Source organism: Eretmochelys imbricata, chromosome 15 (genome assembly GCF_965152235.1).
Source record: "Eretmochelys imbricata isolate rEreImb1 chromosome 15, rEreImb1.hap1, whole genome shotgun sequence".
In the NCBI taxonomy this organism is placed as follows: Eukaryota; Metazoa; Chordata; order Testudines; family Cheloniidae; genus Eretmochelys; species Eretmochelys imbricata.
Window position 1 is genome coordinate 15,768,357 of NC_135586.1, and position 72,089 is coordinate 15,840,445.

The 72,089-nt window shown below is 39.4% G+C and overlaps 1 protein-coding gene across 2 annotated transcripts; it reads left to right on the forward strand.

The window, feature by feature from the left end:
• The first annotated feature begins 7,345 nt into the window (after nucleotides 1-7,345).
• On the forward strand, nucleotides 7,346-57,185 carry MAPK1 (mitogen-activated protein kinase 1). Of its 2 annotated transcripts, XR_013348033.1 has the most exons (10): nucleotides 7,346-7,627; nucleotides 34,418-34,600; nucleotides 36,384-36,573; nucleotides 40,767-40,883; nucleotides 43,012-43,126; nucleotides 44,088-44,219; nucleotides 49,005-49,114; nucleotides 50,605-50,732; nucleotides 52,970-53,027; nucleotides 55,550-57,185. XR_013348033.1 is itself a non-coding variant. In XM_077834667.1 (9 exons), the coding sequence occupies exons 1-8, from the start codon at nucleotides 7,485-7,487 to the stop codon at nucleotides 50,719-50,721; spliced, it is 1,107 nt and encodes a 368-aa protein (XP_077690793.1). In that variant the 5' UTR covers nucleotides 7,346-7,484; the 3' UTR covers nucleotides 50,722-50,732; nucleotides 52,970-57,185. The 2 variants fall into 2 exon arrangements, 1 of the variants encoding a protein (XP_077690793.1); XM_077834667.1 differs by having other exon boundaries at nucleotides 52,970-57,185.
• The last annotated feature ends 14,904 nt before the right edge of the window (nucleotides 57,186-72,089 follow it).

Below are 72,089 nucleotides of genomic sequence, written 5' to 3' on the forward strand. Positions count from 1 at the left end.
TAACAATAATTAATAATACAAATCTAGAGCTTTTTCTCCTTTTTTATATGTATTGTTTGCCTAACAATGTTACAAGAGATAAACAGGGCGAGAGGCTGATTTTATACATTATATTATTTTAATGGAGGCTTTTTTCCTTTAAAATCTTGCTGCCTTCAAACATATAACTCCAGTGCAGGAAAACTACACACATACAAGATTCTTGGTTACATCAAGAGCCACTATAACATTTTACATACATATTGTTATGTTTTTTTTCTCTTTGGCCCTGTGTAATTATTTTTATCTGGCTGTTTCAATTCCTTTATCAGTTTCAGCTTGTTTACTGAATTTTCAGTCTCTAGATGAAGAAGGCTCATAAGGAGTCAGTTTGCAGAAGTTAGAAGATCTAGATAACATTAAAGACAAGCAAAACCTTCAACAATATTGAAATTACTCAGATAGTTATTGCAGCTGACTGAGACAGAGTGTGCTTTGAGGCTGGGAAATTTCCATTACTGAAGTACAGGACAATGCCTGAATGCTGTGGCTGCTACTGTCGTAAAATAAAAGCTTAATTTCATACAGATGGCAGCCAAATATCAGCATATTAATTATAAGGGTGAGACTTATGCAATAAGCTTTTAAGACTGCATTAAAATGCATCTTTTTAATATTTAAAATATAATTGTAAACCACTCACACAAAATTAGGAAATGTATCATTGACTTGCTAATGCAACCAAGCTCCCAAGCTGCAGTTTGATGGCTTATTTGTGAGCAGTGAGTCTGACAAAAATATGACTGTACAAGCTTGCTCCTAGAACAAGGAATAAAAGAATGATATACAGAATTCTATTAGGTAATTAAGACAAGGTTGCTATTGTCCACATAGTCCTATGATTGGTAAGATTTTATGTTTTCCAACTTCTGTTTGGTCATTCAGTGAAAATAAAAAGAATCCAGAGTTTAGATACATTGTATTAACGTGCAGCTATAACTAATTTAAATATTTACCAAATTAGGTCCTGTTCCTGCCTTCCTTGTACAGCCTAACTTCCATTGAAGTCAATGAGCATTTTGGGTGAGCAAGGAAGACAAAAAAAGATTTTTTTTTTAAAAAAAGGTATAATTAAATGCTGGGAAAACAGTAAATCAGATTTTTGTTTTCAGTTGGCTAGACTGAGTCAGGTTGTATATTGGTATTAACTGAATTACTGTATGAGAGGACAGGACGGCTATGGGCATTGGCTATATAGAGGAACTGAGTCTCATTTACACTAAGGCCACTTTACACTTGTCATATGGTGTAAAGTGGCCTTAGTGTCAATGAAAGTCAGGCCCAGGGGTTTTCAGCTCTAGATTACCAGTTTAAATCAAGTCTAGTTTAGTAGTCTCTAGAAGTTGTTAGCATCTGATACTCTTTAAGAGTATAAGGATAGTTCCCAGTGGACCAGTGTTCACATCTAATGTCTTTAAGATTTAGATCACATTCATCACCATGGTATCTGAGTGCCTTACAAGTTAAAAAATACCTTTTTAAAAGACTTCACATTTCTCTCCCTCCACACCCACACACAGATTTGGGGCTTTTTAAAATTACCAGGGGAAGGCTACGTTAAATATATGATATTTGCATTTCATTCTGAAGGTGTGGAGGTTCCTGATCATTCTGATCTGCTCCAGCAGAAGTATCACACTCTTAGACAAGCTCTGTCCCATTGGCGTATGTGGAACTAAAACCTCCTTCCCAGTGATGGCAGGCTTAGGAGAGATGGCTATGGTTCTGAACGGGCAGAGAGATTAAACCACCTTTCCACCTTTCCAGGCACATGAGTGGGAAGATGCATGTTGCTGCTCAAGCTGCACCTGTTCTGTGGATAAGCAAACAATTTCAAGCTCCAGGGCTCACAGGTACTTTCAATCGTACTGCACTTAACACAAAGTGAGCTGTTAAAATGGACATATCACACAGGACAAAGTTAAGGCTTTCCAGACCCAGCTTCTAGGATAAACCCATCCATGTGAGCTGCGAAATGGATATGGCGGAAAAGTTAGTCCAAACCATAGCGTGTTTAACTTCACCATTATAATTATTAACCATTTCCCAGTGTCTTTTTAAAAAAATACAGCATCTTTGTATGGCTTTACTGTTCTTGATGGTGTTTTTGCAGCATATTATTGCATCTGTTCAGGGAGGTATTTTTCCTACTTCCAGGCAGCAATGGAGATTTTGCCATAAGTAACCCCTTTAAGGCCTGAGCCCACAAAGATTTAGTCATGTTCTTAACTTAAAGCACATGAATAGGCTTCATGGGACTATCCATGTGCTTAAAGCACATATGTAAGCCTTTGCAGGGTCATGGCCTTCATAAAAGGAAAGACCCAGTATGAACTACTAGGTAATGAAAATAAATATATACATGAAATGCTAATGATCCTATTTATATATATTGGCGTAGACATGCATTTGGACACATGTCCAGGCTGAACATAGTTGCACCCTGTCGGGGGGGTGGCTGACTTTCCAACACTTATTGGTCTGCCTTATTGGCATCGTTTTTGATCTGACATATCCTAGGGAAGGGGGAAATACATTAGATATACACTAGTTTTTAATCAAATTTTGCATTAAAGCTGCTATTACTGGTTGGTTGTTAGATTTTTCCATAAGCATTTGTTTTACACTTGCTGATGACAGATTTATTTATGTATATATTCAGAACTGTAAGCATAATTTTGTTTTTTAAAGGTGTTAAGGGAACATTTTAAATCTTATTTTTATTTACTGAAACATTTATTCACATTTACAGATGTCTAAAATTTCTGAGAAAAGTAATGCCGGGTTTCTGAAGTGGAAAAAATAGTGTGAAAAACAAAGAGTTTTAGACATGAGGAAAAAATAACTCATACAAAGCAATGTTAACTGTTCCACTTAAATACACATACAATAAACCATATGGCTGAATGAGTATTAAACACTGGCTTTTCATCATTAGATTATTCCAGTCACACACAACATTTCTCACTGTACTAAACTGACTGGAGGATTGTATTGCATCTGAAACCGGGACACCTGCTGTGCATTCTGGCATGGAAGGCGATCCATGGAAGTGCTGGGGTAGCAGAGTATGTACAGTTGCAACAGGGATATTCTTTTCCTCTTGACTGCTATTCAAACAGGGAGCTGAATGTTTTGATTTAAGATGAGGAGGCCTGGCATGTTAGAATCCAAAGGTTCCACAGCAGTTGAGAGAGAGTGGCCACTGAGAATAACAGTTGGTTTGGGGGAGCTGATACGGGCTAGTTGGAATGAAAGTTGGTTTGGGGCAATTGGTGACAGGAGAAGGGTTGGACTTGGTATATGCAATGGCAAGACAATATAGGCAGTGGTGGGAGAGAGACAGAATTATCAAAGTGCAGTGGTAGAAGCAGGGAGTCCCTTGAGGTGGAGAGGAGAGAGACAGCAATAGGCAGGGCAGGAATGCCAATAGGAAGCCAGGCAAAGTGGGTCAGAAGCGCTATTTTTCAAAGACTATATAACCAGCTGAATCTCCGATAAAGATGAGACCCCAACTCGCCCATGTGCTGGCAAGCACTGGCTGAAGGGACACGGGGTGGGGAGAGGGTCTGGGCATCAATGATTTGTTTTTAGTGTTTGTACGTAAAACAGGGAAGATGTATTCCGGAACTGAAGTCAGAAGGCCCATGTCCCCTGGAGGGACTGTTAATAATAGGACACTGTGGTACACTGATGGAGTTGGGCTGGAAGCAACTCAGCCACATGGACAGAGCAGTGCACAGGGTTTAATAAAGTTCCATGTGTTCAGCTTACCCTGCATTCAGCTTCACTCTTTGCAAATGAAACACGGTGGCAGCACTGGAGCTGTGAGTTCTCTGAAGTGCCGCAGCTGGCTGCATGAGCCATGGAACTCGATCTGAAGTTCCCCGGAAACCTGGATTTTGCAGACACATGGGTACCCCAGTGGTAGAGCTGGTGGATGGACCTGGCCATGCAGGAGGCTGATGACAGCAGTAAAGTAAAACTATTATCATACCTTACTGGGGAACAATGCAGACAGATATGCACTACTCGGAAGTGTACCACTGCCTCAAGCCTCACAGCAGTCCTAGGAGTTATTGCTTCTCAAAGCAGAATGAAACTGTAACATGACACGGTCTTTTCCTAGAGACCAATCTGAAGGGGATGGGCTAGACCCCTCTGCTATTGCTTTATGCACACTGGCTACAACATACAATTTTAGGGGAGTTGACAGGCTTCCTAATTTGGGACAGAATAGTCTGCAGCATTGGGAACACAATCTGTAGGAGCGGTTGCTCCGAGAAGACGATCTCATGTTAGACAGATGCTTAGACATCTGTCACAAGACATCAGTCTCAAGAGAAAGGATGAAAGCTCTAGGAGGCACAACAGCCCCAGAAGGGCATGCAGTGAGACAGCAGCAAAGGAGAGCAGATGGCATGGGTTCCAGACCATGGTGAGATGCATTAAGTGTGGAAGACAGCATGAGCAGGCAGAGGAGAAATGTCCTGCACTAGCACAGCATTGTAAGGAATGTGGCAAGTTGAATCATTTTAGCAGTGCGTGCAAGAGCCGGGGAAAGTCTCAGAAAGATTTAGTCAGACTTGTACAAGAGGGGGATGGGACATCAGACAGCAGCGATGACATCATGATTCTCTCCTTAAGTCCGAGAGAATACTAGGTTCAGGTTGTTGGGACAGAAAAGCAACACGTGAAAATACCAACCTCCATGCATGCAACAATGTTAATAGGAAAATGCCCTGTGCAATCTCAACTGGATAGCAGGGCCTACTGTAATGTGATTCCTTGGGTTGAATTGGACTCAAAAACACCTATTACAAACAGCAGGCACAATCTAAAAATGTAGAATGAGAGCATAAAACAGCCCATAGGAAAATGTGACCTCAAAGTAACTAGCTAAAAAATAACAGATAGTACCAACTGCAGTTGGTGGTGGTGGATAGTCTTAGGGTCTAAGGTGCTTACTGTATAAGGCATAGATCTGATTAGGGTACAGTGTCAGAATTGTATAGCTGCAGTGCAGGAAGCAAAAAGCAGAGTCCCATGGATAATAGAGACAATTTTAAATGTATATGGAAATCTTTTCAAAGGCTACAGGTGCCTCAAAGGAATGCTTCTCCTGAAAGTATTCCCCCCCCCCCCCCCCGGGGAACCTGTGTGCTAACCACAAAGGACAATTACAATAGGACTACATAATCAAATATGGAAGGGGCTCAAAAATCTGCAGAGTAGGGGTATTGTAGCACCTGTAGAGGCCAGTACAGCCTGCATAAGCAGCATGGTAGTGGTAAAGAAGCCCTCAGGCAAATTATGCATCTGCATAGACCCAAAGCCACTGAACCAGGCATTGAAAAGAAACCACTATCCACTGCCCACAATTGATGACATCTTGCCAGAACTTTTCAGTCTGTGATGTGAGAAATGGGTTTTGCATAAAGAGTCCAGCATGCTAACATCCTTTGTAACACCATTTGGTCACTACAGATGGCTGAGTGTGCTGATGGGGATAAGCCCAGTACAAGAGGTGTTCAAGAGAAGATTCACCCAAGTGAAGATGTGACAGAAAACTACAAGCTTTTCTACAGCAATGCAGGGACAAGAACAAAGAACTAAACCAAGAAAAAATGTACCTCAAATAACGTGAGGTGACATTAATTGGAACTCAGCTCACAGCAGAAGGACTGAGAGCAGATCCCAATAAGATTAAGGCAGCAAGAGACATGCTAGCTCTAGTGCTTAGAGCGCTTCTTAAGAATGATAAATGTTCTGTCCACACCTGGCTTCAGAGCAGACCCCATAAGTCAGCTCACAAGGCAGGATGTTGGGTGGGACTGGACGGTTCCTCAAGAGCAAGCATTTGATACACTGAGACACATGAAGCACTTCCAGCCAGGAGAGACACTGATGCTCCAGTGTGATGCATCAGAGAGAGGATTGGGTGTAGCTCTTTTTCAGAAGCAACCACTTCCTTATGCCAGCAGAGTGCTGTCAGAAACTGAATAGAGGTATGCCCAAATAGAAAAAGAGCAGCTGGCTGTGGTATTTGGAGTGGAGCAATTCCATCAGCACTCCTATGGTCATCCACTAATCGTGCACTCAGACCACAAACCCCTAGATACAATCATGACAAAGCCCTTCCTAGTGCTCCAAAGAGATGGCAGCGCATGCTGATGTGCCTCCAACACTACCAGGCAGAGATCGGACATTGTCCGGGAATGACGACTGGTGTTAGTTGACACCATGAGCAGGGCATATAGAGCCAGCATCGGGGGCTGGCGGAAGGGGATCAGGACACTGAATCCATGAACGTGCTGCACTATCTCTCTGTTTCAACAGCGAAGCTGATGGGATCAAAGAGGCTCAAGAAAAGGACACCTGACTATAAGCAGTCAAGAGAACAATACTAGCAGGGTGGCCAGAAGACAAAAGCCACGTATCACTAGGTGCAGAACCATATTTTCAAATTAAAGATGAGCTGATTATGCAGGTTGGAATCGTATTTCGAAGACAGAGAGCTGTTGTTCCCACCTCCTTCCGTAAGGACGTCACGTAAAGACACATGCTTCACACCTGGGCCCTGCCAGCTATCTCAGATAGGCTCAAGAGTCTTTACCGGCCAAGAACTGATACACACCTCTGCTCCTTGACAGAAGGGTGGGACATCTAGCGGTCAGGCGATAACCACCCGCCCAAGGAAATTCGGTTACTGCAAGAGCTCCCCACCCAACTAGGGGACACGGGTGGAGCAGACTTATCCACCTTCAGGGAAAAGCAGTAGGCGAGTACAGGGAATTACTATTCACATTGTGGGGCGGTCAATGCCCTAACCCTGCCTGATACAAGAAGCATGTCAGGGATTGGCCAACTGAAGGCCCCCTGTGTGAGAGGCACAGGCACCATCCCGGCCACTGTACTCACTGACAGCGGACAACAATTTGCCTCAGAAGAATTCAAGGCCCCAGTGTGCGGGGTCGCCCCGCTCTGGAGACGCAGCCCAGGGGCACTGACAAGGCGCGCGGCAGGTGGCGCCCCAGAGCAGCGCAGGCACCGGCCCATTGGCAGGCTGGCTTCCGTCACCGGACGCCGAATGGCGCTCTGCAGCAGCGCTTTCCCAGCTCAGCAGGCACGCCGGCCACGTGACCTACCCGGCCCCGCCCCCTCGGTGGCGCTGCGGCTCTGAAGTTACCGCAGTCCCCTTAGCCCCGCCCCTCCTGTCCTTCTCGCGCCTGGTTTCCTCGCTCCTCCTCCTGCTGTGTGCGCGAGTCCTCCGTCCCCTCCTCCTCCCGTCTGTGCGCGCGCGCCCCCCTCAGCCTCTGTCTCCTCACAGCAGCGGCGAGCGGGCCTGGGAGCGGGCGGCAACGGGTCCCTCTTGAGCGCAGCGGCCGCGCGGGCACCGGAGGCGACCACATCCCCCTTCCATAGCGGTTCCCGGCACGCAGAACATGGCGGCGGTACCGGGGGCCGGGGCTGCGGCCGGCTCGGCCAACGCCGGGGGTCCGGAGATGGTGCGGGGCCAGGTGTTCGATGTGGGGCCCCGCTACGTCAACCTCTCCTACATCGGGGAGGGGGCCTATGGCATGGTCTGGTGAGTACCGGCCGGGGAGCCGAGCCGAGCCGAGCCGGGGCAGCGCCCTGCCCCGCCCGCCCGCCCGCCGAGCCTGGCCCGCAGCCTCTCCCGGGGGCTAGGGAACAGCCCGCGGCCCCAGCCTCCTGGCCCTCCCGCAGGGGGCCGGGGCTTAAGCATCTCTGCATCCTGCTCCTCTTCCCTGCCTGCTGCTGCCTCGTACCCCCCGCTTGCTTCCCTTGCCCTCTTCTCTGACTCCTAGCCCCACTCGCTGCCCCTTCCTTCTCCAGTCCTGCTTCAAGGCTTAATTTTTTTTTTCCGTTTACTGTCTCTTAAGTTGGTTTAACTCTCTCCCCCCACCCCTTTCTTGGTGATGTGTTTTTAAAATGGAAAAGGTAACCAAAATCATGACTATGACTGATTATAAGCACTAGGGCTCACCTTGTATGCCCCAAGACCACACTGGGTAAACAAAAAATGAGACTCTGTGTGTAGGAATTATTACCCCCAAGTCTCTCTTCTTTGGTTGTGATTTGCCACACCTCCCCTCCAGTAATGGCAAGTCACTTTGTCTAGCCTAGTAAACCTCATAGATTGGTGACATTTTTCTTCGTTATAGTTGAAACTGTTTTGTATCAGAGACTTCCAGTGAAACACATTAAAACACAAACATGTATGCAAAGTGAATGTGTGCACTCAACTATTTGATATGGTCTGTCTTAAAGGGGCTATAAGAATGATGTGAAATGCACAGATGTATTTGAGCAAGTTAAGGTGTTTATCTTCTAGTAGTGTACTGAGTTTGGGTTGAGCTGATGCATGTATGTGGGTGGTAGGATGGTCTAGTGGCTAGGATACAAGAGTATCTCTGCCTTGCTCTGTGACCTTGCTTAAATCGTTTATCCCATTTGTGTCTGTCTTTCCATCTGTAAAGTGGATTAAAGAAATTTACCTCCTGAATTGATTTCAAGTCTGCAAATGAAACAGGATTAATAACTTTCCTTCAAACCCTATGCTGATTTTCCTTTGGAATGCACTTTGTCTTTCTATGACATTTCATTTTTAAAAGACCGGGTATGTTTTGAAATAAATTTGATTTATCACTTTTTTAGTTACATATTCAAAAAAATTTTTTACAGCTATAACCTTTAATTCAGGGGTTGAATTATGCTGACTTTTGATGGCTCCATGAGAGGCAGTCACCTTGTATTCCAGAATTTAAGCTTTCATTTAGGCCTGGATTCGCCGAGGAGTTAATCGTATGCTTAAGTGCTTTTACTGGATTGTGACATTAGCCCTTTTAGTTGTGGTGATAACTTTCAAAATGTGATTTGAGGTTCTGTTTATGCTTGTGTATATATATTTGTACCAATGCAGTTACGCTGGTGTAAATCACCAAGGTGGATGCACTGTACAGATTTTAATACGAGGCTTTTGTTAGTGCAGTTTACCTCAAAAACCAGAATAAGCTTTACTAGTGCAAGCCTAGTTTTACACCTGTTCAGAACATCTACTTTGAGGGGTTTGGAGCAGTGTAGCTGCACTAGTACAAATACCCTTGGTGTAGATAGACTCTGAATGTAAATCACACATTGACATTTGTCTGAGGTTGAAGATAGCCTCAAATAGTACTTCTAAGTACTTCTAAATGTATACTGCCCCATTTATCGAAGTGGGATGCTAACAATGGTGAAATTTAATTTAGCTTCAAACTTATCTATTTCACTACTGATCAAAGGCTGCGAGAAATGTTACGAAGTGTACACAGTCTACTGGTAATAACATAATATTTTGGCTTCACAGGTGAATGGGGTGTGGTTTGTGGGCAGGACTAGGGAACGTATTACTTTTTTCCTCCCTCGGCTGGATGTCTGGTTAGTGACTTGAGATAAAACCTTAAATTTTCCATTTCACCTCAAACAATGTCTGTATAAGGTAGCCTTTTTATCTTAAAAACTCAACACATTAATATATTTTATATACAATTAATGACAAGTGTTTTTGGACTAAAATAAAAATGTTAGACCCTACTGTTCCAAATGCACTAAGGTTTGTTGAGCTGCTGTATTCCCCCTATGGAGTGAAGAAGTTAAAGCATTCATTATATCGGGTATTAATTTCTTAATTGCTGTTGTTCAGTACAGTCTCAAGTGTGAAAGGACATGAAACAAACATTATAAATTTGTATTGCATATTTAATAAGGAAAGTGTTGGATTGCATGTATCCTAGTGAGATGTCATAGCAACTAATGTTTGTTAACATGTAGGAACACAAACTACTGTGATTACATAAGATTACTTTCAAGCAACTGGAAGTATATTCATGATGCAGATTGACACTTGATGTTTCATGCTTTGCCTTGCTTGCAAAGCTGTGTGTGCAATTCTTACACTATGGAGGCATTTTCATGGGGGTGGGGAGAAGATGTCATCAGATTTTTTTTGAAAGCTTCAGAAGTAGATTTATAATTTTTTCAGTGAGATAAAATTAGTAAAGCTATGGTACTAAAGTCTTGCGACTCTAGACTAAATTAATATATAACATTTGAGAGATCATATTTATCAGTATATAGTGCCATGGCTTCATAATGCAGAAATGTAAAAGACTGGAGAGTTGTGAAAGCTACCTGGTGTGTTTTTCATAACCTCACATTATATTTGTAAATTATCCAAGCTGTGAGTTCAATTAAACAAGCACGCTCTCATGGCCCATGTTAGTCTTTTAGCGAAGTTAAATTGAAGCAACAACCACTTTAACCTTCCATGACAAGACAGCGATATTGTAAACAGAGGACTGTGGCTTCACAGCTGGGTCAAACAGAGAGAACTGAGTATGTTCAGGAGCGAAGCCTTAATCAATACAAAGCTGAAACAATAGTTAAGGAAAGAAAGGAAAATACTGGTCAAGTAAGCTGCTTGTATAAATGTTCTCACATTCAAATTTTCTCTAGTATGAAAAACTGTAGAGATAATAGTTAAATGCTTTCCTTTAACTCAATCATCCATAGCCAGGTCAGGATTTAGAGTAAAAACAGAGTTATTAGAGCTGTATGTCAAGTAATATTTTATAGGTGTGCTTTTTCAATATTCTGGAGAGTAAAGGAGGATAAATTATGTATTGATTTGAAGGGTAATTTTAGAGGAACCTGTGTCTTAACCTTATGCCCCTAAATTTAAACTCTGTAATTTTCAAAGGTTATATTTTTGCCAGCATAACACATTCTGTCTCAGTTGTCTCCAAGGGCTAGATTCCGTCCTTGTGCCTGTTTGATTCACGTTCAGATTGTGCTATCGGAGAACAGGACTGGAGCTTGCCTGGCTCAGCCTGAGCATAGGGGAAATGTTTACCAAAGGATGGTTCTCCTCCCCAACAGTCAACCAGGGAAGTCAAGAGTGGAAGAAAGCTGAAAACTAGTCACCAGTTACAGCTACCTGATTCTCTGTCCTGATCCTGGCACAGGTTAAAGGGGACTAGGGGCTGCCTCACTTTTGCCTGCTGGCTGTGGTCCCTAAGGGGCTGACCATAAACTACTTGGAGATAACGAGAAACAGTCCCACTGCTCCCGCACTGTGGCCCCCTGGGGTCTTCTCTCCTTCTTCTGGGTATTCCTCCGTGCTGAAGGAATACTCGGCAGGAAAACTTGAAGGAGTTTTATGTTCCCTTTGTGCCACCCACGTAGCACATAGGACAGAAGATGTATCCTAAACAATTGATTGTGGCCCCTGGACTGTTTTGAGATTACTTTGACCCTCTGGCTCAACAGAATGGACATCGTCTGTCTACAGATACTGTCTTATGTCTAAAGCTATGTCTATACTATGGACCTTACAGTGGCACAGCTGTACCGCTGCAGCTGCGCTGTTGTAAGGTCTTCTGTGTAGCCACTCTGTGCCAGTGGGAGAGAGCTCTCCTGCCAGCATAATTAAACCACCTCCAATGGACAGTGGTGGCTATGTCAGGTGGGAGACAAAAGCACAAAAGTGCTAGTGTAGACAGAGCCTAAGTTGACTTAAAGCTTCACACCATCCTAATAGGAAAAATGTACTAGTATCTATCCATTTTCATCTTTTTAGAGAAAATACTTCTAATAGAAATCTTAAATCTGAAATCCTTTTATGAATCAACTTCTTCAAGAAAGAGGATGGATATTTTAAATAAAATGTATGACAATTCTCCTCATAAAATTTCCCAGTGGGTCAATTCTAATGGGATTAATAGGAAACTTTTGTTCTAAACTGAGATTGTTGATAATCATTACTTCTCAACTAGAATATATGTTTTAAACATTCAACTTAATAGTTGTTCCAACAGTTTATACGGTACTTAGACTATATGGTGTCAGCGACTCAAAGGTATGCATAGCAGTTGCAATCACAACATGCTGTTCCCAAGCTTTTAGAACCAACAGATATGAGATTTGAACATTCTTTTAAATATTTATCCTTTATTCTCAATTACAAACATTTATATTTTAACTGACATAAAATGTTTGTGGTTGTGGCAATGCTTCATGCACACCGATGTTGGGGTAAATTTGGATGGGATGTAGAGGGCTTCCAAAAAACAAAACACAAAACCCTACACGCATTGCCACTAATCAGTCCTTTCCAAACATAAAAAAAGAAGAATTTTAAACATTCAGTTAAATGATTGTCTTGTCAGTTCCCATTGACAAAGTGGATAATGTGTAGTTCATATTCAAAAATTTAAAAAAGATACATTACAATGATCTGTCTTCACCAGAGTGTCTAGATGCTTGCAGGATCAGGGCCTGTGTGAGTAACAGTGAAACAGATTGTACATTTGACAATAAATAAACTAGGAAAGATTTTCAGTAAAACTTTCATTTACAGTAAACTTAGGTAAAAAGAGTCAGACAGAAGTGTGACTTAAATTGACAGTGTCCCTTTACTAAAACTTAAAAGGAGTATTAACTGGGATTGTTTTTTGTTTAAGATGAGGGGCATGTATGGCAATGAGGAAAAATGGACATAAAACAGTTCCATGTATGTTGAACTAATTAATGGTAACAATCATAAATATGTACGATTACTTTACTCAAAGTTGTTTGAGAGTTACAGTCCTGAGAATTTATTATATAGAATTTTAGTTAATTGTTGCACTTTGGTAATTTGAACAACGTATTCGTTGGCAATATTGTCTTTGATTTTGGACCTTTTAGATATGAAACTGCAAAAAACAAATCAAACAAGAAAACTGAAGTGGGTACTCTGTTCTTACAGACCATTGTAAGAGCAGTAGAGTATAACATTTACAAGTATGTGCCATTCTAGAAATATGAGGGCAAATTCTGTTGTCCCTGGAGTTCCCACAGCCTGGTAGGGAAGCAGGCAAAGTTGCTACCAGAACTACTTTCCTCTGTCCCCTGTGTTGTAGCAGATGGACAGTGGGGAGCTGCTGAGGCAGGTGTAGCAGGGAAGGGACAGTAGCTATCTTTATTCACATCAACGCACTCTATCCACATCAGCGCTGCCCCCTAATGCTGCAGGAGAGGTGGTGGAAAGTAGCATCCCTTTCCACCTGTCCACAGTAAGAGAACAGGTCAAGCTCTTAAGTTTAAAAGTCAGGAGTGCAGCTCAGGGAATATGTTCTTGTTTCATAATCAAATATAAATTTTCTTAATACATTTGCCCATGAGGGCCACAGGCTACCCTGCTGCTTTGTACCTTTTTTCAAGATGAGGAAGTGAAGCTTGTATAGAAAGAATTCATACCTCCTACTTATTTGAGTAGGAGTATAATTTTAATGTAAATTTGAAAATAGTGTCTTATCAACTTAGCACATAACAACACTTGTATACTGGTCCGCAGTCTCGAATTCTTCAACTGTGCTTTGTTGGAACTAGAATTCATTGATTATTTTCATAAAATTCTTTGTCACTGTGTCTTGCAGGTTGGCATTAAAGTTGGATGTTGCTGTCTTTAATTAGAAAATACTTGTTATTGAATATTGGCATTGAAAGGTGTCTTTATATCAAACAGATATTTGAATGGAGGGTATTTAAAATAACAAACATCTAAAAAGAGTATGCTAGTAAATAGTTAGTTTTATTTATAGCAGCATTGTTCCTTCTAAGCTACCCAGTTAAAGAAAATGGAGAAACAAGGTTTTTGTTAGAGTATAAAACTTTACTCACATCAACTCAAACTTGAACTATACCTGAAATGTAGTAGATGGCTGTTACAGTCCAAGGCAATTTCAACTTAGAATTTATATGAAAGCCGCCAGTGAGTAGTACTATTCTATTGTTTTATTTGTCAAAAATGGAAGTTTATTATTTGTTTTATGGGAGTGACTAGAGGCCCCAATCAGTATTGGTGTTTCATTGCTCTCAGTACTATATAACTACAGAGTGAAAAGTACACCCACTTCCAAAGAGGTTGCCATCTAAATAGACCAGATTCCACTCCCCCACCCTCACCCCACAGAGAGTAACTGATAGTCAAACAAAACCTAGGTAACAGATGTGGAACTTGTTGGTTATATTTCACACACCCTTTTCTTCTGAAGTTTATTTTGAATGAGAAATTGAGACTTTTATGTTGGAAGGACCCAGGAAACATTTTTACCCTTCCGCTGCGGCCCTTGTTGTATTTGTTATCCTGTACCGTTATTACCTGTGTCTTCCTCTGTCTTCCTCTTACAGCTGGCAATGCGCTAATTACCTTTGGCCAAGTGGGCCTTGTGTAGTGGGTTTTTTTTTGTTTTAATAATCAATGAGCTGCCTTATGGGTCAGCCAAGAAAGAGCACTTTGCAAGATGTGGCTCACACACGCTTGCTCCCAGTTCCTGCCTTTTCTTAAGCAAAGACATGCTGTCATTTCTGTTTCTCCAGTATCACAGGAAGCCAAAGCTGTTGAATCAAATGCTTTTTGATTTCTTCAGTTCTTCTGCGATATTTATTTTCTGGTTATTTTAAAAATCAATTTCAGTGCGAATTTTTTTGTTAATAACTTACAATATTGACAAGTAACTTTCTCATTATATACTTGACTTTTTTTTAAAATTTCATGGTCCAGTTTGCAGGCATTTTGTCTTTTTGCTTATCAAGTTATACAGCAGCTTTAACATATGTACTTAATGGATATTGGTTGTGGTGGTATAACTAAAACTGGAAGATGTTTGCTGGTGCAGGTTGTATTGCAAAGACAGAACCCCGACATGTATGTAGCTTTGTTAAAACCTAGCAGTTGTGTAGTTTGGGTATTAGTATTTGCTATTTCTGAAATACCATTATAGTTTCTGGGCATAGCTTGAGTTTTAGATTTAAAAAACCAAAAATTTCCCAAAAGACTATGTAAGACATGCAACCTTGCATTCCCATATAATCTACAGTAAGCTTGGTGTTTGCGGGAAAACCTAGCCAGTAAGTCAAATGGGAGGAGAGTCCAGAAACTACACCTGCTGGAAAAATTAGGTGTGTGTATCTATCACCGTGTTCTAAATGAGGTCAAGTTCAGGCTCAGGTGTATTTTTCCTGGACTGAATCCCAAGGTCAAGGGCTTTCTATTGAGAATTACCTGCCTCCAGATCTTGTTTGATAAAGGTGAAACTTACAACTAAAGGGGTGTAGTCAAAGTTAGTGTGGCTAGATATAGGAAAGGTTAAGGTTTGTAGATGTTATTGTAGATGATAATGTGCTATGTTAGCTGAAGCTTCTGAGTTATAGTCAAGATTATCCCTGGTTCATTGCAGTATTCTGGCCTAGAGATAATGGGTGTGTAAGAATGTGTGAATACAACGTCTGATAGTAGAGTATGTTTTGGGGGGGTTGGCTGATATTTAGTATGTTTTAGGCCTTGTCTACATTACAAAATTACTCCAATTTTACGGAAGTTGATTTTTGGGAACAGATTGTATAAAGTAGAGTGCATGCGTCCACACTAAGCACATTAATTCGGCAGTGTGCGTCCACAGTACAAGTGTCGACATTCCAAGCGGTGCACTGTGGGTAGCTATCCCGCAGTCCCCGCTGCCCATTGGAATTCTGGGCTGAGCTCCCAATGCCTGATGGGGCCAAAAATTTGTTGCAGGTGGTTATGGGTAAATGTCGTCAGTCAACCCTCCCTCCTTGAAAGCAACGGCAGACAATCATTTTGCACCCTTTTCCCTGGATTGCCCGAGCAGATGCCATAGCACAGCAAGCATGGAGCCCATTCAGCTCACCGCAGCAGTTATGACCATTGTAAACACCTCGCGCATTATCGTGCATTTTATGCAGAGCCAGAACCTGAAAAACCAGGCAAGGAGGCGACGGCAGCGCGGTGACAAGAGTGATGAGGACATGGACACAGATTTCTCTAAAACCGCGGTCCCCGGCAATTTGGAGATCATGGTGTTACTGCGGCAGGCTCATGCCGTGGAACGCCAATTCTGGGCCTGGGAAACAAGCACAGACTGGTGGGACAGCATCGTGTTGCAGGTTTTGGATGATTTCCAGTGGCTCCGAAACTTTCGCATGCGTAAGGGCACTTTCATGGAAATTTGTGACTTGCTTTCCCCCTGCCCTGAAGCGCAAGAATAACAAGATGAGAGCAGCCCTCACAGTTCACAAGCAAGTGGCGATAGCCCTCTGGAAGTTTGCAATGCCAGACAGCTACTGGTCAGTCGGTGATCAATTTGGAGTGGGCAAATCTACTGTGGGGTTGCTGTGCTGCAAGTAGCCAGTGCAATCATTGAGCTGCTGCTATCAAAGGTAGTGACTCTGGGAAATGTGCAGGTCATAGTAGAAGGCTTTGCTGCAATGAGATTCCCTAACTGTGGTGGGGCTATAAACGGAACGCATATCCCTATCTTGGAACTGGACCACCAGGGCAGCCAGTACATAAACCGCAAGGGGTACTTTTCAATGGTGCTGCAAGCACTGGTGGATCACAAGGGACATTTCACCAACATCAACATGGGATGGCCGGGAAAGGTTCATGACGCTTGCATCTTCAGGAACTCTGGTCTGTTTAAATGGCTGCAGGAAGGGATTTACTTCCTAGACCAGAAAGTAACTGTTGCGGATGTTGAAATGCTTATAGTTATCCTTGGGGACCCAGCCTGCCCCTTAATGCCCTGGCTCATGAAGCCAAACACAGGCACCCTGGACAGCAGTAAGGAGCTGTTCAACTACAGGCTGAGCAAGTGCAGAATGGTGGTAGAATGTGCATTTGGACATTTAACGGGTCACTAGCGCAGTTTACTGACTTGGTTAGACCTCAGCGAAACCAATATTCCCATTGTTATTGCTGCTTGCTGTGTGTTCCACAATCTCTGTGAGAGTAAGGGGGAGACGTTTATGGGGGGTGGGAGGTTGAGGCAAATCACCTGGCCGCTGATTACACACAGCCAGACACCAGGGCGATTAGAAGCGTACAGGAGGGTGAGGTGCGCATCAGAGAAGCTTTAAAAACCAGTTTCAGGAATGGCAAGGCTACGGTGTGAAAGTTCTGTTTGTTTCTCCTTGATGGAACACCGCCCCCCCCGCCCCCGGGTTCACTCTACTTTCCTGTAAGCTAAGCACCCTCCCTTACCCCCCCATTCAATCACCGCTTGCAGAGGCAATAAAGTCGTTGCTTCACGTTCATGCATTTTTTTATTTATTCATCACACAGATAGGGGGATAACTGCCAAGGTAGCCCAGGAGGGGTGGTGGAGGAGGAAGGAAGCACTGGGTGGGGTGGTGGAGCAGGGAAGGACAAGGCCACACAGCACTTTCAAACTTATTGAATGCCAGCTTTCTGTTGCTTGGGCAATCCTCTGGGGTGGAGTGGCCCTCCCCCACATTCTTGGGCGTCTGGGCTTGGAGGCCATGGAACTTAGGGAGGAGGGCAGTTGGTTACACAGGGGCTATAGTGGTGGTCTGTGCTCCTGCAGCCTTTCCTGCAGCTCAACCATACGCTGGAGCATATGAGTTTGATCCTCCAGCAGCCTGAGCATTGACTCCTGCCTTCTTTCCGCAAGCTGACGCCATCTACCATCTTCAGCCCGCCACCTCTCCTTGTGGTCATATTGTGTTTTCCTGCACTCTGAGATTGTCTGCCTCCACGTATTTTGCTGTGCTCTGTCAGTGTGGGAGTACAGCGTGAGGTCAGAGAACATTTCATCACGAGTACATTTTTTTTGCCTTCTAATCTTTGCTAGCCTCTGGGAAGGAGAAACATATGCAGCTGGTGGAGGGGAAAAAAGGGAGAGTGGTAGTTAAAAAGACACATTTTATAGAACAATGGGTGTGCTCTTTCACAGTAAACCTTGCTGTTAACATTACATAGCACATGTGCTTTCATTACAAGGTCGCATTTTGCCTATTATTGAGGGTATGCCGGTTTGGTGTGGGAGATCACTCACGCAGGGCCGGGCAACAGAATTCGACTTGCAGGCAGCCCTGGTAAGCCACAGTCTTTTGGCTTCTTTAACCTTCATAACATGTGGGAATGGTTTCAAACAGCAGCGCCCTCATTTCCCATACAAAGTAGCCATTGGGTTGGCTATTAAAAATGGGTTGGCAATTTAAAAGGAGGGGCTGCAGTTTCCGGGTTCACGTGCAGCAGAAACCCAACTAACCCCCCCACCCCGAACACACACACCCACACACAATTCTCCGGGATGATGGCTTCACCCCTCCCCCCACCACGTGGCTAACAGCAGGGAAGATTTCTGTTCAGCCACAGGCAAACAGCCCAGCAGGAACGGGCACCTCTGAATGTCCACTTACTAAAACCACCCTATTTCAACCAGGTGACCATGAATGATATCACTCTCCTAAGGATAACACAGAGAGATAAAGAATGGATGTTTTTTGAATGCCAGCGCACACCGGGACCATACGATGCAATGCTCTGTTCTGCAATAATTCCCGACTTCGTGCTGCTGGCCTGGCGTGGTAAAGTGTCCTACCATGGAGGACGGAATAAGGCTGCCCTCCCCAGAAACCTTTTGTAAAGGCTTGGGAGTACATCCAAGAGAACTTTATGGAGATGTCCCTGGAGGATTTCCGCTCCATCCCCAGACACGTTAACAGACTTTTCCAGTAGCTGTACTGGCCGCGAATGCCAGGGCAAACTAATAATTAAACACGCTTGCTTTTAAACATGTATAATATTTACAAAGGTACACTCACCAGAGGTCCCTTCTTCGCCTTCAGGTTCTGGGAGCCCACCTTGGGTGGGTTCCGGGGGTACTGGGTCCAGGTCCAGGGTGATAAACAGATCCTGGCTGTTGGGGAAACCGGTTTCTCTACTTCCTTGCTGTGAGCTATCTACAACTTCCTCCTCATCATCATCTTCCTAGCCCCCAAAACCCGCTTCCGTGTTGCCTCCCACTCCTTGGGCAGAGTCAAAGCATAGGGTTGGGGTAGTGGTGGCTGCACCCCCTAGAATGGCATGCAGCTCATCATAGAAGCAGCATGGCTGGGGCTCTGAACGTTTGCCTCTGTTTTTTTGGTAGGCTTTCCTGAGCTCCTTAATTTTCACGCGGTACTGCTGCGGGTCCCTGTTATAGCCTCTGTCCTCCATGACATTGGAGATTTTTTTTCAAATATTGTGGCATTTCGTCTGGATAGCATGGATTCGTCTCCCCATACAGTAATCAGATCCCGTACCTCCCGTTTGGTCCATGCTGGAGCTCTTCAGCGGTTCTGGGACTGCATGATCTCCTGTGATGATGAGCTCTGCATAGTGACCTGTGCAGGTGAGCTCGCCATGCTGGCCAAACAGGAAATGAGATTCAAAAGTTCGCGGGCCTTTTCTTGTATACCTGGCCAGTGCATCTGAATTGAGAGCGCTGTCCAGAGCGCTCACAACTGAGCACTCTGGGATAGCTCCCAGAGGCCAATACCATTGAATTGCGTCCACAGTACCCCAAATTTGACCTGGCAAGGCCAGTTTCAGCGCTAATTCCCTCATCGGGGGTGGAGTAAAGAAATCGATTTTAAGAGCCCTTTAAGTCGAAAAAAAGGGCTTCGTTGTGTGGACGGGTACAGGATTAATTCGATTTAACGCTGCCAAATTTGCCATAAACTGGTAGTGTAGACCAGGCCTTAGTCACTGCATCTGTTTACAGTCTAGTAGCAGCCAGGAATCTCTCCCTAATATACAACTACTCTCAGTAGTAGGTAGAGCAGAGGTGGGCAAACTACGGCCTCGGGGCCGCATCTGCCCCTCCAGACATTTTAATCTGGCCCTCGAGTTCCTGCTGGGAAGCAGGGTCTAGGGTTTTCCCTGCTCTGGCGCTCCAGCTGGGGAGCGGGGTCAGGGTCTTGTCCCACTCTGCACAGCTCCCGGAAGCAGCGGAACAATCCCACTCCGGCTTCTACGCGTAGGGGCAGCTAGGGGGCTCCGCACACTGCCCCCACCCCCAGCGCTACCCCCGCAGCTCCTATCGTCAGGGAACTGCAGCCAGTGGAAGCTGCAGGGGTGGTGTCTGCACACAGGTGCCCAGAACCACCTGGCCGTGCCTCCACATAGGAGCCGGAGGGGGGCATGCCGCTGTTTCTGGGAGCTGCTTGATGTAAGCACCGCTGAGAGCCTGCTCCCCATACTCCCTCCTGTGCCCCAACCCCCTGCCCCAGCCCTGATCCCCCTCAGTCCCAGCCCGGAGCACTCTCCTGCACCCCCAACTCCTCATCCCCAGCCCCACCCCAGAATCCATACCCCCAGTTGGAGCCCTCACACACTCCTGCACTCCAACCATCAATTTTGTGAGCATTCATGGCCTGCCATACAATTTCCATACCCAGATGTGGCCCTCGGGCCAAAAAGTTTGCCCACCCCTGAGGTAGGGCCATATTTAAGAGAATAGTCGTGGACCTCAAGTTCTCAGAATTCTTCCTCTTCTGCTCAGCCTCACTTCTGTTAACCAAGGTGAGCATAAACCAACCATCTTTCATCCAGGTTTCTATCTCCGACATCCAAAGAGAAAGGGAACCACTTAGTGTGGTTGAGGTGAAAAGAAGATATAGCGCTGAGCTATCAGCATATTGATCCTCTTACATCTCTCAATCCCTAGTTATATATAAGCATTGAAGAAAGGAGGTTTCAAGATTGATTCTTGAGGTACATCATAACTTACAGCCTTCAGGCAGAAGGCCAGTTTTCCGCTCAGCAGTCGCTGGGCTTTTCCTGTAAGGAATGAATGGAACAACTTTTAAAGCTGTTCTGTCCTTTGTCCCGTGGTCGTCAGTGTTCGTCATGTTCAACAATAAAGGCAGGCGTGGCATAATTTGTTGGGTTTTTTGTTGTTTTTTGGAGGATGTTCTTTTGTAATTTCAGTGGTTGATATCAATGTTTGTTTCTTTATATCAATTCAAATGTTTACAGTTGCAGGAAATTATGGGAAATCAGCTAATTAATGACAGTAGACACCAAGATTCAAAAAATTTAAAGCTTTATAACCATTAAAAAACACATTGGTAACATCATATGTCAAAATATACAAAGTATCCTTAATTCAAACTCTTTAAGTCCTCAAGCAGCATTTTTCTTACTTCGTCAATATGTAAATTTCTGTTATCGATGGAAATATTTTTTTCATCAGTTTTTCTGTACAGTGAAATCAACGTTTACCAATAAAAATGTAATCTTTCCAAGCCTAAATATAGGGTATGATTTTTTTTAAGTGTATAAGTGACATAGGTGGGTAAGTCTCATTTTAAGTCAGCATGACTTATGTTTCTGTATCACTTAGGCCCTTTTGAAAATCCCATCCATAAAAAACAGCTGAAAGATCTAGTAGTATGTGTAAAGAAGCCCGTTAATTGCCACTCTAAAGTCTGTCTGGGATCCAAACGCTTGGAAGATTAAGATCTGTTGGATTTGGTCGGCCATCACTTTCTCAGTGACCACTTCCAGAAAGAATAGGTCAGATCTTTGGTGATAATTGGCAATAACACTAATAACAAAGAATAGTTCTTTGAGTACATGCCAAATGAAAGCATGTTTATTCACTGGAAACTTTATCTCCCCTAGGGAGGCCATAATTATCCCTCCCAATAATAAATTCAAACGTTCTTCACTGGCTTTCTCTGGCCTAACAGACTATAGCTCTAACTCAGATGTTTGGGTGGACTTTAGTGTCTCCACAATTTCAAAATTGGATGATAGTAAGGGATGGAAAGTGGTTTGTTTTTGTTTCTTTCCTTTGACATAGCTTCCCAGCTGTGGAGAGACTGTCCTTAAACAAATTGTTCTCGTTTCTGAGATATATTTGAAAGCCCCTTGCTGTGAGATAGTTTCAACTTGGACCTGGTGAAGACAACTGGAGTTAATCAGACTAATCACATGGAATAGTTTCTCTTGTCAAGATTTTGTGGATGCAGTAATGGAGAAGCAAGACATCTTGTTCCTTGCGGCTCTGGCATAAGAATGTTCTGTTTCAGTTATTCATATTCCATGTTCGTACATCTGTCTACAACATTCCAGTGTCCTCTTATTTCTGTCTCAAGTTGCTGGTTAATAATGGTGGCCTGTGAGGCTTATGCGGAGAGAGGAGGCTCCTAAAGAATAAGAGCATGGGTGGTTTTGTGCAATAGATGATTGTAGTGCTCTACTATGCTGTTCATACTGATCCAGGGGCACTGTCATAAAACAGTTGCTGGGCTCTTCCTCAGAGCTTGCTGCACTTCAGTGGTAGATAAAATTATTTGTGTTTGTAGGTATAGCTTGTAATAGGACATTAATAGAATTTTCTTTTAGCAGATTTCAGATAGTCAAGTTTTAGAATTTTCCATGATAGCTTAAGTTTATCTTCTTGTTCATTTGGAAACAAATAAAAAAAGTATTCAAGTTTTTAGACTCAGTTGTACCAAAATCGTATACAAATAAAGTTTTTTTTTCTGGAATTTGTTAAATTCAGTCTACTTATTTTGATATTTTTCACAAAATATTGAAAAATACTTTGTTGCTAGTAAAGTAAATAGAATTGAGTTAGAATCTCTGTTGCATGGTAAAGTAATTCATCTGAGGTTTTTTTGTGGGTATATTTTAAGTACTGGCAACTTGCAATTAGATATGCAGTGTACAATATGTAATTAGTTCATCTCCCAGTTTTCCCTTTTCTCTAAATTAGCAGCTGTCATTGCAGCACCTTGCCTCCTGCTTAGTTGGAGGGCAAGTAGCTCCCTTTCTGGCAGATACTGATGTAGTATCCTGAATTAAGTGCCATGAAGTAGATTGAGTACTGCAAATCAGCATGCCCAGTTTTCTCTGGAATTTAACAGCCCTGAATGTACCACATGACACAGTAAAACATTTCTTAAATATTGTATTTTGAATGTCTCTGCATATCTGACTGCTTTGAAACAGTGAAATATATAGTAAAAGGAAATAAGTTTTCTGTCAAAGACGAATGCTGAGAGATACATTTTAAATACTGTAGGCATTCTTGATTTTTGCAGGTGGAAGATTAGTGGCAGTTATTTCACAGCTAATTCAGTAATACACAGTTTTCTTTCCTGTCAGTATAGATATGGCAGACTCATTCTTAGGCTGCATTCAGTGATGTCTAGCCTCTTACTCTGAGATAATGATAATGGGGTGAGGGGAAGGCCCAAGTACTCTCGTAAATTAAATTACTGAATGGAATTTTTTCATTATTCACAGAACACATATACTTGTGCTGTAATGTCATTTTGTATGGAATTGCTGTGAATATTTTTACACATAAATGTAAAAAGATTGTGTAATTATAGAATTACGTTTTAAGAATTGCTATAGTAAGACTTTCTTGGATTTTAAATAGCACAATTCAGTTATGAGACCTAAATAAAATAGAATATACAAATTAATCTTGTCCCCTTTTTCTTTTGGACACTCCAAAATGTGTGTGCTACCACAAGGAGATGTTACAGTTGGGCTTGAAAATTTAGTAGACGTATCAGCTGAAGAACTGTGCCTGTTAGCTGAAGGTAGATAGAAAAGATGATGGGGATTGTGCAAGAGGTGAAGAGCTCTACTACTCTAACCCTTTTTGTGTGTGGGCATCCTCCAAGTAACTCCAGTGCCTGCCCTTGATTCTGCTTGCAGCTTTTCCATGGGTATGGAATCATAGTTATGAACCTGACCAGTGACTTGATAACACTTTTCTGCTACTTGGCTGATCTAAGAAAAGCAGCAGAGGCACTGGAGCAATCTTTACGCAGGCTGAGGAAGTCAGCACTGCATTTCACATTTGGAAGGTTGTCTTTACAACTGTAATGGTGAGAAACTTAATTTCTTCTTTTTTTTTTTTAATGGAAGCTTAATTTCTGCAGAAACTGATCGGCTTTCATTGAGGGATGAAATACAGTATTGTTATGTTTAACTTCATAACGGGGTCTTTAAAAAGAGGAAACTAGGCAAAAGGCCCTAAAATCAAATGTAAAGAAGTTGAAATACTTACGTTTGGCATAGGTACTACTCTAAGGAAGCAGTAATAGTGTCAGAAGGCATATAAACCTCTAAACAAAAAAGGCAATAAGTAAATCAGTATGGCTAAATAGAAAGGTTCAGGAGGTTAAAGCTAGGTATCCTTCAGAAAATGGAAAACCTAATGAAATCAGTTAAAAGGAGTATAAGCTACAGCAGACAAAAAGTAAGAAGGAATTTTAATAGCAAATAGCTAAAGGTATAGAAACAAATAAATTATTTATGTATGGTGCTGGAAGTTTGCATGAGAATTTGATATGTCTCCTGGAGAAAGGAGATCAACTAAGAAAGAGACAAACGTTCTAGAGAAGCTAACTGATTTCTTTGTATCAGTCTTCATAACGGAATGGTGAGGTGATGTAACTCTTTTCTGGTAGCAGTGATAAGGCACATTCAGAGATTGAGATGTCAAGGAGTTTCTGGAACAAATGAACTGAAAGCAACGAGTCACCTGGTCCCAGACACCCAATGTTAAGAAGGAATTTAAGAAGTAAATGCTTGAGCTACTAGTAAAAATGACTTCTCATTCAAATGAGCTGCTATCTCAGATGGTAGCCAGTATTGCACTTCTATTTTTAAAAAGTGCTAGGGGCAATCTGAGGAATTAGACCAGTAAGCTTTTTTCTGTAGTTGATAAATTGGTTAAAATAATAATCATAAATAGAATTCTAACAGCTAGAAGAGCCAGCTCTGATGGAGCCTGACAAGCACAGCTTCTGTAAAGGAAAACCCTGCCTACTGAATCTAGAATTCTTAGACTTTTTTGAACAGGACAATAAAATAGTGTATAAAAGACAACTTACTGACCCAATTTATATGGACTTTCAAAAGGGTTTTAATAAAATCCCTCACAAGAGGGTAAAGCAACTAAGTAGACATGGTCTGAAAGACAATATACAATAATGAATCAGAAACTGTCTAAAAGATGGAAAACAGAGTAAGGATAATTGGTCAATTCTATCATGAGAAAATGTCATCAGAAGGGTGTCAGAAGTTTCTACACTAGAACTGGTGTTTAATGATCTGGAAAAAGGGAAGACCAGTGAGGTGGCAAAATTCGCAGATTATTTAGGTTCGTCCAGACTGGGAGAATACTGTGGAACTTCAGAAGGGTCTAACAGAATGGTCAACATAGGTGAATGGTCAACATAACGGCAGATGAAATTCAAAGTTGAGAAATTCAGAGTAATGCCCATTGTGGGGAAACTATTTGAACTGCTCACCTTAGTGGGTTCTGAATTATGTGCATCAACTCGGGGGGGGGGGGGGGAAACAGGAATCAATAAAATGAACAAAATGGTAGAATGTATATAAGGAATGGGACGAAGAATAATACACCTGGACTAATGCATCAGTAATCAAATAAAATGAACAAAATGGATCAGTAATCAATAAAATGAACAAAATGGTAGAATGTATAAGGAATGGGACGAAGAATAAAATCACCTGGAATACTGTGTGCAATTCTGGTCATCCCGTCTCAAAAAGGGTGCATCAGAAATTAAGGGGGTTTAGAGATGAACAACAAGAAGAATTAGGGGTATTGGGAAAACTCATGTGAAGAGAGTAAAATATTGGTACTGTTCTTGAGGAGACAAATAAGAGGGGACATGATAAAAGGATACAAAATAATGAATGATATAGAGAAGATTTATCTGGGAACTTCTGTTTATTCTTTCTCCCAGTATAGGAACAGGTGGACATCAATGAAATTAGAAAGTGGTAAATTCAAAACTCATAAAAGGAAATACTGTTGCACATAATGCACAGTCAGACTGGAATTCCTTGCTTCAAGAAATCATTGAGGCAAGAGTTTAGCGGGAATTTTTTTTAAAGGATTAGACATTTTTATAGATAACTAGCTATTGCTGTTGTAAGAGTAAATATTAAAAAGAGAGATTTGGAAGGGATATAAGTCCTCAAACTTTGGGGAGTAACCCAATCTCTAATTATTGGCAGTAACTCTCCCTGGGGGCAGATTATCACATTACTGCCTGCTGCAGAGTTTCTTCCTCTGAAGCAGCTGATACTGGTCACTGTTGGAGGTAAGGTACTGGAATACATGGGCCACTGGTCTGATCCAGCATGGTAACTCCTATGCTCCACATTTGCAGGGAAAGCTTCACAATCACCACTGGCAAGTATCTTACAATAGGTGACAACTGGATGCCATAAGTGGATGAAAGAAATGGAGAGGAGGACAGGTGAGGGGCAAGGTAACGGTAAAACAACCATATCTTAGCACAGTAAACATTAGTTATGACTTGTCACCTACCTACCCATTGTCAGCTAGTACTGTTTTGTCCAGACAAATCCAGGGTAGAAGACACCTTTTCCGCAAAGGTGCCTAAGTTGTCTTTTTGGCAAAGACCCTGACTACTCCGGAGGAAGGGGAGGAATCTTCTACTGAGTCATATATTCCTTCTTCCTCTTAATTTTGTAGAACCATTGGATGCCTTAAAGCAAAAGACTGCCCCAACTTTCAGATCTGAGCTCTCTGGGGAAAGCAGAGAGGCATGCCCAGAATTTGACAGTTGAGACCAACTACCGTAATGTCTCAAGAGGCAGGTCTCTTCCAACTCAGTCTGACTGTGACACCTGGTGCAGTTATGGGGGATGCCTGACAAACCCTGCTGCGGGAGTAGTAAGCCCCACTACCTGCCTAAAATCACAGTAGTTTTGGAGCTTAGAAGAGGGGTGAGAAGGGCCTGGTCACTCTCTCTTAAACTCCAGGTCAGAATTCAGGAGGGTAACTGAGTCAGGGTTAAACCAGGAGCAAAGTGTGAATACTTGTTTCTCCCCTCCCTCCCCAAATCAGAGGATACTCTGTTCTTGATCACTTTCCTCAGCTTCTGGTACTTCTTTGTAGGATAGGCTGCCTGTCTGGGGAGGAGGGCTTTTCTTTTGGGCATGTTCCTGACTTTTGAGGTTGAAAGTTGTATGGGACAAGCGGGGCCAGATTAGACTACCACGGAAGGGACCAGATCTGCTTTGCAGTTACTTTGAAGCTCTGTGTGCTACAGCTTTCCTTTGCTGCCATCATTGCAGCCAAAGTTCCTGTTTCACCCTGAGATAGCAGAAGATGGGTAGATTGCTGAATACCCAAAGACTAGCAATCTTCTGTGGGGTAGAGCTACCAGTGTAGTGAGAAACCTTGGCCCTGGTTGGGCTCCGTGTAGGATAAGAGTTAAAATAAATCTTTGGCCCTTATCTTATTAAAATGTAAATACTTCAAGTAGTGCATGGTAATTTGTATTTGTAGTAATGCAAAATTGCACAAAGACAAATGTTTGAATTAATAGATATGCTCAGGAGGGCCTATGGAATGTGCATTCATGTTTGTGCTGGCTCAGTATTGAAAACTTTACTGCTGCAGGGCAGAAAATCTTACATACTTCATGATTGTGTGATTAAAAGCGAACTTTTTTTCTCCTCAAACACACTTTCATTTTGGAATGCATCCGATGAAGTGAGCTGTAGCTCACGAAAGCTTATGCTCAAATAAATTTGTTAGTCTGTAAGGTGCCACAAGTCCTCCTTTTCTTTTTGTGAATACAGACTAACACGGCTGCTACTCTGAAAACTTTCATTTTAGAAATTCAAAAAATATAATCACTTCTGTTAAAAAAGTATGGGGCTTGAATGTAGTCTGAATTTTAAGTGCTCTCATGCTTCTAGTGTTTACTTCTCCAGCAAGTGCTAGTAAATATTCAGTATACGTTTTTCACCGGAATTAAAAAATCCGGTTTATATACTATTGGCTTTCAGTAACCTGTGTGGAGGATGGTGGAAGGGGGAGCTGCAATAATTACACACATCAATAGATGATTCAGATATGCTGAATTATAATTTTTTTGATTTTGTATCCTCTGGAAGAAATGTAAAATTATGTGAGATGTGTGTTCCTGTGGTTATGTAATATGTATATGTAATTGGACTAACTGGAGCCTCAAGCCTGAGATTTTTTAGAAGCTAGTACTCTTCAATGGCTCTGTTTTCAGAGTTATTGATTAGCCTATTAGTATTTCCACCTGGTATGCCTATATATCAGTTTCAAAGAGGAAGAAGCAGAACTGTATCAAATAACCAATGCTCCAGTTCTAGAATATTTTTGTTTTTATATTTTCATATTTGCAATAAAAACATCAGCTTTGGTGGTGCTCTGTTGCTCTGGAGAAGTGACTGGTGCTAATACTAAATATACTATATTAAAAGTTTCTAGTTAATACTAGACTGCTAATGTTTTTATCTTTAGTCAGTTTTATTTTTGCTCTATAGTTACACAATTAATCCTGTTTCACAGGTGCTGAGCGCCTGTTGCTCTTCTTGAAGCTAATGAACTGTGAGTGCTTGGCACCTTTGAAAATTTATGCTCCAGATATATTTATGAAATAGTATTGAAAGTTTTTGCATTAATCTGGAAACAAATGTAAATATCTAAAGGTGAACTTTAAACTTGCTTCTCTAAATATGAATTTACCAACTTTTCTCTGCTGCTATCTGTTTGTCTCTTCCCTGTCCTTTCCCAACAGCTTTATATAAGCAATGGATAAAAAAAGAATTTATTATGAAAACACTTTCTCTCTCACAACAATTCCTTTTACTTTTTAAATCTAAACAGGGTAGATTAATGTTAACTGTATAGTTTAGCATTAGTCAATTTCTTTCTGAATGCAAAACTACAGTATTTAATTTCAAATTTCACAAAGGAGCTTAAAGGACAGCTTACTAGCTATCTAAAAATAACCTATTAAAGTTTTTAAAATGCAAACTTAAGTGAACACTGTGTGGCTGATGTCTACAAACTGAAGTCCATTTAAATGAGACAAGTTTATCTTAAATCCAAACATTTTCAGACATTCCTTTCTTCTAAAGCAGACACTGATTCTATAAAGCAATGCTTATAAAAATGGTTTAAGTAATATAATCCTTCACATTGAAGTTTTATCTTCAAAGTTGATATGAACAGGTGGGAAATTAACATTAATTAACATTAGACATTTAGGGATGTGGACAAAAAAGCACATTCAGTGATATAATGAAACTTTATTCAATTTTATATAGAAAGTTTGCAAATACTCTTTCAGAAGTGTGAAATATTTTTTTCCATGACACTTTTGTCATCTTCCATTCATTACTCTCTGAGGAGGAAATATGTATACAGACAAATAATAAAAACTAGCTCCTTTTATAATAAATAAAATATTTTGAATAAGTGTAAAAGGCTGACAAATCTAAATTAAAAATTTTGAGTAACTTTTGTAGCAAATCCATGAAACAACTCTGTGTGGTACCATGGGTAGAATACAGTATTATTTTTTTTCTTACAAGCAGAGTCTTAAGTTTAATCTTTTTACAGTGAAAGTTGGCCTAAATGTCAGTGTTGCAGAGATACCTAGGATTGAGTTAAATGAAGACTGAATCAAAAGGATAAATGTATTTGTAAAAGATCAGTTTCCATTTTTCCCAAGAATGGCTTGACCCGCTGGAATTATTTTCAGTTTTCCTATCATAGTTATTAGCAGTGTCATTCTATATTTCAGTGGGTTTCTTATCACTGGACATGCCCTTGGAGTCTTGTTGCCAAGGTAGCACTAGGCTACAGATAAAACAGATCTTGCTCTAAACTCCCAATCAGCTGTTTATTTAGTTTTCTGTATAATTATTTAAATAAATGGCAGGCTGATTGGGAGTTTAGAACAGTGTGCGTCACCTGTAGCTTTGTAGACTGTGTGTATATAACTTCTTAACTATCCGGGCTGCAAAACTCTCTGTGTGGGGTGAATATTCTTCCCACACCGTCTTCCCTAAGGATCCAAGCTGGGCTGAAAGGCAAGGTGAGGTGAAGAAGAAGCTGGGGAAGGAGGACTGAGGGTGGTGACAGACTAGGCAGTTTATCTCTGGTTGTGGGAGGAAACAACCTTCTGTATGGGTGAGACCACTGCCAGGAATTGGCTTCCTTCCCAGTGGCAGCTGCAACGTGCTCTCACTTGTTCCAGTTCCGCTCCATAAGAAACATGTGAGGAGTAGAAATGGTGGGTGAACATGCTGCCACTGCTGGTGGTGGAAGGAGCTAAGTTTTAGTAGTAGGCCCATCCTACTTGAGCAGGAGTTAATGAGGAATGGGGTACATGTCAGAGGCCCAGCTTAGTAGTGAGGATGCGTTCTGTCAGCCCCGCATGTGGAGCTGTGTATGCTTTTGTGCAGTACATTGTCAGAGGGGTGCCCTAAGGCTAGGCTTTTAAAAAAAAAAAAAAAAAGTTAAAGGTTGTAAAAGGTGAAAAGTCTGTTTTAAAAAATGGCATTATAAAACTACTTGGGTTATAAATATTACTTGTCTAACTGAAACTTGCTTCCTCAACTGAGATCAATATAGATTAGATATTTGCAAAATACTTAATACTCACCTTTTAAAAAAGATTCTAATATTAAGGAATGTGGTGTTAAATATGTAAAGGTATTCAAATCCAACCAGAGCTGGAAATTGGAATAACATTGTGTATAAAATTAGGAACATTGTTCAGTAGTTGCAAAATATCTGTATTTAAAATTATCATGATACAGTTAAAGAGCACTCACAGCCATATGCTTGCATCAACTTGTAAAGCTGAACATTAACAGGAAAAAAAGGTTTGTTTATCTGTCATCTTTGAATGTGTTTAAAGAATTAATAACTAGGTTCATTGAAACTATGAATAATACATACAAACCATTACAGGAAGAAGGTTTGCACTACATGTAATGAAGATGAACTCTATTCCAGTTTACTAACAATGATAAACTATCTTAAGAACTCAAGGGTATAGACTAGCAGTTTTCACCTGAGAATCCCCAAAAAACTTTGAACACTTATTATTGCTCACAGAACCCTTGTGAGAATTGGTATGCTAAATATTGCCCCCATTTTGCAGGTAGGCATCCTAGTTTTTCCTGTGATGAAAGCTAGTGGTGGTCTACAAGTTCTCTTCTTCAGAAGGCAGTCACAGTAAATCTAGTCTGGAGAAAATGTAAACAGTTGATGATGATGGTGGTTTCTCACTGAAGAAGTGAGCTGCTGTATGGAATTTTTTTGTCAATTTAATTAATACTTGTAGACTGTCATTTCTGAAGATGATGATCCTTATCCACTGAAATAGACAGCATGGGCATCATCAGCATAAGCTTCTTCACCAATTTGTGCCTAAGTAATGATCTGAGAGAGGAATGAGGTAGTTGTGGTAAGGGGTAGAGACCATCTTAAGAACTGAGGAGATGTTTCAGTCATTGGCCTATTTTCTGAGACTCCCAACAAGAATTCCAACTATGGTAATTTTGTAATGTTTATGCTAGTCCACTGTGCAATGGACGGAGACCACCATCTTATTTCGCAGTAAGTATCCATTTTTACTTGAGCCAACCCAGGCTGTGTTTGAATCAGTTTAGAGGTGAAAGTGGCCAGGTGTTCAATCTAATGCCCCAAGATAGAGCTTTGTTTACTAGTATTAAGTTAATAACTTAAGTTGCAAGATCCTTAAAGTAGGGACTCTGTCTTCTATTGTATATCCTGACAAATAAGCTGTTGGTGAAAACATTAAGGGACTGGAAAATCCATGTACCTATTTCAACAATTTTAATATTAAAGTCCTTCATTGTCTTAGAATACATGTCTAGTAAAGAGGCTCTGGTATGTTCCTGTGTAAGTTCTGTTACTCTTTGTTTTGCAATAATCACTCAAAGGGGACACATTTCTGTGTGAGAGACGTAGTATTAACTTGGCATTCAACAGATTCTCTGTGTAGCTACATTATTCACATTACTACCAATATGCTGCAGAGGCAAATGTGCACCCACTCGTACAACTAGAGTAGCGTTATCACTCGGGTTGCCAATGTAAGAAAAAAATAAAAATAAAAAAATCCTGCTACACTGAATTGCACAGGGATGAAACAAAGTTTGAGACAATGTAACTGCTCACAAGTCAGTTTCCTTTATCACTAGCTTCCACTTCATTTGTGCTTTTGTGAGCTTTGTGGCAATAACAGAAATGAATACTTAGTAATTACATTAGTGTGATGAGATCCTTTGATATGAAGGGAGAAAAATGACTATATGCAAGATGTACACTAAAGAGGAAACTGATTACATCTATACCACATATACCCTGCTTTTTCCACCCTGCCTTCATACAGTACAAGGTAGTACTGTCTGAAAGGCAGAACTGTATTTTTACTTTTTTTTTTTTTTTTTAAATCTAATCTAAACTTCTTGCCCAACTTGCTAGGAAAATTTTCAAGAAATGTAAATGAAATTATTGAACTATAGCATATCAAAATTTGATATTTTGAATTGATAAAAATTAGTGATTCTGTGAAAGGAAAGAAGGAATTTCTGCTTTCTGGGAGAATAAATATCGTTATCCCACAAATAACTGACTTTGTATTCATTTGAAAAAGCAAAAACATCAGTACTGTTTTTTAAAGCTTGAGAGTGAAACGTGTGTTTCATAAATAGAAAGTGTTATATATTTAAGCAACATCAATTGCCTAATACTGGTCATGAAATATTCGTAAAACAATTTGCTTCCTCTTTCTCTGTCACATATCTGCCATCCATGAGCTGTGAAATAAGCGTAGGCTCTTTATTGAGAGAGAACAAATACAGAGGGGGAAGTAGGTGGTCTGTGTACAGTGATGAAATGAACCAGCCTAAGATTTCTTCTGTTCATTCCTAAATAGGCTCATTCAGTCTTCAAAATTTTTGGTTCAGTCTGATGTATTCACACAAGAGGGCTGAATTAAGGTTGTACTGGTAATGGTAACCTAAACTGAATATCTTGTAAGTGCTTGATTTTTGCAAACATAATGTTCATTTCATGTAGTGTTTTATATGCAATAGTACTGTAGTGTCTGAAATGTGTCGTCTCATCCCCCCCGCCCCCCTTTCCAAGTAATCTCTCTTGGGGTAGGAGAGTGGTTCAAATAGCCAGCCATTTTCAGGAATTCCTTTTGAGGTCCTTTTTCCTGAGCATCTCCTCTATGTAGCTCTACTCTACCTGATCAAAAGATATTCAGGCCTCTCAGCAGAGTGGGCCTCCTGATGAGAACCACAAGGAACTTTCTGATTGTTTGTTTATGAAAAATTTGTTGCGCCTATCGATTGGGTGGCCTAAATTTTAGCAGCTCTCTCTGATGTAACACAACTTGTTTAACCCCTCATTGTTTTAATTGGAATTAAAAACAAAACAAAAAACCCTACTGTGTAACCATTTCTGTTTGTCTTAGGGATTTCAGAGGTTTTTACAAAATTAATTTTTGACCAAATTATGAGTTAACTGTCCCCCTTGATTACACATTTTCTTCACACAAAAATAACTGTAATAAGACACTTCTGGTTTTTGTCATTTTTTATAATAGGAGCATAGAAAGCATCCTGATGTTCGTAAACGTATATCTTTTTGCAACGTAATATAAAACTGGGTTTTAGAAAATCATGGAAGTTTCACTGAGACTTCTTGTTTGCCATCTCAATACATAAAGCATAATTTGTAGACATTAGGTACTTTAAAAAGGAATACAGACACTCTATATAGATACATCTCCAAATGAAGCTACATGCTCTCAAAAGCTCAGGCTGGTGTATTTACATCACTTTACCTGTTTAGAAACATAGGTCACTGAACACATTACGGGGGTTCTCTGCTTCATGCTCTGGCTCTCTATTGAATGAAGTCCAAGAACTTTTTCCTCTTACTCAGAGCCTTGTTTGGGATTGTATCTTTCTGCGTGTGAAAACATCTCTCTCCTACAATCAAGACCTTCCATGATAGCTGCATTTCACTGGAACAGTGAAAATTTTGATCAGTGAAAGAGGCTTGTGAGTGTGGGAGATATTTTTTTTATAGAAGTTGGACCTATGTTGTAAAACTCGTAACTGCTTCAAGAGAGAATTGCCATAGGCCTTTCCGTGTTCAGAACTAAATTCAAACCTCAACTCTTTGACAGACCTTTCTTTCAGTAAGGTCTTTATGCTCACAAAATAAAATAACCCTAACCCTACTTTTCTTACAGGCTGATAAGAAAGAAAGATACTTCCTGGTGTTGATTATAATTTTAAATACATGGGAATAATTCAGATACTCTGTAAAAGCAGCAAGGACTCTTTGCCACTTTTACAACTCCAAACTAACACGGCTACCCCTCTGATATCAGATATTCTGGTGACAGAACCCAGATTTATCTAACAGTTGCTGCAATACAACCAAGTATTTGTTGAAAAATTAAAATGCATGTCATATTGACCATCATACACTTCATGAATGTAAAAGGGATGTGCAGTCCCTAGATTCTGCAGAATTCTTATTCTTGCTTTGTGGACTAAGTGGATTTAATATTCTGTGCAATTTAATGTTGTGAATTTCTCTTCCAGTTCTGCCTATGATAACATCAACAAAGTTCGAGTAGCTATAAAGAAAATCAGCCCTTTTGAGCACCAGACGTATTGCCAGAGAACTCTGAGAGAGATCAAAATCCTCCTGCGCTTCAGACATGAGAATATTATTGGAATTAATGACATTATCAGAGCTCCAACTATTGAGCAAATGAAAGATGTGTATCCTTTAAAGGTGTAAGATAATGATGGATTGCACTGTTTTCTCTTTGATAGTTCTGGTTCTCTGCTTTACATGTTGAGGCAGTTACACTTTATTTTTCATTCATCCTTCATCATGCTATTAAATTGTGATAAGAATTTACCTGCTGTGCTCTGGTAAACTGAAAGGAAAGCTTTGTCACATTAGTAAAACTTGAGTTCTGTTTGCAATCTGTAATGACGTTATTACCAATATATATATCTCATCCTACAACCAATATAAAAATAGTTAAATATCTTCTTCAAGTTGACTTATTTATTCCAGTCTGTAGTGTTAGTGTGCCTCTGGCCAGGTTAGAGTATTTCAGAAAATGTCAAAATATCCAGCATTGCATTTTATATTTGATACTACACAGTAAGAAGTCTTCAAATAGTCTCTGGTTTCATTCCTAAGGGGAACACCAGCTTTTACATGAACAGGTCCAAAAATAGTGTTCCGATGGTTTTCCTCTAAATCCTAGATCAAGAGATTCTGGCATTGCCATCTGTCTTTATTTTATCTAGCCACTTTATCTTAAAACTAGATTGAATGGTTCAACCCTTATTGATCCTAAAATAAAGCCTAGTACCTCTGGAACAGAAATGGCAGAGTAGCTGTATACTTTGTGGTGGGGAAAGTCCCCTGAGTCCCCTGCCTTAAATGATCTAGACTGTTTCAAAGGTGAGCTGAAAGGATAAGTCTGCAAAAATTCAGCTGTACTTGCTGTATATGAAAAATTCTGCATCTGTTCACAGGCAGTTAAATGTACCTGATATGTGCAACTGGATTTTGTTGTTTATACCCAGTTTGCCTCCCCTTGGAAAATTTGGCTTAATAATGTGTTTAGTATGAGGTGAAGCCAAAGTTGGAAGACTTATACATCAGTATAAAGTGTCTTCAGTTCTCCTCTAAGCAGTATAGAATGACAGTACTTTGAGTGCAGGTAGTGTTCCACCTGGGTCTGAGAATTCAAAGGGATATGTTGATTTAGGGAAAGAAAACTAATTATTGCTATTTGATTTACCTTGACTGTTGTTTGTTGTAACACAAAGGCCAGTTTTTTGCACTGGGATTATGTGGTTCTGATCTACAAATCCACATATTTCTCTCTAAGAGGTGCCTTAAGGGGGGATGAACTGGGAGCAGGTGAGATGCGATTCAGGTTGGGATGGAAGAATCTGCCTTGAAAATGCAGTACTAGGTGTAAAAGATGTGGTGTTTGATTGATTGATCCAGCATGACAAATATACAATACAAGAGGGAATTTGGTTTCTGGACATGAGAAGCCTAGGTCAGAAATTGCTGTCTTCTAAGCTTTATTTCTTTAACATTTATTTAATACTGAATACAAACGTCTTTTTTTCCTCATAGTTTTATCACCTGTTAAACTAGAGTATTCACTTTTTGCCAGAGAGAAGAATCCTCTGAAGACATACAGTTTCTCATGTTCAGAGCCAAATAAAATAAACTTCTTATATGAAGGAGTTTTATTATGATTAGCTGACACATTATGTACCAGTTTCTTAATCCTGTAACAACAGAATCATTGAACAGATTGATCTGAACCAAATCTTAAAATCGAAAATCTCCAAATTGTTTTGTGATTGTTAAAGTGAAAATAAAGGAAACCGTGAGACAAAATTTGTGGCTTGGCAGTAATTTTAAATTCTGAAATTAAAAATGAGTAGTTCATATAGCACGTTACATGGATATCTAAAATGAGGTTATGGATTTGTTTGCTGCCTTACATCCAGTGGCTTACAGATACATTGTGCAAGATCTCATGGAAACAGATCTTTACAAGCTCTTAAAGACTCAACACCTCAGCAACGACCACATTTGTTATTTCCTTTACCAGATCCTGAGAGGGTTAAAATATATTCATTCAGCCAATGTGCTGCATCGTGACCTCAAACCCTCCAACTTGCTGCTTAACACCACTTGTGATCTCAAGGTTAGTTGGAACCTTCTTGCAAATTAGTCATTTTTCAGCCAAATTAAACTCCCTTGTACAATGACTTAATACAGTCGTTCTCATCCAGGGGTCTGAGTCCCCCTGGGGCACCGTGAGCAGATTTCAGAGGGTCCGCCAACACGTTCAGCGCGAGACTCTTTAGGGCCCAGGACAGAAAACTGAAGTCCTCCTGTGCAGGACTGCACTCTGGGGCTGAAGCAGAAGCTTCAGCAACTTAGCTTAGTGGTGCTCTTTGTGGTGTGGGGCCCCAGGCAGTTGCCCTGCTTGTTACTCCCTAATGCTGGCCCTGGCTTCTATATGCGGAAAAAAAATTGTGACACAGCTGGGTTGTGGAGTTTTTATAGCATGTTGTGGGGGCCTCAGAAAGAAAAAGATTGAGAACCCCTGACTTAATAAACTACTTGCTGTAGTCATGAAACTTTTGTGGTGAATAATGTGAGCTTTTCTTGATAACATTGCTAAACCAGCTTTTGTTAAAGACCAGTCTTTGTAAACTAGTGCAAGACTTGGTTTCTGCGTAATAGATTGTAACTTTCTCACCTGTGAATCGACTATCCTTTCCATAAACACATTCATTTTACTTTCAAGTAACCCCTATTAATTAGTGTAATCTTAAATGTGTCCTGTAGTATACAGACAGAGATGCACTGATTTGTTTTTTCTCACCTCCCCTTAAAATTATCAAATGAAAACTGTGACAGCCACTTTCAAAGCATAGGATAATATAGAACCACAAGTAATAACTATATATTTAAGGCCAAAAAACTGTTGCCACCTTGAGGCAGATTTTTGACTCTCCCACTAACTTCCTAAGGAACTCTTTTTTTGGCACCTGAAACTCTCATGAGTAGTCTATGCCTAGAAAATAACTTCTCGGAAAGAGTTTAATTTAAAATGCCCTTTCCATCAAGAATTATGGGAGTATAGAAAAAATTAAGCCTCTATTTTGATGTTAAACTGTCGGTCTAATGTTACAAGCTCTGCTCCACCTAATTAAGCTTTCTTTTGAAAATGTCTCTAGCTGTCTTTATAAAGGCAGTCTTCAAAATATAAGCCCAGTAACTAGGCTTGTAACTTTGTCACAACTAGTTTTAGGAAAAATCATTCTGCCATTCAGCTGTGTACTTGCTCATCCCAAACACTGGTTACTGGAGTGCTTACCTTGAGTTCTTGCTTTTGTTGGCCGGCCCCTCCCAGTCCCATAATGCATGGGAGGCAAGTGATACTGGAATATTGGTCCTATGCCCGTGTCTTCTGACCCCCTGCTCTGGGGTTTCAGCAGCCCTTGGAGGCACCTTCTCCTTTAAGGAAGGAAACAGGCATTGGTAAAAATCTTCAGCCTCTTATAAGGTAGAGGTTGGCAGCAGTAGAAGAGTCCGTGTGTATGCGTATATCCTCAAGGGATAACAGGTGCCATTTTGACCCTAGAAAGAAAGTCACAGAAAAGAAAATCGAGAGGCATGAGCCAAGAGAAATACATGGAATGTGACTTTTGTGAGCACTAATCCTATTTATTCCCAGTGGTACTTCAGGCACTACAGGACTATTTAACTATGTTATGTGCTTTCCAAACACCGAAGACAGTCCAGCTCCAAAGAGCATGCTTCTGAACTAGAAGGGTGCTTTGATGTTTACAGTTACTATGTATATGGTTGAACAACAGGGCCATGAAAGAAAACAACTATTTGGCAGCAGACTAGCATGATCATGGGCATGACTGTTGGACAGTTTGACCCTTGGCCTATTTGTGTCTTTATATCTAAACATCTGTAAAATGATGGATTTAAATCATGGATAAAATGAAATAGAATAATTTTATATTTTAAAAAATCAAACTTTTTTAGAGGAACAGTTCCCTCTAGGGTGGAGGGTATAAGACATATAAGGTATCCCCTTTGGAGATAGCAGTGTTTGGATATTTTTGAATAGTGAAAGGAGGGAGAGACATCTTTAGTAGCTTCTCTCGGGAACTGGGGTTCTAACAATGTGAAATGAAGCTTTTAGAGCAGTTACCATTTCTTCAGGTTATGCTAGCAAAGTAACTTCATTGAGCCCTTAACTATGGTTTAACTCATGCCATTGAACTTAACTGCGGCTTTTTTCTCTTGGAGACAATCCTATTTATTTATACTGTTTGCTCAAGCATCTTACCAAAGGCTCTCTAATCGATGAAAGTGAGACTTTCAATTGCTGCAACCATTCTTTTTTCCTATCAACTTTTTTACTTGAAAAACTCCTTTCTGTTTTTACTGCTGAGAACTTAGGGTCTGTATTGTGGTGCCACAATGCGTAATTTAATTTGTTTTTTGTAACTGACCATATGTGATTCTCCTGACATACTTTACTATTTACTTCCAAATGTCACCAGCCTATTACAAACATTTGATATAATCCTAAAAGGAGAATTTTGTAGGTGAATACATTTAGAATTATATTTTAAAAAATCTAAATTGTCAAGAATCTGCCTCCATCAGAAAATGGAAAAGCAGAATAAAGGATAGAAGAAATACTCTTAGGATTATTGTTGACACTTTGCATCTGGTGAGGGAGATGTTTCTCCTTGATGAGGCCTCCTGAGTTTCTACATGATACTACATAATCTATTTTTGACTACAAGATATGAAGTAAGGAATTGCCATTTCCTTTTCTTGAATTCACAATTAAGTATACAGCATGAGTATCCCTTTATAACAATTCTAGGGAAAAATCCCACTTCATTGTCTATATTTATCTTTATTTCATTATCCTACACGTTCTGTACCTTGGTAGTTTATCTGGGAGGAAATATTCTACCCATAGCCATAGTGGTTTTCTGATGGAGAGAAAGTTCCTCTGTGATAAACTTCTTGTGTAGACTGTTCCATTTTGTAAACTGTTCCTCATGAAGGAGAAGTGAAAGCTTACTCATGTGGCTGAATCTCAAGTCACTCAATGAGCCAGCCACTTGCCCAGTGAGATAAGACATTAGCAGTTGGCCAGTTTCCCAGAGAACTGTCTGTCTCTAAATTTTCCATTTTCTTCCATATTCTCTTACAAAAACAAAAAGTGGCCCTTTCACTTTTTTTTCTTCTCCTCCCCTGCCTTGGAAAAGGGAAGAAGTCTGTAGCAAGCACCATCCTTTTCAAAATGTGCCTGGAATGACCTCCCCCATTCCTAAGGCTTGCCAGTCCCTCCATCAGCTAGAGCTCAACTTTCTACAGTGTCTTCACCAGAGGATAGACAAAAGCGATCTCCCGCTTTCTGCTGAATTTGCCAGTCTGGATAAGAATTGCTTCCCATTGTTGTGATCTAGGTGTGTCCAATACTTAATATGTCTTGAAAGAGGTACCAGGGCTCAAGCAATCTTTTTTTTCATCACTGATGTGGCAAGCCCAAAGGTGCCGAGGCTGTGAAATGCCAAGCCTAGAGGTACTGGGGCTTAGCCCTGGCACAAATTAAGCACTGGGTGTGTCTGCCCAAAGGGTTGATCATCTTTTTACAGCTTTTCTCTTCCTCAGCAGTCTACATTCTCCCCGGTCTACCGCTATCTCATGGCTCAGTAGTATCCCTCTGTTGCATTGACTGCATTGTGGTGGCAATAGTTTCTTAAAAGAGAAGTACTGAACTGTGCAGGGGAAGTAGTAGCAGTGTGCAGTAGATAGATCATAGAAAACCATTAATGAGCAGGAAGTGGTTCTGCTGATATCCAACTATTCTCTCTCTTCCAACCCAGCTACAAGATAAGAATAGGCCTGCACCTAAAATTTAGGAATTAGTCAATTTCTGTTCTATTTATGGCTTTTCTACAGACTTGTTGTGTGACTTGAGCAAGTAATATTGAACATCTGTGCCTTGATTTCCTCATCTTCAAAATGGGGATACTTGCCTATCTCATACAAAAGTTATGAAGCTTAACTCAATTTTCATAAAGCACTTTGAAATCTTTTAATGACCGGGCAGCATGTGAATGCAAAATATTCATAATTTCTTTGTTTAGATTAGTTAAATTATGTTTTTAATCTATATATTTTTCTAGATATGGAGAAAACAAATTTACATGTTAAATTTACCCTATCATTGCATGGCTTACAGCTTTACAATGGCTTGAGGGAAGATAGTTTGGGTAGTAACCAAGGTGAATTATAACACTAAAATTTGTATTTCTAATACTGTTTTTTTAAATTTAAAACCAGATTTGTGACTTTGGACTGGCTCGTGTCGCAGATCCAGATCATGATCACACAGGGTTCCTGACAGAATATGTAGCCACGCGTTGGTACAGAGCACCTGAAATTATGTTGAATTCTAAGGTAAGGACTGTAGATGGACCAACAAGAAAAGTATGCTATAAGATAGCCTAGATTTGTATTACAGTAGAGTTCCCTTTAAATCATATCGTTCATGTCATTGCGGGCTACTGAGCAACTTAAATAGTGGTTAAGATGTCTTCACCAAGAAGACTGCCAGAACCAAAGAAGATTTTAAATGTAAGGGGTTTGACTTGGTTGTTTGTGCAGGCTAGTAAACGCCTGCATGAATGTATACAGTACTGCTTTATATATGAAGTGCTTATATTCTATGTAGTTCAGTACACATTTTTTCTAGTTTTCCAAGAGAGGAGGTGAGAGTTTGTTAGAATTTTGGTATATCAGCAGCAAGGCCGTAGGACTTCAGTTCCTTTTTGTTTTAAGTTTGAAAACCAAATATTTCAAATGATCACTTGCTCCTTTTACCCTTTTTACTGCTAGTCGAGGTTTCGCAGAATTGTGTTAGCATGTGTCAGAGAGAACTTCAATTTAATAACAAGAGGATTACCAGATTCCAATTTAAATATGCATATAGCACTTTTTCTTGGACATATTACATTCCTCATGGAATTTAATTGCTTAGCACATTAGTTACTTTACTCTGTAGACAGAACCATGTTAAGTGTAACCAGGCTTTGATATGTTTATCTGACACGGTTACAGCTAACATGATTCAATATGTCTGTGCAGGAGGACTTTTCCTGGCACAACTATGTATCAACCATGGTGTACTGCCCACACCTCCTATGCTGCACAGCCATGTTTGTAACAGTGCAATCTGGGTAAGTCTGGGCTACCTCTTGTCCCATCTGCTTGTGCCAGAGGCAGAGGGTTGTAGGTGGTCTTTCACATTTTTGTGGTGTCTTCCTAAGCAGACACCTGAGAGTTAGCTCTACCTAACCTGGTTAGGTCCTTTATACACAGCAGAAGAAACATAACAGAAGCTTTCTAGAGCCTGGAAATCTGTCAAGATCACTAGCAAAGTAAACACATGGTACACTTCCCTCATGGCTCACAGCAGAAGTGAAGTAGCGATGTGTGAGTGGAACCAGTTCAGTGCCCTTCCCCCATGAGCTGAGGAGACCATGTCCCATATTATCTCTCCTGCACCAGTCCTAGCAGCCATCAAGGGCTGGTATTTCAAAACCCAAAATTCTCCAAGTGGCTCATAGAAGCAGGTAGTTCAACTGTAGCACAGCTTCAGAACAGCTGGATCCTTGCCGCTCACCCTGCTGATATCAGCACCTCACAGGACACTTCAAGGCACAATAGCGGTCTGATTATCTGTTGCCATATCCTCCCAATTTCCTCTTGCCTCTCACACCTAACCCTCCTAAAAGCCTGCTAATTAATTTTAAAATGGTGTAAGACATCTCACATGATTTCTTTACAAAATTCTATATACCCAAAACATTTATACATGTTTGTGTGTATATATGTAAATATACTATGGCGCTTATCCAGATATACGCTCTAAAGTAACCAGGTAAACTTATTTTTGTAACTTTTGTCCTTCCTTATTCTTTTTACCAACTCACATCCCAAAGGCTTGTTACTCTGAGTATTTTGTGGCCTAATACTTTGATTGTAGAAGCTTGGGGAAAGGACCGTGTGTGTGTATTTGAAGTATGCAACATGCTTCTGGGCACTGTGGTTCTTACATTTCTATACGTAGTTGTGTAAGTTACTTACAATTTTGGTAGAATCAAACTTGGTATGATCTACTGATACAAGGTGTTCTATGACAGCTAAACATTATTAAAATCTATTATGTAGACAGGCCCTGAAATCAGAGAATTCACAAAAATACACTCACAGTTCTCAAACTGAATTGGCAACAGCTACAACTAAATTTAAAGAGAGAATCTCTTTAGATTAAGAAATATTGTGCATTTCTTCTCCAAGTAAAGCATTACTTTCACTCATATTTTTGACACACATTGCTTGATTATTCCTCGCTGCGCAAGAATAATTATATAACAGTATGATGTCTTAAGCATGACTCATCTAAATCACTAAATTACACTGGTGCCCTATCTTTCAAAACCACAGTACTTTAGCACATATAACCTGTTACTGTGTTAATTATACAATGAAATATCAAAAGGGCTTCTTTTCTCCTCCCCCTCAGGGTTATACCAAGTCTATTGATATCTGGTCTGTAGGATGTATTCTGGCAGAGATGCTCTCCAACAGACCCATCTTTCCAGGAAAACATTACCTTGATCAGCTGAACCATATCCTTGGTAAGCTTTTTATAAAAAGTAGTTTCTGTTTCCACAGTTGTCTCTTACCTCATTGGTGGATCCCTACCAACAATACCAGGCTTGGCCACCCATTTATCCACCTTTCCAACAGCTGTCTCCATGCTTTCTTCCACTGTATTATATGTATGGAATACTCTTCCTGAAGTGTTCTGCAAGACCACTACGCTCCCCATCTACATACTTCTGTTGTGATGCCTACTAGAAATGATCAACGTAGTTTGAAGGGCAGTTGAGGATAGCTAGATCTTACTTATATCGGAAAATACTTTTAACAGGTTTACAGACATAAAGTTCTGCATGTTATAAGCCTATGTAAATGTGGGATATTTTTATTGTTATCCTTGTTCCCTCTCTCTCTTCCCTCCCATTATTTGTTATAATCACGTTGGGTATCTAGGGTAATGGGCCTCTAGCCTGATTGAATCCTCTCAATGCTATCACATATATAAATTAGTAATAATAATTATAAAGAAGGGTTCATACAGTATCGCTCTACTAGTGAACAGTCCAAGCCACTTGTTTAAGTCAAATAACTTTTCTGGAGAATGAAGAGATGATCTCTTCTTTATTGTATTGATGATGATATTAAATTGAATATTACAAAATTGAGGTTCATTTTTAGTTCATTTGTTGAGAATCAAATGTAGCTCATTTCATATTTGATAGTACCTGTTTTTCTGTAAGCTGATCAAAAATCAGTTCTCCATCACAGACTGATACAAGTCTAATATAAAAATGTCTGTGGGTGATGATCAAACCTGGTCAGAATTGTTTGTGAAAGCTATTTATATCAAATTACTTCATCTATCACTTTTTTTTTAAATAAATCTGAGCAGTAATATTAGAGTAAAAGCAGAAATCTTTTAGTCTTATCAAAAGCTTGTAATGTGGCTGTTTCAATGTACTTTCCATATGAATGAAATTCTTTTGCATTTTTTAGGTATACTTGGATCTCCTTCTCAAGAAGACTTGAATTGTATAATCAATTTAAAGGCCAGAAACTACTTGCTTTCTCTGCCACACAAAAATAAGGTACCATGGAACAGGCTGTTTCCAAATGCAGACCCCAAAGGTATTTTATATTTTTGCTCCGTTACATGTCTTGATTTTTAAAGATGGAAAGCAGCACAAAAAGCAACCAACGGTGGGATTTTCAGAACTGCTTAGGGATTTGTACACCAGTTCTTAGTAAAGTTAATGAGAATTTGGCATCCAAATCTCTTAAACTGCTTTGAAAAAAATCTCATTTTAATGTTCTAGATAAGCATGACAGGTTTTTTTTATCAACTTTTACCTCCTTTTTAATCTTAAATTAGCAGCATTTATCCTGGCCCCTCTATTTACATCAGTCTGGGAAAAGGAAAAAGGAAATGGGGTCATAGTGAAGATACCAAAGAAAGGAACTCTGTGATTGTAATAACTGGCGTGGTATCACACTTGTATCTGTGCCAAGCAAAGTATTGTGTAAGATCATAGTCCAGCATATATCAGGGGCAGTTGATAGCTTTCTCAGAAAAGAGCAAGCTGATTTTCAGAAAGGGCGTGGATGCACAGACCAGATCTTCACTCTATGAAACATAATAGAACAGTGCTTAGAATGGCAACGGCAACTCTACATAAATTTCATAGACTTTGAAAAGGCTTTTGATAGCATTTACAGGACCAGCCAATGGTGCATTCTGCGGGCATATGGAATTGTTTTCCATATAATCAACATCATCAAAAGCTCGTATTTCAACTTTACATGCAGTGTTGATCACAGTGAGATCAGTTTTGAAGTCAAAACAGGAATACGTCACAGGTGTGTCATGTCTGCAACCCTCTTCAATATTGCCATCGACTGGGGAATGCAGTGTACAACAGAAGACATGCCAAGAGGCATTAAATGGACATGCTTCTCATCCCTCGAAGACCTGGATTTTGCAGATGATGTCACTCTCCTATCACCTACCCAACAACATATACAAGAAAAAACAACTCAGCTCAACACATTCAGCCAGCAAATTGGACTGAAAATCAACCGCAATAAGACCAATATCATGACCTTTAATATTGCCTCACCATCACCACGGATAGAGGATTATGTTCTCACCGATGTAGAAACATTCACATACTTGGGCAGCACCATCAGCCAGGACAGTGGAACAAGCCAGGACATCCAGAACAAAATCAATAAAGCCAGGAACACCTTTAGGAAGTTAAATACAGTCTGGAAAGCATCAAAATACAACACCAAAACCAAACTCAAGGTTTATTAGAGCTGCGTACTTGCAATACTACTTTATAGTGCAGAATGCTGGGGAATGAGAAGGTATGACATGTCAAAACTGTCTTCATTCCATACAACCTGCCTCAGAAAAATCCTCTATCTTCTGGCCCAGAACAACCTCAAACCAAGATCAAGAGGATCTGAGCACCATCATTGCCAGGAGGCGTTGGAGATGGATCGGTCATGTGCTTCAGATGGAAACTGATTCCATCACCAGAGTAGCAATATGATAGACACCTGAAGGCAAGCGAAATCGAGTCCACCCGAAAACAACATGGCGAAGAGCTGTGGAAGCCGAACTGGAAAACATGGGGCACAGTTGGGGAACCATTGAAAGATTTGCCAGAAACAGGCAGGAGTGGAGGAGCTTCAACGCTGCCCTAAATGCCAGAAGCGTAGTAAGAACATGATGATGATGACCTCTTTTTTAAACTCATTGGCTGTAGCAGTCCATATTTCCCAAAATTGGTTTCAATGAATTTGACTTCAGTATATAAAATTGAAATCCCAATTTTCCATCACCAAGGAGTTAATATGCTAAAAATTGTTAGTTGTCTAAGTGTTGGAATTGAATTTGAACCCAGAGACCCCAGTTCAAGAACTCACTGGAGGTCACAAATGAAAGGGATTTTGGTAATCTCATCTGTGTTCCTGTTGGATGTTTGTGTACATCACAAAATCATTGTACAGTTTGATAAGATTGGCAGATTTTGTCTGACCCAGAACTGCTTAGCTACCAAAGTGATAGGCATCTTAAAAATACCTTAAATATTGTTGTTTTGTGTTTCAAGATAGAGATGCATTGTCAGAATGAAGTTTTCTTTTTCGAGTACTTACTCATGTCCATTCCATATTAGGTGTGTCTGCTTGCCACATGCACAGGTGCTGGAAGTTTTTCCCTCAGCATCCCTGAGTGTTTCTTCATTTGAAAAAACTGCATTGCTTCATTTTGACCTTTAGGATCCATCTTAAGAGCATCTGGAAAAAGGAATAGCTGCTTCGCTGCCAGTACACTCCTCTTCAGACTGGCCATCAGAGCAGCAGATTATGCAGTTTCCACTCCCAAATCTCAGTGAAAGAAAATGTAACAATGGGTGCTAAACTTGCACACGGGGGAGTTCATCTAGGAAGATACTCTGTTCAAGAGTTGTGAATCAATCACAAGAACAATAGAATTAGAAACAGGATGGAGCTACTGGCAGCAAGGCTCTATCATGATTTCAGACATACCTGACAACTTCAAGGTTATATAAGTAAACAGACAAGGAGAACAAGCCAGTTTCTAATGCAGGAAGCAGAAGAAACACTGTGTCCTAAAAGGCAGATTAAACTACAGAGCATATTAGTAGAGCAGGTAATCCACAAATCAAGGGGACTGGGACTTGAATGAGACCTTACAAAGGATAATATCCATTCGAGAGGACCCCAAGATATACTCATTTTGCATCATCCCAAAACAGCAAGCAAATAAATATTTACTTTAAATGAGGGAACACAGGCTCTGGCAGATCTGGGCTTAGCAACTGCCATCCAAGTCTCCACCAGTTTAAGAAGACTTAAAATGAAGAGAAGTTACACTTATCTGACAATGACCAGGTAGGGTAGGTCCTACTCCAAAAAAAAGTGTTTAATGGTTAATAACTTGATGGTCGTATTTACCACTGCTGAGACCAGTTTGTCATCCAGACCCATTCTTCATAAGTTTAGCAGTCCAGCTACTTTAAAGGTAATATTGAAAAGTCAAGGATTTTTGTTTAGACAGATAACTGACATGCTTCTAAAATTTGGAGGGCAAGGTAGGAAATAATCAGTTGCATCCTTGTGGATATAGCTTAGATTCAGCATAAGTTCACAAAGTGCAGAATGAATCACCAAACCCTCCAGACCACAGATTCAAATTTCTATGAGACAGTGTCAGCAGACAGGAAACTGAGTTACCGTGGGTTACGATTAACAGCTCTGAATACAATAATCAGATGGTACAGGAAACGGCATTTTCCAGGCATCTGTGTAGGGCTAGTTTCCCAAAATGGAACACAGTGCAATAGCTAGTTGAGATTGTATCCATTTTAGAATTTAAGTCTGGGTTTACAAGTATGCGCCAATCCCCTATTTTAACTGTGAAGATGGAATCTAGCTCCCCTAACTTTTGCCAGAACTTTGTCTGAGTTAAATATTCTCAGTATTGAATCAGGTATATTTCACAAGGACAATTATGCACACAGGAACCCTAGAAATGTTCTAGCCCAATATCCTAGTACAGCTCAGGAGGTTATATGTTGGTCCAGTTAATCACATCCCCCAAAATTTTGGTAACCTGGATGTAGTATGGGCAATTGAACTTCAGTCTATCCAATTCATTTGGTGTAAAGAAAAGAAAGTAGCTAATGACAAAGTGACCAGGTGAACTACAAAATATATGTATATGAGAGACATTCAATCAACAAGGAACTATCCTTCACTAGAGCTCAAAGCATGCTTCATAAGATTGCTGACATGCACTAATTATGGAAATAAGCAAAACTGCTACATGTTTCAATCCATATGTTTACCAAATATTAAGCTTGATTTATCTGACTCATTTGGTAAAAGTCCTAAAATTAGTTTTGTAGAAAGACTATTTGATTCTTTCTCTCCCTATTGTTGAATCCTGCTAGTTACATCCCACATGTACATAATTGCCAGAGCAATTATGAGAAAAATTTGGTCATTACATGTACATTTTTTGTTGAACCAATGTTGGTCAATTCCTGGTTCACCCTCAAATCAGGAATCAGAACCATAGTTTTGAGAAGAGAACTGGTTAAGTGGAAAGCATGCTGGGCCTGTGTTACCAAAGGACTAGTATTTAGGTTAACCAGTTTTTATAGTGTCACCAGCTATTTAAGTTAATCTGAAATAAAGTTGGTAGGAATTTCTAATGTTGCCTGCCATATAATTCAGTTCTAATTGCCTTAACATTCCTTCAGGGATAGGACCCACTTGCATACAGAATTCAGACATACTGTTTTACAGAAGAAATTTGTAGTTAAAACCCAGGGGGTTTTATCCCTCTGTTTTGCATGTCCTCACAGTGGTTGTTCCACGTTCATTGGCTTTACACTCCCTCTGAGTGGTACAGAATGTGCTAGGTTTGTAAAGTCCATAAAACCATTGATCTGTGCTCCTAAGACATTGGTGGGCGGAGAGGGGAAGACTTCAAGAATTCAGTGCTGAATAAAGTTGACTTCCTGAATCCCTAGAGACACATTCTTTATTCTAGTACTGGCCTTGATGATATGAATATTGCAAACCTAATGCATTCTGAGACTTCTCAATGTGAACAGGAAGTCAGTGATCAGAGAATAGGAAATTGAGGATATGGAAAGGGTAATAAAATAAAACTATTGGCATTCCTGTTAACTACATTTGACTATTCTTCTGCTCCTGTTAAGGGTAAGCTGAAACATCTTCACATTACAATTAGCATTTAAAACAAAGGGCAATATTTGTGTTAGATCCCAAACACCAGTGAATGTATTATTTTTAATATGATAGAACTTGCAGCATATGTTGACTTTTTGTTTAAAAAATTATTTCTCCTATTAGCACTTGATTTGTTGGATAAAATGTTGACCTTTAATCCTCACAAGAGAATTGAAGTGGAGCAAGCTTTGGCCCATCCATACCTGGAGCAGTATTATGATCCAAGTGATGAGGTAAAGGATTTTTTAACATAAATACTGTAGATGATTGTTAAAGAAATCAGAGAAGCCCTTTTAAGGATACAGTTTGTATAGTTGGATCTTGAAAAATTGCCAATAGTTAAATTATATAAATCAGTTCTATATTAAAAATTGTTATAATTGTGTGTGTACACTGTTTGTGTAGATAAAAAATCACAATGCTTATACCAGGAAATATTAGAATTGCAGTTTCCTTTGGGACTTTAGAACAAGCATATTTTGTTATGGATAAATGGCGAATAATGTAGAGTAAAATTTTACAGCGTGGGTACTTTAAATTGGGTGTTTTTCTTTAGGGATCTTAGTATGGATTTAGTAGATTAATTCTGGAAACCTAAATTTGAAAGCTTGTCAGAAATCTTTAAATACTATGTGAGTCTGGTCACACTTAGGCATGACTTTATTAGACAATGAAAAACACTGTCTGATAAATCAAACCCTAAACTTAAAATTATATTGGGCTTGTGTTAAAGTATAGTTACAGAAACAGAGCCATAAATGGCACTTAACTAAATCCCTTGCTATTTCATCGTTTAGGTGAGTACTTGCAAATTGAGTTTAAAGTTTACCCTTCAAGGTAGTGTCTGTATTTCTTTCTATCAAAACAAAATTAAAAGCAACAAAAGGACTGTTAGATTTTGGTTATTTTCACTCATTTTACTCTGAATTGGATGGTGTCTTGGTAGTGAGCACATTCATAGTGTGTGTAGTATATTTGCAGATTTAATTTTGCTATAATGAAAGCAAATTTGCTTGTATTTAGAGAAATGTAGTATTACTAACTTTTCATTATAGAAGATCTACTTAACTTCAATCCTAATTTAGAACTTATATTTAATGCTTGTAAAAAGTTAGATTAACTTTTTTGCAATCTAATTTTTCTATGACTTTCCCACTTTCATTTATTTTAGCTTTTTTTCAGTGGTGTTGTCACATTCTCTAGATGTATTATGAAAAACATATATTGGGTAGACAGTAGGAAAAAAGACCTAAGACCCCTACTATGAACTATTATCCCATAATGAACTACCATGCATCCAAGGGATGGGAAACAAGGTAGCTGAGATTTGCCTTCAACTTTCCAGAAAAAACTCTACCTCGTCATAAGACCTTGCCAGTGAAATTTCAGAAAGATTAGCTTAGTTTTGGTGACATAGGGGAGAGTGGAAGTCAAAATTAGGTTTATAATGGAAGGTTAAGTGTCTCTCTGTAATTTGTCTTCAGGTAGCTACTCAGCTACAAGCTTTCACTTACTCAAATATTTCAATATGGTTTAAGTTTTGAATAGCTGTTCACTAAGAAATTATTTAAATCTTGGTAGAATCTGATATAAAAATTAATTGAGACTGTCTGTTGTGCTACCCACTTCAGACTAATTGCTGTCTTAACATTTTATTGACAATTTCTTGTTTTTTTTAAAAAAATATTAATGTCTTTTTTTTTTTTTTTTTTTTTTTCCAAAGCCTGTAGCTGAAGCACCCTTCAAGTTTGACATGGAATTGGATGACTTGCCGAAGGAAAAACTGAAAGAACTAATTTTTGAGGAAACTGCTAGATTCCAGCCAGGATATCGATCTTAAATTGTGCATAGGTACATAAAGCCATAATCATAATGAACCATGTAAAAGAGATAAAGAGGAATGATAGAACTCCATGTAGTTATCATTAATGCAAAACTCGTAGCTTGTCATTTCATTACTATTGTAAAGCAACCCTTTAGCATCTAGTCATTGCTTTTAGAATACTGATTTGACCTCAGCCATACTGTTTTAAAGAAATGGGTTTAATTTTCTCTGCAATGTTAAAATGCCTACTGGGAATCCAAGCAATTTCTGACATGCTTTTTATTTAATTTGTAGATTACATTAGAAGAGTGACAGTAAAACTGAAATGGAGCTTGCTTGAACAAAAGCTATGGCAACACTGATATTCAAATGTTATTGAAAAGATCTCTTAAAACATAATATCAATGTAAACTTAAAATATTTCAAAAATTTGTTCTAGATTGTTTCTATTTTAAAATAAACATTTAATGTTTCTATTGTTGTAATATAATGTAAAGAGGAGAGATTATTGACCTAAACACAACAAGACCGTTTTATTGATAGTCATCCCAGTTTGTTTGAAAATACCTCCAAAATATTGAGTACGTTATTCAAAGACATCTAAAAGATTTTATATTTTCATTTTGATTAAATGAAGACGGTATAAATCATTAAGATTAGTCCAAAGTACTTTTGTGCTGATTGCTATTCACTCTCTCCATTGATCGTTTTTAATAGCACGTTAAACCCCCCCAAAACCACCCAAACTGAAATTTGCAGGAACAATCCACCTCATGTGTAACTTGTTTATAGAATCTTGCCCACTCTCCTTTATCTACATCTTTCCTTGCTTGGACTTATTTTGTAATGGTCCTTTTTTTTTTTTTTAAATAGTTTTACATTAATATACTTTAAACCTTTCTTTAGATACCCTGAAATTGGCAAGTCTCAATTTCCTGCAAAATTATTCAGATTTACTCAGAATCCTTGACTAAAATTTTTCTCTGATACTGGTAATTTAAAGTACTTTTAAATAGGCCACTGAATGAAGATTTGGATTGTATCATGGAAGTGGAAATGAAACACAAACTTTTACCTCTGGATCAAACATGTGAATACAGCTCAAATTGTCTGTTCTGTGCTCCTGTGAGCGTATTGATTGATTAAAATTGAGTGTATTGATCTGAGTCCAGTTCAACAGCTGTCCACCACAACTGGCATCCTTGTTGGTAGCCTCAAAAAAGAGTCCAAGGATTTATTGAGCCTGAGCACTATCCTTATCCATAAGAGGGAGTCCCTGCTTGTCTGGGGCAGTGGCAATGAGAGAGGCATCTTTCCCTTACAGTTGTGTCTGTGCATCTGTTGCCAAGTGGTAAGGATGATTCAGAAAGACAAATCCAGTCCCATTGTTGTAATGTATGTGGTCTTGATGAGTCTAAATTTCTCTCTCAAGCCTACACTACTCCCTGAGATTCAAAATCTACTGTCTTGAGACTGGTCTCTGGCATTGACAGCCTATATAAAAGTAGCTGATATTCTTCAATTCACAAAAGAATGTACGTAGTTTGTTACTTGAAAAAATCTTCTTCCTGTGTAGTAATCATTATCAACTTTTTTCTCTACTGTACATGCTAGACTTCCTTGAGGAAGGTTTACCAAGGTGACTGTCCTGCAAATGTTAGGACATTCCACCAAGGCAATGGCTTGTTGAAAGAACTCGGCAGAACTATAGTTTCCCCATATTTGCCTTTTAACCGAGTACTGCAAGCTTGGATAGCTTTGCCTCCAGTTAGGTGATACATTTTAAGAATGTTGGTTCCTGTTGAACTCGCTCTCTATTCTGTTTTTAGTACTGGTAGTAAGATTCCATCAGTTTGGATTGGTGGATCTGAGGGTACGGAAATATGATTCTCTTAATCTTTCATTATTTGTAAATATTTTTGCATCTCAGGTACAGCAATCTAGAACATCCTCCTGGTAGTTTAGTATGTTTCCTGTGGGTAATAAATCAATTCATATTAGGAGTTCTGAAAATTTTCTCTCTTAGACAGTTTGTCTGAACCCCTGGAAAGCTTCTATAGAACAAGGGCAAAAGAGGGTGGGATTTGAAAATCTTACGAATATATTGGTACTGCTGCCTTTGACTTTTGTGATTAGCTGCAACTTGTCAGTCCGAATTTATGTGTGTGAGATACAGAAACACTGGTAATTTTTCTTATCTTTAAATTACAATTTCTTGTTCAGATCTGCTTCATTAAAACCTGTTTTGTTTTGTTTTTTGTAGGACAAGGACTTAAAGGACTGGGCATGCTCAAACGTTGCTGTTCCTCTTCCCAGTTCTTGTATCCTTGGTCATGTCTTATGGCCTATCTCAGCTTATCCACTAACTCCTTTGAGCCATTCAGGAGGGCAGTTACTGGTAGTTTTGGCTTTTTATGCTTTCAATTAATTCTTTAAGTCTGAAGAATTGTTATTGACAGTCCTATCCATAATGCCCATTGTTGACCTGTTGCAGTACTGTACTATAAGTGCACCCACTGCTGACCATACTTTAACTGCTTGCTTTCTGGTTTGAAAGATGCAGTAGTTCCTTTCACTCCTGTATCATTAACCAAGCAGATAACTCATTAACCCATAGAAGTTTGCACCATGAACTGTGTTTTTCTGATTTACTGAAGTCACTGGCATTTTTTAGGGAAAGCTACTATTCAGGGCACTTTAAGTCAGTGACATCCCAATTTTTTTGCACTTCACCTTTATACAGTAACCGTTTACTCACAATGGGAACTCATTCATATATACGCAATTACAGATTACAGCATAGGCCACATTTGCATTAATCTTGCTTATGCACTTATTTAGGTTTCTTATTCTGTACATAAATTCTGCGCAGCATATTAGTGAATATCTAGGAATACAACTTAGCTAACAGAATTCATCTACCCATCTAGAACATTTTTTCCTATGTAGTGAAAAAAATCCTACATTTCCCCTGCCTTTTCTAAAAAGATCGTGGATACTTGTACCATTCTGGAGGTATAGTACTTCCAAAGTTCATGCTCTATGTAGTGTTTACAAGATTTATGCAAAAAGAATGAAAGTGGCAGCTCACTAATATATTTATTCACTGTGTGTTGAAAGATTAATAAAGAACACAATGGCATATTTACCTAATTATGAATGTTTTCCTTAGTAGAAGGCATCCATATGCATTAGTAAGCAGAGAAACCAAAATGTGCTGTTACTAAACTCAGTCTACTTACTATATATACCAATGTACTATATACACTTCAAATGAGGGTGATTAGTTTATATAACATTTGAATTTAACGAATAACATTCAGGGCTCTTGCTGAGAGAAACACTGCATCTTTAAATGAGAAAGTTTGAATTTACTTTTGCTACTACTGCACTTCACCATCTCAAGTTAATTTCTTGCAGCCTACGTTATGATGATTTGTAATCAAGCCTCTGTGAGCTCGTGACGTGAAGTACTGTTCTCTTGTCAAGTACTATCAAACTTTTCTGATGATGCTGAGTTAGGACAGCCAAACAAAGCTAGCACTAAATCATGTTTAAAACTGTATACCTTTTAATGATATTTTAAAGTATTTGTTCCTGAAATTGTATAATGTGGAGTTTCCTAGATGTTCTGTTCCAGTGCAGTGCCTCCTTTTCTTTCCCCACTGCTCTCTGTGGTGAGAAACTTGCCTTGTTTAAAATAATTACTGTGCCCTCGCATGACTGTTAAAGCTTTCTGTGCAAAGATGATTGTCTAAGTGCCACATGCCTATGATTGAAAAAAATCTATTGTTACCTCTGAATTGTGTTCAGCTGAAATGCTATTCAACAAATAACTTAGGAAAACTAGTTCTATTTTTAGCTTTCCATTTCTCTGCTGTCTTTTCTCACTTTATTTTGGCAGCAGTGAAGAACGGATTGTATAAAGATTGCCTGCTAATATGAATAAAATGCACTTGTAATTCATGGAAATAAATTTAAATCTTACATCTTCACATTAATATTAAGAATTAGTTTTTGGTTTCCTTTTGGATAATGTGTTTGAATGGAAATCAGGTTCCGTTTGTTACTGTAGTATATAAGGATGCTTGCTGGTATATTATCCCAGGCTTCCTCATAGCACTTCTCTGTCTGCTTTTCAAGATAATTTAGAAAGCCTTTAACTTAGATTCTCAGTTTATAAGGGTGCTTACCAGATATAGAATTCTGAATTTTTATTTGTTGTAGGTGGTGGTAGTCTGCCAAAACTAATTTTTAATAAACAAGGATTCATCTTCAAAGGGCATTTTCTGTTAGAAAAATCCTGTGGTCCATGAATACAATATATATTAGGAGCAGTATCAGAACACTGCGAAGTTGATCGTTGAATTGCTGGTATAGAGCCTATGCTAACAACTTTTCTACAATACTGCACTCGACTGTTGATACTAGTGTAAAAATCTCTTTTGATGTGTCTGCACGTTATATCTTTACCAAAACACTTTCCTCACTCAGTTTCTAAAAGCTAACCTATATCTAGATTCTTGGTCACTTGCATGATCATGGTCACTACAGGAGTTGATTTGGAAAAATATGGAAAGAAGACTGTTATTGAAACATTTAGTTTGTAACACCTCAACTTTAACTTATTAAGGAAGAGCTTTGGCAGCTTATTTCATGCACCCCTTTCTCATTTATCTTTTGACTATTTTCTTTTTAATATTAGATTTTTTTTTACCATTTTTTTTTTACCATTTATGAATTTACCATCAAGTTGCATCCCTAAAAAAGAGAAGCCATGGGTTTGATTTACTAACATCTGGTGCTTTGGCTCTTTCTTCCTTAGCTATTACTGCTGAATCAGATTGGCATGAAACCACTAACTGCTTCATCAAAATGTCATTGGATGATGTTGAGTTGAACTCATTGTCTCAACTGCAGAAGCATGATTTTGTCAGGTTGGAGAATATTTTAAAAGAAGGTGCCTATAATAACACTGTTATGTGAATTATTTCATCATTTCATGCTTGATTTTTCTTGCCTATTCTGTGTATTTGTAGACTATATTTCCGGAAATTCCCATAGACTAGTAGAGAACCGAAAGGCATATTGTTATTGATATGACACATATGATATGCCTATTAACAGTAAAGACATTTTTCGTATAAGGAATGTAAATGGAACTATCAAAAACATTCCAACCTTTATAGATAAAGAAATGCAAATACATAAACATGTAATTCAAGGAAAGTCTGTTTTGGTGGCTCTGATAAACTTTTTGAGCTCCGCTTTCATGACTTTGGCATCAAAGTTCCTCATATCAATATTTTAGATAATATATAAAATTTGGAGTGTGCAATCCACAATACAGGGTGAACAGTGTAATGCACTATTTGCTTTCAGGAGTTGGGGATGATTACATGGCCAAATGAAACCATAGATGAGTTAAGCATGGTTATCCTTAGTGAATGAATGAGGGGAAACCCTGTTATTGCTGCCACCGTAATGTGCTACAATATATTTATACCATGTCACAAACAATCTGCTGAATAACTATACCGTAGATATACACTTTTATTAATATATTTGCTTATGTTAGTGTAGCTTATGTAGACCCCTGATTATCAATATACTTATTGATTGATTTTACAGCCAGTGATATGGTATAAATATATGTCCTCGCAGACACAGATACGCACATGATTTGGGTCCCTTGCATAGTACTTTTATATTTATACAACAGTGTCTTCGAGCAATCCCAAATTTTAGGGGAAATATTTTTGTAAATGCAGTGGCTTAAAAAAGGCACTGAACAATCCTTTTGCATAAGTTTTGAACACATTGGTCTTTCAAATGGTTTAGTTGGTGGTGATTGAAATACATCACGCTAAAATAATGAAAAGTTTACATTTAGTAAAATGAAGCTTACAGTGATACTTGTAGCATGTGCTGCGATCAAAACTATGTGATGCATTGGAAGAAATTTAAAAGTTGGAATATCTTTGTAAATCCAGAACAAATTTGTAAAGTTTCCAGGAGATTTACTTACTTTGTTGCCTTTTCTTGTGTTGTATCAGTGTAGAACACTCTTTAAAAAAAACAAAACAAAAAAAAATACTCAAACTGCTTTGTATTTGCTTTGTACTGTTGGTGCCTTCTTAGTCATGTACCCCAAAAGTCCTGCATAGCTAACTTAGTTACAATGATACGTTAAAAGACACAACAAAGGAAAATTTTATAAAAATCATTTTCTGTATGTTCTTATTCATTATATTGTAACAATTAAACATTTATATTGTGACAGATTTGTGATTTGGTTAATCTGTATAGAACAATTGTAAGTAGCAAAGGTTTATATTTTGTCTTGATTCTTTTGATGTTGTAAACATGCATAATTTTTTTCAAAATCAGTTAACTGAATGTTCTGTTTGTTTCTGGCATCTGACTCTTGTAAAAACAAATGCAAAGAAAATCATTAAATTGTGTCCCTGTATTACCAATGTAGCATAGTATTGTGCATATATAGAATGACTGGAATTTCACTTTTTAATACTAATTGCTACCTTTTTACAAACCACCAATACATGTTAACTTATTAGAATTTTATTATTTAAAAATTGACTTTATCAGTTTAAGCGTTTAATTGATGACTGTAACCTACATTAATCAAATATTGTTTAAAAATATACAGGAAACTGATGTTTGGGTTTTGGGGGGCCCCCCAATACATAAGTACTATCTACCTGGTTGAAATGAGAACTTGTGACCATCCAACAGTTGATAGGGTAAATTCCCCAGCAGTAGGCAGACCTTCATTTAATGCTTACAGCAATAGGGTTAAAAAAGGCAACGGGGCTTTCAAGTAAATGTTGAATACATGGTGGTGCAAATAAATTCCAATGTATGAGGATTCTTTAGTCCTTTAGATACTTGATATTAATACATGATTTACACTTATATAAGAAACTCTGTTGAGGAATTTGTTGTTACATTCAACACCTAGCATTTTGGGGTGACAGTTATTCAAACTAGCTTTAGTTACAAGAAAAACAGATCAGGTTACTTTTGCTTTCCACTCTTTGGCTTCCATGTAGAATTAGAGCCAGGCTTGTAATTCTGCTTGTGATCATGGACATGTTACAAAGGAGTTGTAATTACATTCCAATTCCATTTTCCTTCAGATCTCTTATCTTCAGCCTGTTTTGGTTAACCTAATGCCTACTGCTTTATTTTTTAATCTTTCTTTGTTAATCATACAGTTTAACTTTATTAACATTAATATTTTTTAATGTTTTACCTGTGTAAAAGGGAGTTGAGTTGGGTCATGGTTTGAAATACATTGGTGAGGGCAGTGTGAACTTAGCTGCTTTAAATCGACATAACTCGGTAGTGCAGACCTGGCCTGCTCTACTGGCACAATGTATTTTGTGATTACCTAGCAAAGGAATCTGCATGGAAGCCGCTCCTGGATCCCAGCTTTCACTTCTTGTTTTTTAGTTTGTTCAGATAACTTAGAAAACATGAGTTTAAATATGCAGTTGTGCCTGACTGTCAGCAGAGAGCCTGAAACAAGACAATCTCCATAAGTAGTAGTTAGCTGAATTACCGTGCATGCTCCTTGTGCTGTTCCATGGAGCCAGACAGCAGGGGATCAGGGAGCGAGAGGTAAAGTCCCATTTGCAGTCAGGCAATGGGAAGAATTAGAAGTGTATGCTGGTGAAATAGGCAGTATATTAATTAAATCAAATCTTAATTTATTGCTCTTTTTTGTATTAGCAAGATAATTAGATGAAAGACCCAAAGAATTATTTAAGATTCAGAGGTGCTCTATCTTTTCTGTAAATCTGATGTCCATAATCAGCACTTCAGATGGTTGAAATACCTAGAAGGGATTTCCTTTAGGACTGTTCAGCTTGCACAAGTTTTACTCATCAGGCATGCAGTAAGGGAAAGAACAAGCTCAGTTATCCTCTGAGGAAGCTTTATTGATTACGTTTTGCTATCAGTAGGATCAGTGTCTTCAGTACAGTAGGATTCTGATCTGAAATCAAAGTATTTGAATTTCGTTATTTCCATTAAATCTCAAATCTTCTCTACAGTTGTCCTCTTCATTAAAAAGAGTATTTTGAAGTCTTTAGCCAATTTGACGGAACATTCGTTATCCTGATCCATACATACAGAATCGGTCTTCATTATATGAAAAGAATTATAGACAAATCCTGATACACCCTAATGCACACAAACCCTTCAATGGGAAAGTTTAGTGCAAAGAGCCTCCCTGAGTTGCAAGCAATTCAGATCCACAGGTCAATATTGGCATACTTATTGACCCAATAAGTTCAGGTAGGACACTTGGATCCAAAATCCATCTCTGTTCTGATAGAGAAACCAACTCAACAGATGGAGGTGATGTTCTGTAGGAATATTATGGAACCTTCTAACGTTTCTTGAATTTGGAGCAGTCCTTGTATTCAGCACTCCTATTCACTGGGAGATTCCCCACTGCTGTTGGGAACTTTAGCCTCTGAGGAACTAGACTCTGAAAAGGCCTTCTGCTTCAAATGTTCCCCTTTCAAATCTTTGAGTATCCTGTGTGTAATAGACAACTATGAAAATGGTAATAGCTGCTCATTTCCTAACCACCACCTCTCACTTTTCTCTGCATTTTCAAGACCCATCTTCTCCCCCTTGTTTTTCCCCCTTCCTTGTGAGGTACTGGTATGACAAGTCAATTTACATGCAGTCCTTGTAGCTTTGCAAACAGTCGTTGCAGCTTCATATGTCAAGATGTGCAGAATTAGTTCGTGGTCACAAGAAGGTTGTATTTCCTTTTGGGGAAGCATATTCTCCCCCACCCCAGATAAGGTGCCAGTAGCACCTAGCAATCATAATGACTGGTATTACATGCATATCTTCATAGCTAGAGCTGTGCTAATAAAAATTGATTAACATATTTATCGGAGAATTTTTACAGCTGCCACCTTACTTGCCAAAGGCAGGACGTTTAGATCATTCCAGAACAGGGTGAGCTTTCCCACTGGTATCCATCCAGAGCAAGAGCTTCACTACTGTCATGACAAAGGACAAATCTACTCATTAGGATTCGTGAACATGGCCTTTGATATGTCACGTTGGACTAAAGAGGGGAGGATATTTAACTAGTCATCTGGAAAGCCGTAGCATCTTCAGAAGGAAAAGACAATGAAGACCATGTGTAAGAAACTTTTGCTTATGTTCTTCTCACTCAGGCTCTTTCAGATGAAAAAATTCTGAAGAGCTCTCCGCCACCTTTCTGGAGGGGGCTTCGGGTGCGGGGAGAACTTCCTTCCCCAAAAGGATTTGGGAGGAGGCTCTTTACATTACTCATAATGGTAGAGCCAGATTGGGGGCTTATTTTGGAAGGGCAGTCCTGTTTCTATTCAGATAAGCTCTCACCAGCAGTCCTCCAAAGGATTTCTACAATTTACCAATTTCTACAGCAGAGTTTGGTAGAGATAATTACACGGAAAAGAAAAGGTTACTTTGCAGTAACTAGTTCTGAGTTCTCTGCAGTGAGTTTTGTGAAGGCTCTCTGCAGAGCTACACTGACCTTTTTGCTCCATGCTCTTTCAGCATTTTAAGATTAAGGGTGAAAACCTGTCCCCACTCATTGTCTTCAGAGGGACTAGGATTTCACCCTAGACATCAAACAGACAAAGAGAAACTGAGGGCATTTGGGGCCACAGGCTGTTATTGCCTCAGAATACTATGATCTGCAGTTAGGACCCACAAGTGTATTGAATGATTCCAGGACTTGAGAGATGGCATGCAATTCCTACAGTGGGGATCTGCAGAGATTTTGCATTCAGAGAACTCTAGCTAGATTGTTGGTAAGTAGTTTTCCTTTCTCCAAGTGCCAGAATAGCCTCTGCTCTAACACTTTTATAACCTCTGAATAGTGGTGAATTGTTTTGCACGAGTACTGCATTAAAGACATTTTGATGGATTCCCACTTCTGTTAAAGGGGGAATTTGTTATTTGATGGTTTGAAACTCATCTTGGTAAAGATGGTGGCTAAAGCTTTTACAAAATAGCTTTTCAGATTCCTCCTAGATCAAACAGTATGTCGCTGAAGAGCATAGTTAAAAACCGCATAATGTTCCTCTAGGTGTCACAAAGCTCTGAAATGGAGGCTTTGGGAAGCAAAGAATGCTTTGTGATCCATCAGTAATTTGAAGAGACACAGCAGCATGCATGCTGAGTGACATTTGGGAACTTTCTTTGTTTGAAATTCTTAGTGTGGTTAACATTCAAACTCTTATGCCCTACCATGCAGAAAGATATCATTGGCCCCAAGATCACTATTGTGTGTGTATGTATATAAATACATTTTTTAATATGTCTCTCCTACACCACTAGTCTGTTTTGATCACTCTTGAGAAATCACAACACTAGCATGGTCCAGACCGTGCCATTACAGCTGCTTTAAATGGCGCTGTTGTAAAATCAATATTTTATTGTGTAGGTGAAAGACTGAATAGCCATAGAAACTTAAATAGCTTAAAGCTACTGCACTGAAAACTTGTCCCAGATAGAGGCAGCTTGATCTAGTGGACGGACAGATCATAGGGATGGGAACATAGAATTTTGATTCTAGCTCTGCTCATAGAACTTGATGTGTAGGTTTGAGTAACTCACCTGCCCATCTCTAAAATGGAAGTAAATACTACTAGTCCCGAGTATTATTGACAGTTGTTTCCACTGTACATCTGGTAAGATTGCCCTTTCTTTTGATGGTAGGTAGCTTCGGCTCTGTGTCAGGTGGCGGAGGGATTCTTTAGCATAGACATTTAATTATACCTTATTTACTTGGTGGGGAATATGAGCTGCAGCTATCATTAATTTTATTAGAGCTAATGACGGGCTTGTATTCAAGTCAGAGAGAAGACAGGTCAGTGCATTTCCTATCTAGCCACAATGTTTGATATATGACCTTTGAAAACCATGCTTCTGTGGTAAAAAGGGAATATAAAAGCATGCAAAATATGTTAAAACTTGAATTTATGATCACTTAAAGATTTGGCATATGCCTTTTTTGGTTCGTTGTGATGTATTAAGGCGTGAAAGATCCTTTTTTCCTACCTTTTAAAAAAAAATTAGAAAGTCAGACTCTGTCTAGGCTGGAGTATACTGACTTGAGAACTAGTGAAATAGACACACCACAAAAATGAGTTGAACAGTCAAGTGGCCACTGTTTTTTAAAAACTTTTTTTTTTTTACTGACCCTTGTTTCGCTTTAGTGACTGACACGTTTGGTAAAGGAAGTGTTGGTTAAAGCTCTAACTCATTTGGCTCTTCAGTTGAAGGTATTAAAACTAACAAACATCTCTGAGACCTCTCGGATGGACACCAGCAAAACAAAGGAAGGCCAAACTTGACACTCCTACTGTTTCTAGGGTTTTTTAAGCAAAAACTTCAGCCTTTTTCTAAAACATAAAAACCTTTCAGGCTTTCTTTAAATAAAGAAATAAAACAACTCATAAGCCAAATTTTTAAAAAATCCTTTGTAGGCCACTTTTTAAGCTTAAATATTTGGATGAGTTTTGCTAAATTCTGCTAGTATAAGTGGATAGCTTTCTGTTTTTACTTCAGGTAACTTGGCTATAAGTAGGTTGTTATGGAAAACATTATGAAGCTAAACATGAGGTCACAAGATGCTCCATATGGGGAAAGGGGAACTGTGACCAAATGTGGGGGAATAGAGTCAGGTCATAACTTTGAGTTCAGCTGCAAAAGTTTTTTTTTTTTTTTTTTTCTGTCATTAAAAAGAGTAGCTTGGTGAAGGTGGTATTTTAGGAGAACTGTATTAACTATTTACAGTTGAATTGCTGACATGTTTCACTGCACATTCCTTCAGGCATAATGTGGTGTTCTAGTGTTCCAAAGGTCTGCATGATTCAAGTGTGATAAACTTAATCACTGGTTTTCTCCTTGTGACAATAAGTGGTATGGTACCAAAAGCAAAAGCACAAAGATATTCTGCATGCAGTTAGTAGTGGAAATAATAATTACTGTGCAAATTCTGTTTTAAAAGTTGCCTTTCCATTGTTTAGTTGGTTGTCACCAGTGCAGACTATGTTGGTTTGACAGTCTCTCCAGGCTATTACAGCTGTGGGAGAGAGTGTCCTCACTGTCATTTTTTTGTTTGGTTTTTAGGGAGCTACTACTACCATTTAATAGTGTTTAACAGCACACAGTGGTGGCTTCTGGTGCTATGTTAAATTTGTTTCTCCTGGTATAACAGTCTTAAGGTAGCTACCAAACTTTATTAGTGGGTCTGTAGAGTTTCTCCAGACCTGTACCTACCCATCTTTCCTCTGCAAGAAGGCCAGGCCCAGCACTGGTGGCCCTTGGATTTACTTTAAGAGGGGGGAATCTGCTCTTCTTTGGTTTGGGATTCCGCTTGCATTAAACATAGACTCCAAACGTATAGGTAGTGGGGCTGTAAAAGGTCGTGTGACATTGTAACAAGCTTGTAAACAATCTCAGTTGGACTGATACTGGAGGAAAATGCACAGGCAATATGGAGTGCTAGGAATTATCTCAAGTTCTGAGAGATTACCCAAAGGAATAATTTTATGCAGTAATTGTGAGTATTTATTTCGGTGATCAATGCCTGCACTTCTTTGTTTGAACCAATAAATAGCCCCTCATATAAACAGCTTGAGCATCTGGTTTCCTGCGAATATGGAACATGACTCTCTGTCACAGGGGTGATGTTCTTTCAGCCAGGTAACTATTTGATTGTGTTTGTGACTTCTCTGTTGCTATATAATTCCACCCCTTTGTTTCCAGTTATTCCTGACTTGCTTCTGGCCATGTAGCAAGGCAGTCCTGTGTAATTTTCCTACATGATGGGTGGTTTTGTTTTCACTTTATGCCCTGCTCTAAAGGGAGAGAGAAAGAGATTGTATCTTCTCCCCACTTCCTACATCTTGTAATTCTGCCATTTGTATCAAAGGGTCAGTTCATGATCGTTTCTTTGCTGTAGCAGCTTCTAGGGTGTGAAAATTGCTCCCCCTACACATCTGCCTCCGCACATCCTTCCTCACTACTTTTAAATGCATCTGAAAACTATTTTTGTAGAGAAATTTTTAGTTTTAACCAGTTAGCTTCCATAGAATCCACCGTGAGCCTGCCTACCTCCCTCTTTTCACCCTCACTTTTTTTTTCATATTTGCTGCTCATAGCATTTTAAATAGTGTAGTATTCCAAGTGCCTTGGAGTAGAGTTGTAAACCAAATTACCATGTACATGGCCAAGTTATTGGTGATGTCAGTGAGACAATAAAGTCTGACACAAAGTACAGTGCTTTTTTGGGGACCCTGTTCATATCTGTCATTGCTGGGACACTCCTAGCTCTCGCCACACTGTACCCTCTTGTTTGGGGCGTGTACCTTGCTCTAAGAGATTTATATGAAGCATGAGGACTGTGCTCTTACGAAAAAAATCTTTCTATGACTGCTGCCTGTACAGCAGTCCAGTGCCAGTAATAGATTCCAGGCAGTCATCACACTGAAAACAATCACTTCTATAGACAGTAATTTTGTAACGTAATTTGCTAGATGACGATGCAACACATCAACACTAATGTCAAACTGGTCATCGATGTAGCAGTTGCACTTCTTTATTATTTATCTCCAGCTTTCTGTATAGAAAGAGAATATACTTCAACATAGTTTATGGATGGAGGCTGTGGTTAACAATCTGTTGCTGTGGTAGCATATTGTCTTTGGAACCTGGCAGCTGCAGCAGGGTATTGTTAGTTTTCTACACAGTTGAGGGATCAGCAGAAAAGAGAAAGGGGTCGACCTGTGTAAAGAATTCAGAAAAATAAAACACTCCATTTTAGTTCAAATATAGCAGTGCTATTTTCCTTTTATCCTCTTCGGGGCTGCTATTATGTACCCACAAGGGGACCCAGCCAGTGGAAGGTCTGGCTGCTGCTAGAGTTATGGTAGCAGGAAGAAAGGTGGGACCTACGGAGAGGTGTCTACAGTCAAGATCACCTCTAACTCCAGAAAAAAACTGCATTAAGAACTAGCATAAGCCTAAAGTAGATTTTAAGCTCTTTGGGGCAGAGACTGCCTTCTGTATGTTTATAAGGCCTACTACAATAGCAGCCTTTCAGCACTACCACAGTACTAATAATTAATAATTCTAAGTTTCTGAGGGTGGTGCTTTGATGAGACAGGATTGCCTTGGGGAAGCTATCTAATATCTTAAATATGGTATTAGGCTAGGCTGAATTGTCTGTAGATCATCCATAGTGATGGAGGAAGGATAAACTGCATCCCACCCAAAGCTACCTGGTCCTGGGATCTCCATGTGTGCATATATAGGGAGCACACTGACCCTCCGAACAGAAGCAAGTTCTCTTCACCATGGATTCATGAGAGCCGGAGCGGAGGCTGTACTGTTCAAAATATGCAGTCCTTAAAACCTGACATAGACACTTGCTAGTAGTGGCTTGACAGTCTTCACCTCTGTGCCCATGCAGCTACCTCCCATTGGTTTTTGTTTTGATGGGGAAAATTGCACCCTGTTTGACCAGAAGCAATCCCAATTAAAGTGGGGTTTTTCTTAAGTCTTGACCTACTACCCACAAATTCCCTTGGAGGCAGCCTCTCCTCCCACTGTAGTTTTCAAATTAGGCTAGATTGGATAGAGGACTAGGCAACAGCAATGAAGTTTGTGGCACTTGTATAAATATTCATATCTGCAAATTGTCATACACGTCCTTGAAGAAAGATAGCAGCAATCAATTAACGAGTGGTGTCCATTTCAGCCTCTAAGGTGCCTTACTCAAAACATGCAAGTATTGCCTTGGCATTAGCTTCTTCAGAGGATGGATTCATGATGACATTTTTCTGTTAACTGAAATTTGGCATGTATGTAGTTTGTTTTTACTGAAACCTATGAATCACTCGAATAGCTAGTAATTTTCACAATGAAAAGGAGCATGATTTGGTTTCGGTGAAAATACTTTGCAACTACTTGCTACCTCTACTTGCGCTCGAGAGAAATAGTGTTTAATTAAATAGATTTGCTCATGTTTGCCCCCTTTTTAAGTTCCCCCCTTCAGCGTTCTGGGCACATGTGTCCTAAGAACAATAGATCTGTCAAATAAGCTAATAACAAATGATATTCCCCTCCAATAGCTTATCAGGTGTAATAAATATCTCACACCCCTTGAACCCACTTGTGTTCTCCATACCACTTTCCTGTCTCAAAAGCCTGGGAAAATAAGTCTTGCAGTGTGCCTCTAAGGATAACAGTCTTGGTCTCTGTGTTGGACCAAGGAAGGAAGCAAATTCCAAAATGGAAGAACCTTTCCTGAAAACATCCTGAGAGCCCATTGCAGCTATACCAAGGGCTTCTCAGCTTATGTGTCTAAGATGATGATATCAACAGTAGTGTTGCTACCTGAAGAGAGAAGCAGTCCTTCATCTTAGCAAGAAGAAGATGAAGATCCTTGATTCCAGTTTGCTTTTCTACCTCCCACAGCTCTTCTTCAGAGGCCTGAAGCAAAAGGAGCTTGTATGGGAAATGGAGTTTCCTCAGAAACAGGGCAACTGAATGTCTCAGAAGGTTGATAATAGGATCTATTCTAGACCCTTTTGCTTCTCTATCATCACTTCAAGTAAGCCTAGAGCTGTAGTGAGCAAAATTTGTTTCTACATGGTAGCTAGTCAGTGGTTGAGGTAGAGTGAATATGGTGGGTTCATTTTAGTTTGCATGGACAAATGACCATATATAAGTAGGCTAGGAAGGATTCAGTTTTTATGAGTGTCGATAAACATTGATTTTGCCAGACACCCACAAACCAACGAAAAAATATTTCCATCGATAATAAAAATTTAGAGATAGGCAAAGTAAGAAAAATGCTGTTCGAATGCTTCATAAAGGCTGTCATTAAATAATTGTCTAGCACCCCCATAATATCCTGCAACTGTTAAAATATAAATCAATTAAAATTAAATTAAAATGGGGAATAACACCCAAAATTTCATGCAACTGTGGAAAATGTACATTGATAAAAATAAAAAATGCTTAAAAATAAACATTGATATCCATCAAAATCATTAAAAAAAAAAAATCCAGTTCTGCTAATCCTACATCAAAATCATCATTGCTCATTGGCAATCTGGTTAGCAATCTTGGCAGAGGGCCAGGGACTGAATGGGCAGAGAGACTGAATTATTTTCTCCCTTTATGTTTTGATTCCGAACATACTTTCTTCCTTCATCATTGGTGGTTGTCTCCCACTCTTCCTCACATTTTCTTTGCTGCAACTTCATTCTTGCAGTCCTCCACCCATTCCATCTATCTTGTCATCCCTTCCAATTCTACGTTGCCCTTCTTTCTCCTGTGCCCATTGTTCTATTAACTCATCTCCCCTCTTTTCCCTTTCTGCATCTGATCTCTCACTATGTAATTAAATATCTTCTTTTTAATGTGGAACTAACATGATAGTGGCCACCTATCATGCTGATCACTCTGATTGTGTTGCATCCTTCTCCCTTCTCTCTCACACCCCCTTTGTCTTTTGTCTGTGTATACTGTAAGTTTTTGGGGACAAAAAGAAAAGGAGTACTTGTGGCACCTTAGAGACTAACCAATTTATTTGAGCATGAGCTTTCGTGAGCTACAGCTCACTGATGAAGTGAGCTGTAGCTCACGAAAGCTCACTGTCATTATTTTTGGGGACAGACTCTATTTTATGGTATGTACAGTGTCTAGAGACAATCGGGCCTTGGTCCCAATGTGAGGCATTTGGGTACTAGTGAAATACAAATAATATACTCCCATCTGTATAAGTAGTCCTTCCAGGAGTTGAGTACAATGGAGAAGCTGACACTCCCTCTGCTTATACTGTAGCTGCTCTGTGGCTAAGAGGATTTTTATTCTTCCAGGACTGTCCATCTACCACCTTTCACAAGCACTAAATTTCACATGCACTATAAAAAGAAACCAAGAAAATGTATGACGACTGAGAGGTGTTTCATGTAGCGCTTGCTGTTAGTTAATTTTGTCTGTAGACAATAGTTTTCATCAACAGATTCATGCAGCCCTCAAAGGGCAAAAGAACCCAGATTGGACCAGCTAAGCATATAATGAAGGCTTTTATTTAACTTCCCCCAAAAAATCTGAATACACCTGTCAAAGGAAGGAAAATACTGTGTGTCCTACGGCTGTGATCAACAAATCTCTAGTGTATTCAATGATGTCAGAACTATTAGAATTCATCTTAATGTAGGTTGCAGTCTGTTACTATGCCATCTGTTGGTGAAAAGTTACAATTAATGCAATTTATTTAAACAGTAAAATGGCTGAATTAAGCTAATTAACAAAAATCACTTATTTTTATTGCACCTTTCATGCAAATAGCTCCTAAAGGGTTTTGCAAAATGTTCTATAAACTAGAGCTCATCACTGAAATGCCACCACAACAATTTAGTGCAGGAAGTGAAGGATGCCATATTGAAACTTCAGGAGAAAGATTTGTTTACGTGATTGTACTGGGTTTAGGAAGCAGACTGAGTGCACTTTGCACATATGAAGTAGGAATAGCCAAGCTAGAAAGAAATAAGAATTCTCCCAAACTTAAATCTTTGTTTGGTTTGGATTAGTTTCACTACGTGCCCCCTTTCCTTGCCCCAATCACCATTGCTGAGATCTTAAATGGGTTTTAGCAATTCCAACAGTCCCTGAGTACAGCACCCCACGCATTCTTCAAACCTTGCAAATTCACACAATGCAATCACATCTGGGGCTACTCTGTGGCAGAGCATGTGATTTGGCACATAGCCAAAATTTAACTGCAGAGCTAAGTGATCTTTTCACCTTATTCTTAAATGCATGTGAATCAAAGAGGCTAAACTCAGGCCTGGGGAGACTATTTGAACTAGGGAAAAGGAATTAAAAGTCTTGGGGCAGGGGTGAAGAGAGAGTTGGAGATGAGAGGGAAGAAAAATTACTGTATCTAACAGCAATGTGAAAGTTGGGGCAAACGTTTAAAGAACTCCTAGAAAGTGAATAAAGATGCAGAGCTAATTTTGACTAGGGTGACCAGATGTCCCGATTTTATAGGGACAGTCCCAATATTTGGGGCTTTTTTTATATGGGCTCCTATTATCCCCCATCCCCTGTCCTGATTTTTCACACTTGCTATCTGGTCACCCTAACTTTGAATCTGGGAATCTCCCACAGGCAAGTACATTGACAAAATGAGGAGGTGAAGAAAATATAATTAAAGGGGTGAGATAGCAGGTCTCGATGTATAAATATTCTACCACCTTATGTATTTGTTTGGGAGAGAGCATAATTCAAGACGGGGAATGGCAGTTAGGAGACCTGGGTTCTATTCCTGGCTCTACCCCAACTAGTGGGTTGTTGAGCAAGTTCAGGGCATCAGCTTCCTCATCTGTAAAACAATGGGGATAACAATGACAACTCCTTGTGAAGTGATTTGAGATTCTTGGTTGGAAGCGGTATTTAAGTGTAAAGTATTATTGTGTTCTATACGTTCAGACATTTTTTCTTTAGCTTTAGCAATATTTAATCATATGACTACTTTCATTTTTAAAAACTGCAAAAACGTATATGCACAGTGGCTGTGTTATGCTCCAAATGTGGACCCACATATATGGGGAAATATGTATAGACCTGCCTGAGCCAGGCTGTCATAGAATCCAGGATATGGGCTCTCTTGTGTGATTTCTGCAAATTTGCAGTGACTTCTTCCTTTCCAGGGTGAGATCATGTTTTGGTTTGTGGAGTCTTGGAATGGGATGGCTGGTGACAGTACTTCTCAGGGTGTGTCTGGGAGAGGGAGTTCTACAGCTCAAAGGGTAGCAATGCATGTTGGTGGTCTTTTTTATTCTGTGAATCTTGATACTCTTCAGCATGATTTATATCTATTCTATAACTTCCCAGAATTTTGTTTTTAGAGAAACAAATAAGCATTACCAAAATCAACCCTAGATCATTGTTCAGGTTTTGACAGCGTGTGACAATTTTCTTGATGTTAAAGTAGACGCCTTAGGCTCAATTCATTGGTGATATCAAGCCCTCAGATTGGAACACTGGGGTGTTTGCAGGTTGGGATTAAGATACATTGACAGATCTGCCTTTGACTGGTTCCCTACACTATGCTCATCTTAGCTTGTACAGCAATGGCCGGGGTGTGATGTGACTGAGGTAAAATTGATAGTGGTGTGTTGGCGATTTGCACTAGGTTTGTCTTTTGCCAATGTCGTCATCCCTTCATTACCAATAAAAATTCACGTCATTTTTTTAAAAGCAAGGATTTTTATTTATTTAATATTACTAATGTCTATAGGGACTATAATAAGAATGTAAGGATCAGACCTAGTACTGAAAAGAGATTACAGATTCAGCCACAAGATGGAGCTAGAATAATGCTGTACACACCTTGTTAGAGGTGTGTTTCATTGATGAAACATTTTTACTACTGCACCTCTCTCTCTCTCTCTCTCTCTCTCTCTCTGGCATCCTCAAAAGGGATAGGGGTTTTGCACTGATCACTAGTTTCTCCCCATTTATTAGGTCACATTCCCAAACCTACCTGAGACAAAGTATAGGCTAAAGCACAAAGGACAAAGAAATAGAGGAAATATCTTCTTACATTTGGAAATCCATTTTTCCTACAACTTCTGTATATAAATCACACTATCCTACAAATGAAAACCTCTCAGATAATCAGATCACAAAGCTCCTGTCCAGTGATGCTTCTTTCATAGCCTTCTATGTTTAGCTGGGTTTTGGGTTCTGCTCTGCTCACCAAGTTAAAAGTAGACTGAGTGGTCAAATTAGGAAGCAGAAGGGAAAGAGAAGGAGAGAAGAGAAAAAAGGGCTGATAATTAGGAAGGTTTGGTCAGTCTTAAAATCAGGTGGATCAGTATAAATGAGAGAGAACAGTAAAGAATCTGGTAGCAGTCTCAGAGGACAACAGTCAACAGAAATTATTGCCAGTGTAAAAGTCAAAGAGGAATATTTCAGGGCACTGGAACAGAGAAGAGTTGCTGTGGACCCTTCAGATGACAAAATGTAATTTACAAAACTTTCCATTTATGGACTGCCTGAGCATCAAATCACATTTCTACCATTCAGTGTCTAGAGTGCTTGTGTGTTTGTTTTCCCATCTAGAAATTGGCTTAAGTCCTACTTAACTCAGAGTAATTGTACATAGATCTTATTTCTGTCTGTTCCTGCCAAAAGGAGGACAGGGAATGAGGAACTGGCAGAACATTCCACATACTAGCACCTTCTCTGGCCATGCCACACCAAGGGGGAAAGTGATTATCATTACTATTATTATTTTTAACAACAAGATTAACACGAAAAATCCTAGCATAGACAGGGCACACTGTAGTTTTATCTTGATGTAACTGGTCAAAGTGAAACCATCAAGGTAAAATTACAATGTTTACCATCAATGGTAAAACTACCTTGTCTGCACTAGTGAATACATTGTAAAATCCTATGCTGTGTTAGCTATCTCTTTGTAAAAATACCTGTCATCTCTTTTTCCTAGTATATAAGTTGTCTACAGCTTTGCTAAGGAAACTCATGCATAAGCTAGCTGCATGAAGTAAATAAACTACCTTCCTGATAAGAAATCCACATGACCTGTTGGACATTCATGGTAGCTCGTCACTCATCGATTGGTTTGAAAAGCCAAAGCTGCTTTTGATGCCTACAGGTGGTGGATGAGCTTTTGACTGGTGTACTACACCAGGTGTAGGCATGTCTAGTAAGACATTTTTTGATGGCCAGCCAAATAGCTGCTGTTTTTTTTCTTTTCCCCTTATCAAATTCTCAGTAGCAGTAGCCAGCATGAAAGTATTGGTGAATTTAGGAACAAACCAGTCACGGCTTGTACACTTTTTGCTGAGCTGGGAATGTATTCATTCTCTTTTTACATGTAATCTTACTGCATAACTGGTAACACTTTTAGGAAAAAGGATAGCTAAACAGCTTCTGTGAGGGTGGCTTTATCTTTCCAATACTGTTTATTCCTAATATTATTCAATTAGAAACAATGTAAACACATTTTATTTAAAATAACTACTGCCCGTGGGGTAGGTGGACTAAAGGAAAATAAATTTACTTAAACATTAGTGTCCTTCCAAATCTAACCTTTAATGTTTATGCAGCCAAAGAGGCCCTTGTGCATGTTTCATACATTACATCAATAGAGACAGCATAAAAATTCTTTTAAAAACTAGAGTGGCTTCTCTGACTTAAAAGATATGCTTGACGCAGGGGAGGCAACTCAGTCTCTCCAAGATTTCATTTTCATCTCCATTAACTTCTCCTTCACAACGCTCTCTCTTGTC

Excerpts from the sequence above, each read along its gene's own strand:
- MAPK1 (XM_077834667.1), top strand. The coding sequence starts at position 7,485 with ATGGCGGCGGTACCGGGGGCCGGGGCTGCGGCCGGCTCGGCCAACGCC. Across the intron at positions 34,601-36,383 it reads ATTGAGCAAATGAAAGATGT|ATACATTGTGCAAGATCTCA; the intron begins GTATCCTTTAAA and ends AGTGGCTTACAG. Across the intron at positions 36,574-40,766 it reads ACACCACTTGTGATCTCAAG|ATTTGTGACTTTGGACTGGC; the intron begins GTTAGTTGGAAC and ends ATTTAAAACCAG.